This window comes from Mixophyes fleayi, chromosome 7, assembly GCF_038048845.1.
Source record: "Mixophyes fleayi isolate aMixFle1 chromosome 7, aMixFle1.hap1, whole genome shotgun sequence".
Classification (NCBI taxonomy): Eukaryota; Metazoa; Chordata; class Amphibia; order Anura; family Limnodynastidae; genus Mixophyes; species Mixophyes fleayi.
Window position 1 is genome coordinate 6,777,308 of NC_134408.1, and position 72,089 is coordinate 6,849,396.

Consider the following 72,089-nt stretch of genomic DNA (forward strand, 5'->3'; position numbering starts at 1 on the left):
GAGCCATATTAATGTATTTTCTGCTTTGGTAGAAAGAAGAACATTTAGTGGCCCTCTTAGAATTCCAAAGTGACAACCAATTTTGTTTTAAGGTGTTCATTGATGTTTTGCAAAAAAAACAGTCATTTGTGATTCCAGATCCTGAATATTTTAAAATGTTCTTTCCATCTAGTCGTAGCAATATATATTAGTGTCCCACGGATAACAGCCTGGTAAGCCTCCCAGACTTTGTTAAGAGAAATATCTCCAGTGAAGTTAAAATCAAAATGTTCCTCTGTAGCAGGGGTAGGGAACCTGTGGCTCTCCAGGTGTTGTGAAACTACAAGTCCCAGCATGCTTTGCCAGTAGATAACCAGCAGAGAGGTGGCAAGGCATGCTGGGATTTGTAGTTTCACAACACCTGGAGAGCCACAGGTTCCCTACCCCTGCTCTGTAGCTTAGTAAATCTCTTGAGAATGGGTATTATCAAGAATAATGATGCATCTAGATGCCATTGTGGTGGTGGTCTAACATATGAAATAATAGCCCTCACAGAAGTAGCAGCATGATTGGACCAACAGATGGGGGTGATACTCACATACAGAAGATGATTAGTCAGGGGTGAGGCAATGAATATGTAGTCTCTTTTGGATTACATATCACAAGGGATAGATTTATAAGCAATAGCTTTAGCAGAGAACTAAATACAGAAGTTGTTTGATGTTGAAACTGATACAAATTAAGTATTGTATTGATGTAATCAATAAAGAAATTAACTAGGGGATGAGATTTATTTGTGCTCTGGGCCTTCTAAAACAACTCTAAATTATCATACATAATGATTTTCTATCTATCTATCTATCTATCTATCTATCTATCTATCTATCTATCGCTAGTAGATCATACCATCACTAATTAAGTAATACATAATTATTTAATGGATATATTTAAAAACGTTAAAACATTATATAACTTATGAGTAAATATACAAATAAATAAATACAAAAATAAATAAGTCCAACTGATTCCAATAGCGTGGGCACAGCGTGCTATGTCTTGCAATTTCCAACTACCTACAAGGCACTTGTAGGAAACAAATAAATATATATGCCAAAGTATATTTAACTGTGATCAAATATAAAATCGTAGCTAGAGAGGAAATCCACAAGATAAAATATTAATACTTAGATTCGCTTAATACCTCAAATGGGAACTGTGAGATACTGGAACTAGCATAAGTGTAGTCCGTTTCTGGGGAAGGTTTTGAGGATAGAACTTGGCACACTTAGTCCGTAACTAATCTTTCCATTGGCCAGAAATGTCTCCATTCACTTGCAATCTACACTATCACTGGCTCCAGACATATAGCAATTTCATTTACTCACATATAGTTAGTTGTTCCGAGGTAAAAACTTTGTAATTAACTGATCCACAGCTCCAAAAATGAATCTCTTCCTCCAAATGATCAGAAATGGATATTGCACGCTGGTCCTTATATTGTTTTATGTACGCTTTTCTCCACAGACAAGAACGTGGTTTCATCAGAGAAATCATTCTCGCAATCCGGACTTCCTTTTAAACCAGATGTTTCCAATCAAAAAAGCAAACGTTTAGTTAGCTATCATGCATGTTGTTCAAATTATATGTATACTAATAATTACCATAATTTGCAATGGTGAATGGCTAATCAAAAAAAAATTAATAACTAGTTACAATTATACATAAAAACCATAATTTAATAAATATACATACATTATATAAAAAAAATACAAATATAGAAAAATATATAAATAAAATATTAATAAATATGATCTAAGTTTCACACTCGGGATTCAAACTCTCCACCATCACTAACCATTTGGCTATAGGCCAGATCTTACAAAAGCGCCCAATTATTATAACTTCCTAGGATAGGATATATCAAATAGTATCTATCTATCTATCTATCTATCTATCTATCTATCTATCTATCATAATTGGGGTTGACTGGTTGAAGGTTAAATAAAGAATTAAATTCCTGTCTAGATACCACCTCCTACTGAACACACAGTCTCGTAAATTTCTAGATATTTTTTAAAGTCAAAATCTTGTCATCTTTTAATAACCAGTTAGCTTCAATTAAGTAATCTTACCACCTCCTTTATCACCAGGTTTTATAATAACTGTGGCATCCAAAGAAAGTTCCTTCACATCTTTTTTTTCAGGGGAGGCAAAGTTGCAATTTTTGAATTTCTTATAATTCTCTTTCAAACACAATTGTTTGAATTTTTATAATTCTTCTGGTTTTTTTTTTTAAGTATATATGTAGTTTTATATGGAAAGGGGTAAAATTGTGAGTTATGTTTAATCTTTACATCCATTTATCTCACAATTCCAGATTTTTGAGCAATATAACAAAAACAGGAACTCAACCACTGTTCTTATCAACATCCTGTACCCCATTGTTTTCCTCACCAAAATCCATAATATATAAAGATAGTTCTCATTATTTTGGTCAAGTATTATAGGAATTTCAGTAGTTTTCTTATCTTTTTTTTTCACAAAATATATTTTCCTGCACTAACATTCTCCTATACATTGTGAGCTTGCGAACAAGGCCCTCTACCTCTATATCTGTATTACCCAGTATTGTTTATTACTGTGTTTGTCCACAATCGTAAATCAATTTGGAATTTGCTGGCACTATATAAATAAATGTTGATGATGATATGGTTTAATTTTTTTTTAACGTTAGGTTTAGATAAAGGTGCAAATTTTGATAATTTGCCTAAAACCCTAAGTTGTTATGTAATTAACTATTTAGAAGAAAATAATGTAAGCCTTAGCTATAGTCATTCAGTGGTACACAGGTAACAGTTGCATACATTTGGGAAGTTGTGAATATAAATTAGCATGATCTACAGATGATTTATTTGCTAAAATGACAAACCTTGTGATTGCAATTCCTAATTTAATGGAAAAATTCAATAATATGTCTGATTTTAAGATTATTTCAAGTCAAGCTCTCAAAATTCAGTTGTACGTGATTAGCAACATGAATTACCATTTTAGTGGCATCCCTCTCAAATTAGAGATCTGGGGAATAATCTAACCAAAGAAATATCCAGTTTATACAAACATAATTATGCTCATCTGTTACCCAAGATTCACTTGGGAATGAATGGCTGGTTATACCATAACTTTTCTTGTCTTGGAACAATATTGTGAAAATTAATACTCTCCCCAAGACATTGTATCTTCTTCAAACCATTATGGAACTCCAGAAAATGGTTGGAGACTTTGTCTGTGGGGAAAGGAAGGTCCCTGATTTAATCATGATATTCTGAACAGGTGCAAACATCAAGGTGGCATGCAGTTATCTTGGTTCTTTGGATGCTATTAAGCAGTAATGTTAACAACAATACTTTATTGGACCATATCAAAGGGCACAAAGCAGTGGATAGATATTGAACTTTTCCTCACATACACCACTGAATATTTTGCTCTGGTTACAAGATATTCCCAATGCTTTGCACCCCACAATTGGTAGAGCTATACAATGTTGAAAGAGACATAGGATACCCAAACTTATTTAGTCATGTGTGTCATCATTTACTTCAATTATACACAACCCAAGTTTTGTGATGTGACGTTCGGTGTGTTAGCCAGGTGGTTGTCTCTTCAGGTATGACCAGGTAGTAGTCTCTGCAGGTATGACCTCTACTTCAGAGCTAAAAGAATAATTTTCTCTCACTCTATTTAACCACGGTCAAACTTACAGATAAACCATTTTACAAGAACACTGAGCTATTAGTTTGATTTAGGGAGGAAACTTTCTGATTTTGAACTGATGTGAATGACACCTCAATACCCCAAATATATAAGTCTCTTCTATCTATAAAATTATTTTTGCAAACGCACAGCTGTCTATCCAAGTTTACAAATGCTTGGAATAAGGCTATGATGAAACTCAATGGCTAAATTTTTCAAAATAGCCAGAATATTTCTTATTTCATAACAGACTTGGGGGACACCTACACTGCACTTTTATCTAAATACAGTGTGTCTCATAGCTGGGCCTGAAATGATCGACAGACAATTAGTTTCACCAATGATAAAACTGTAAGCAGATGTGAATCTCTCATAGGAGATAGACCTGATTCTCTTTACAATGTTGTTTTATTACTGTGAATAGTGGCCGTTCCATATATGATGGTCTTCAAAATGACCCATATATAAATTGGCGTAACTAGGTGTGAACCTCGTGCCCATGGCCATCCCAATGATCTGTAGAAAATAATTAGTGTTAAATATAAAGTAATTGTGTGTCAATATATACAGGATGGACTCTATAATGAATTCTCTTTGTCTCTTTTCCATATTATTAACACATAATATTTCCACAAATATCCTCATCTGGTGATATTTCTAATTGATATTAACACTTTACTTGCTTTTTCTCTATATATATATATATATATGTGTAAAAAACACACACACATATATATATATATATATATTTTCTATAATTATTCACATATCCATAGAGATTACATTTTCATATAATTGCACTACTATTTATTATTATTATTCGTTAATATATAAAAAGTGCATATCACAAGGGAAATATATATAATAATAGTTAAATTAAAACTAATCTAGCTGAGAAGAGAAACACAAATATCCCCATGTATACACATATACAGATCCTTCCCTCTGCAAGATATGCCTGATCATTTAGCATTTCATACGGTGCCAAAACTAATGTTATGAATTAATACAGTAAAAAGAATTCATATAGTAGGAAAAAGGATTACTATAGCACAGGAGGTTAGATGGATCTATTCATACCTGGGCATCAATCAATTGAGCCATAGCTTAAGTTATCTGTTGCAATAACTCAGAATGTAGTTATAGTTCCTATTCAAGATCTTTAAGATGACATATTAATAATAGGGACATACTATCAAAAACAGATACAGAGATATAAGTGCACAGATGTCTATATGAGGAAATAGACTCTCAAAATCTTCTTAGCATATAAAACGCCAATAATAACATATATATATATATATATATATAATACTGTGAATAAAGATAATAAGTAAGTAAATCCCGGTAACCAATAGGTTATCATGTATAAACTATCTATGTTGACTTCCTAAAGAAGGGGATAGTCAATAAAACACCAGGGATATATCTAGGTAATATAGTATATATGCAAAACTGACAAGATATATCTAAACTAAATATCATATAGTATATAAATGTGCACATACTGTATGAGATTAAACAAAAATATATATGAATATATATAAGGTAATGATGTTAAATTTTAAATATATTTAACGTTGAAAAAATTCAATGTGTTCGTTTAAACCCTCAGGAATAAGGGTACACAGTTTAAAAATCCAAAATGTTTATCTCTTGCAAAGAATCTTGAACCTATCTCTCTGTCTCACGGTAGGTTTGATGGATTCCATAATAGACACCTTCAAATAAGTAGGGTCGGCAGAATGTACATCTTTAAAGTGTCTGGATACACTGTGATTTTCCAGTTTATTAATGATGTTTCTTCGATGTTCCATAAAACGTGTTCTAATGGCTCTAGTTGTTCTACCCACAAGGGCACTGCAACACGTAGATAGAGAAGGTGGTGTTACAATTATAGAAACCTTCTATGTTGAAGACCTCTCTTGTGGAGTGAGATGTTATTTCTCTATCTTTATTTCTTATATGCTTACAAGTAGTACAACGTGTCTTGACACATTTGAAATTCCCTTTTATATTGGACAAGAACTCTTCTTTTTGTGGGTTTTCCTCATTGTTCTTTTTATAAGAGAAATGGCTGGGAGCTAGTATATTCTTCATATTTTTATTCTTTTTAAAAACTACAAATGGTTGTTCAGGAATCACAGTATTCAAGATAGGGTCTTGTTTTAAGATGTAATAAATTTTCTTAATGATTTGTTTAATATTATTCGACTTTGTATTGTATTTGTAAATAAATCTTAAACCACTTTCGCTTCATTTTCTTGTTTTGTTATTATTATTATTTTTCTTGTCTGATTTAGATTCTAGAATCAATGTTCTGTCCATATTAATAGCATGTGTATATGCTTCATCTAGAATATTTTGTGGATATCCTTTGCTGTTAAAAGATCTTAACATTTCTTTTGCTTGTATATCAAAAGCTATAGTAGTAGAACAATTTCTTTTTATCCGGCCTAATTGGTTTTTAGGAATATTTATTAACCATGGTTTGTAGTGTCCACTCTTAAAGTCGATATAGTTATTAGTATCGACTTTTTTACGATAATTTTCAGTGTGGATTTCCATGTTAACTACTGATAGTTAGATCTAGAAAATTCACATGGTTAGAACTCCAATTGCCTGTGAATGTTAAGTTGTATTCATTATTGTTAAGGTGTGTTATAAAACCCTGAATGGATTCAATTATTCCGTCCCAAATAAAAATGAGGTCATCAATAAATCGGCCATAGTACACGAAGTTTGCAACATAGGGGCCGCTCCATATATAATGGTCTTCAAAATGACCCATATATAAATTTGCGTAACTAGGCGCGAACCTTGTGCCTATGGCTGTCCCAGTGATCTGTAGAAAATAATTAGTGTTAAATATAAAGTAATTGTGTGTCAATATATACGTAATGGACCCTATAATGAATTCTCTTTGTCTCTTTTCCATATTATTAACACATAATATTTCCCTTATGACTTCTACACCTTTAGTATGTGGAATGTTAGTATATAGAGCAGTGACATCAAGGGGTAAATGTATCAAGCTGAGAGTTTTTCGGCGGGTTTGAAAAGCCAATCAGATTCTAGCTATCGTTTATTTAGTACACTCTACAAAATGATAGCTAGAATCTGATTGGTTGCTATAGGCAACATCTCCACTTTTCAAACTTGCCGAAAAACTCTCAGCTTGATACATTTACCCCCAAGTCTGACAATGAATGAAGGTTTCCAGGAAAAAAAAATTAAGATTTTAAGGGGGGTATTCAATTGTTCGGCTTGACAGCCGAAAAACTCGCGCTCTACAACTACTACCGTTAATACGGTAATTACTCGCTGAATTTCAGCGAGTAAATTACTGTATGAATGGTTTTTCAGCGCAATTTTACCGTATAAACGGTAATAGTTTTAGAGCACGCGTTTTTCGGCCATCAAGCCAAACAATTAAATACCCCCCTAAGTAAATGTATTGTGTCCTTAATGTAGGATTTAAGAGAGGTGAAGTATCCCTGTAAATGATAATCTACATAATGAGACAAATTTGTACTGTTCTCTCCTTCAAAATAGAAATCCAGATGAAAGGGGAATCCTAGCTAACGTGTTTCATTAGCAGAAACTAACTTTTTCATAGTTGTTTTTTTCCCCATTCTCTTCGATCTTTTAAAGGTCTCATAACTATGTGATTGTTAACAAAAATGCATCAACCAATCACATAGTTACGAGACCTTTAAAAGGTCGAAGAGAATGGGGAAAAAAACATCTTTGAAAAAGTTAGTTTCTGCTAATGAAACGCGTTAGCTAGGATTCCCCTTTCATCTGGATTTCTATTTTGATGAAGAGAACACTACCATTATCTCTAAGGAGACTGTTTCATATTGTCAAGAAGGATCGTGACCATATTACACTCTCAGTGTGGATGCCAAGCTGTCATTACCACACGAGGCAGCTAAGTATTGGGGCATTTGTTCCTCGGCACACTCGGAATATCAGCACCTGAGAACGGTTTCCTCATCCGACACAGACGATTCGGATATGCATTGCTAATATCCACTGGCCGTGGTTCAGGATTATAGACTGTCATCTAGTTGATTGGCTCCTGACAGTGAATCATTCATACTCCAGCACTCCTATTGTTCACAAGATCTCTGAAGAGATTCATTACACACTACTTCAGGTGTTCAATCAAGTGACGTTTATTACCTTATCCTCCGGACCAAGCTATATATCATATATAGGGATTAGAGACTTTACACTCTCACACTACAGATGCATTCTACAATTGGATGAGATCTCTCAGCACAGTGGCCTAGTGGTTAGCACTTCTGCCTCACAACACTGGGGTCATGAGTTCTATTCCCGACCATGGTCTTATCTGTGTAGAGTTTGTATGTTCTCCCTGTGTTTGCGTGGGTTTCCTCTGGGTGCTCCGGTTTCCTCCCACACTCAAAAAACATACAGGTAGGTTAATTGGCTGCTATCAAAATTGACACTAGTCTCTCCCTCTCTGTCTGTCTCCCTGTCTGTCCTTCTCACTCTCTGTCTGTGTGTCTATATTAGGAAATTTAGACTGTAAGCTCCAGTGGGGCAGGGACTGATGTGAATGGGTTCTATGTACAGCGCTACGGAATTGGTGACGCTATATAAATAAATGATGATGATGATGATGATGATGATTATATATCACCTGATAACACAGGACTTGCTATATTTTCACTGATTAAAACAGTGGTAAGGTGTACTGGCCAGACACCTAAATTAATCATACTCTATAGAGGTTTTTGCACCTAGTGCTGTGTCTATGTGTTTATTGTGATACATATTACTAGTTATATTTGTTATATTACTAGCATGTTATACATGTGAGTTCTGCTATTTCCAATATTTTATACATTTTATTATCTATTAAATTTGTATCTTCTTTGGACGCACCCTGTATGTTTATTTAGTTCTATTCATGTTTTGGAGAGTGGCAATCTCACACAGGGGATGCGACAAGAAAATATGTTACATCACAAAACTTTTTCTAATATTTTTCAATATATTGAAGTGATATACACGGTTGCAGCATAGTAAGCTTATTTGTCTTTTAGTTACATTTGTTTTATTACTGTGTTTGTCTCCAATTGTAATGAACCGCACAGTATGCCGGAGCTGTATAAATAGATGCTAATAATATTAATATGCGTACTGATGAATTTGTCCAATTTGTTTGTTTTCAAAGCCACATGTAAGACTTCTATAAAGTGTTCATGATGTTTTAGATTTTTATTATTTTTTTCATATTAAAACATTTCAGTATGGTTTGGATATATCATTGTATTTTAGCCTCTATCATGTACCTAAATTAACATGTAAAAGTAATTGCCGAAATTTTGTTCACTGGGTAATTGCTAAGATTGTAGTTTTAAAAGTGTGATTATAATTTTATACTGCAAGAAGGATGGACGCAAATGCTCTCGTGTTATCTCATAATACCCTGTTCACACTTAATATTATACTATGCACAACTTTGAGATATATATATATATAATATGTGATGCTTGCTTTGATTTTCTTTAATTTTTATTCTTATGTTTGTATTGTTGAAAAATAAAAAAGACAGTGGACTTAGAAAGTGTGTTTGAGCAGGGTCAGAACAACTTTTCGTTATCATTCCTCATCTCTCGTTCATCCATGTGTCTCTAGTTGTGAAGTGAATAGGGATAGAACAATCTATAGTCAATCTGTTTATAAGAATGTTCAAAGCAGCGCAAAGTATTTCATGAGATGAGTGTGCTAGATATGTGGGAGGCAGTGACTGATGTGAGGAGGGGAATGGAGGCAACTGGAAGTCATGGGCTGAGAGTTGCACATTAAAATGTGTGGGGTTCTCCAACAGCAGGATAGTGATGTCAGGCTCCTTTGAAATGAACATTGTGCTGTCACATGCACCATTATATATAGCAAATATCATAATTCAACATTTTTTTTATATACATACCATATCCATGTTACCATAATACATGTCGTATCCATGTTACCATGTTACATGTTGTGTACATGCAATCACTATTGATAAATAATTCTCTTTTAGCCTTGTGAAGTAATCACCATGACCTCCCTAGGAATATGATTATGAGATTTCTAATTACTCAAAGTCTTAAAAGACAGGACAGTTAGAAAAGCTTACACCGTATAACAACTGTTACAGGAGATGTCTCCCAGTGAGAGCCAGTGTTGTGTTATGGTGTGTATCCTTTCTAGGATAATGTTGGTCTGAAGATGGTTCTATTGTAGCAAATATTACTAAATACATACAGTAAAAAATAATGAAACCTTCCAAATTGTGCACACACAAAATAACATATTTAAAAAAAAAACAAAAACACAAATATAATGTCCCTGTTGAGGGATGTTGGTCTCCGGTCCACTGTCTTTGTCCTAAGAGAGCAAATGCCGCTGATCCTGACCCAAAGAGAGATGAGACCACTACTAACACAAGGAACAATAATTGGGTGGAATTGATGGTGTGGGGGGGGGGTCACAATGGATTGGTTCCTGCACATGGTAACAGACAGGGGTGTACTAACAAGGCTCAATAAATATTTCACATTTACTACTATAAGGTATAGAGAACAAATATCTATCAATTTACTAACTAAATAACTAAGAATATTTTACAAATATTTACAGGTATTCATTTACTGACTAGATGACCAAAACATATTTTATTTACTGACTAGCAGTTATCCTTCATTTTACTAAATGACAAGGGTCATCCTCTCTCTCCTGTACTACCTTTTGCTGCTCTGATTCACTCACCGATCTATCTGTTATTTTCCTCTCTTCTTCAATGTTACTCTGTCTTTATCTCAATCAAATTCTATACTTCTCTTGTTTCTACTCCCCGGGCCCCCGTCTGTGCTAGAGCTTATGACCGTTATTATCTCCTTCCATACACTTTCCCTAACTCTCTTGTTCTTTCCCATAAATTTCCCTTCCCTCACTTTCATCTATCTTTTTCTAGTTTCCTGCAAAATCCTTCAGCATCTTTCACAGTCCACATGATTTATTTTATATGTTCATCTTTCCGCTCTCTGTTCGGCTTCCTCTCTCTGCTCCTATGAAGCTCTCTCTCTTTGTCTCTCTCTCTCTCTCTCTCATTAGCTGATACCTTCTGACTCTCTGCCGTGGTCCGAGCTCTCTGTGGTTTGAGCCAATTATTTGTGATTGGCTGGCTGAGTGGGAGTGGCAGGAGTTTTAGGGCATACTTATTAGATCTTGTGCTGTCCTCAGGCACTTCCCCACCTGTGTCACATACGAGGTATGTCTATTAAATAACAAGACTGATTAAATAACTCACCTCTATTTATTGGTATTACAAATTTAATGTTTGTCCCCTTCAATATACTCCCCATTTGCACTAATACATTGCTGTATTCTTGTTTTCCACTGGTTGAAGTCATGGAGCAAATACATTTCTGTCACTTGTTTCAACATATCTGCCGTTTTCTTCTTTACAGCATCAACTGACTCAAAATGTGTCCCTTTAAGCACTGATTTAACTTTTGGGAAAAAATAAAAATCGCAAGGTGCTAAATCGGGCGAGTATGGAGGATGTTCAAGTCTAGTAATGTGTTTGTTGGTCAAAAACTGCTTCACAGAAAGGGCTGTGTGAGCAGCGCATTGTCCTGGTGAAGATAGAAACCATTTTTCCACAGTTGCGGCCGTTTCTTTCTGACTCTCTCTCAGCTTTTGCAAAACTTCCTTATAATAATGCTGATTAACTGTTGTGCCTTCTGGAGCCCATTCTTCCAAAATTACACCCTTGAACCCTTGATATAGAAAAAAAAAATGAGCATTGCTTTGAATTTTGACTTGCTTTGACTTGCTTTTTTCATTCTTGGTGACGATGGTGTCTTCCAGTGCATTGTCTGTCTTTTGGTTTCAGTATCGTACTGGAAGATCCAGGTCTCATCACAAGTGATTACTTTATGAAACAGGTTTGGGTCTGTGTCAAGTTGCTGCAGAATGTCAACACAACATTCCTTGCAACGCTCTTTTTGCTCTGGTGTGAGAACCCTTGGGACCATCTTTGCACAAACATTCGTCATGTTAAGATCCTCACGCAAAATTTTCCATACAGTGTCTTTGTCAATGTTCTCGGATTCAGCTATCATTTGAACACTGAGTCGGTGGTCTTTTCGAACAATCTAATTTTTTCTACATTTTCTTCGGTTCTTGAAGTGCAAGGTCGTCCAGGGCGTTCATCATCTTTGACATTCTAACGTCCCTCGCTAAATCTTTTGTGCCACTCAAACACACGCGCAGGAGACAGGCAGTCATTCCCATAAGCTGTAGTAAGCATTGAAAACATTCTGTTGGTGTTTTGTGAAATTTTACTAAAAATTTCAAATTGACACGTTGTTCAACTTTAAACTTACCATTTTTCGGCACTCTACAGAAAACACAACCAAACTAAATGGCGACTCACAATCAACTGAACATCATAGAGTGTTGCAGCTTGTCATGCAGGTTCAGACTGGTTCAAGGTTACTACGTACCAGTTATAACCGGTTCTGACTGCTTTGTTTACTAGGTGGAATCACAGTCTCGCTATTTAATAGACATACCTCGTATATGGTGCATGTACCCTTTCTCTACGGCCCTGCGGGCTAACATTATACATACTTCAATTTTATTTGGAAAGAAAGCTCAATAGCATAGTGCTATGTTATAAATAAACACAATTCAAGTGAATTAAGGAGCTATAGCGAATCCAGTAAATCTGAGCGTTTTTACATTTTATACATCAAAACGTTGGATATATGAGTTGGTTTGTTAAGAGTGTGTTTGACATCACAATCTTTGTGCACCATTTTGACACACGTCTTACATCACTACTCTGTGCTGCTGTGGTACCCTCCTACCCCCACTTTCTAACTCTCACTCTGTGGCTTACTGATTGCCTCCAGTAATCTTCTAACATCGTGACATTGACCCTTTCAAAAGCAGCACTATCTTCACTTAAAAAATAACATGAAAGCAAGTCAGCATCTACCGTATCAGTGCACTGACCTCTTGAAACACTTTGTGTTGTTGTGTACATTCTGATAATCTGATTTGCTGTAATTTGTTATACAAGGACCCACATCAACACTGGAGACAGACAAACATGAGTTAAGAGATTGAATACAGTGACGTAATGAGATCCTAGGCAAACTAACATTAAATATTAATAAAATCTCAAATGATGAGGTTGGTACTATGTTATTAATTCCTAAATTGATGTTTGATTTGGTCTGGTGCATAGTGAACAAAAAAATAATGTTCAAAAATAATAATGATACCCTGTTATTTCCCCATGTTTTTTCGTTGTGCGTTTGGTATATATTTTCTCAATATGTAATATATTTAAATTGAAACATTATTTACATAATTTTATTTACTGCGTAACTGGATAATGGTATTAATGATTTCTTCGGTTAGATACTAACATGATAGTTATAAACAAAGCATAATATGCTGTATAATATTATTTACAACAAAAGAGGAAATTAAAATATAGTCCAAACAGCAATTTACTCTGAAAAAAATACACAACGACCATCCATCATGAATAAATTGTGAAATCAAATAACAAACTTCTAATGTTGTGAGAGTTATAAATATGACTTGCAGATTTCACCATTTTAGCCATTACAGCACATTCTGAGTTTTCCAACAGTGAATTTAATAATTATTGAATGTTGTCTTCAGGTTGCTGAGAGCATGATCCTCCGTTAGTCTGTACCAGTCTTCTGGAAGATTAGCTGGTTCGGCATTGTACATGTTTGCAAATAAATCATTAAACTCTTTTAAAACAAACTTCCAGTAATCTGAGGCATCAGCCGTCATGTCAGGATAGATGGCCCAGTCTGGGTAATATGTGCGGTAATCTTTGTATGGATGAGGCTTCCACTCTGTGTCTGCATTACTGAAACACTTATTGGAGATAACATTTGTAGAACATATAGAATGGTCCAGAGCTTTTGTTTGTTCATCTTTATGTTGTGCTAATCCCCTCGGTCGATGGAGTGAAGCAAAGTGCTCCTTGTGGTCACCTCCTCCAGCCTCGCAGGGGGCTTTACAGAATGGACACTGCTTCCTGCATCCAATCACCTTCTTTACCAATTCCTCCTGAGGTTTCAGTGTTACCTGTGAGAGCACAGATCCTGCACTTGCTGAATTTATTTCCTTTTTTATTTGCTCCTCTAAGTCATAAAGATATGATCCAACGTCATTAGCAAACTTTATAATATGCAAATTACTTTGGAAAACAACAACTTTCACATTATTCTGAGAAATAACCAGCTCTTTCTGCAAAATGTTGCAAAATTTGGCTAAAAAATCAGATACACCTTCAGTTTGCAGAGTACTTGTGTGAGTCAGAGCTTCTTGAAGTTTTGCTGTCAACGAGCTCAGAATTTTTACTTGCAATTTCTTAACATATTTTTGGCGATTATAATGTTCTACAATGTACTGTGAGATCCAACTTGTGACAAAACTCTCATAGTTGTTGATGTACTCTACATATTGCGGACATGAATTTCTAGTTAGCAACCTTTGAAGTACCAAACACTGGAAACGTTTTCTACTCTTGAATTCCTGAGGACCATTTTTCTGCAAAATGTCTTCCACTATCTCCTTGCCAAGATATTTATTAATGTGATCAATGATTGCTGGTTTCAAACACAGATCACAGAATTGTTCAGCTCTACGTTGACATTCGTTTCTTTTTTCAAATACACTTTGGAACATGGAGAAGTATTCTGGTTTCAGCATCTGCAAACAGTGACTTGGGTCATTTTTTTGAACAAAGTCATTGTGCATCTTCTGGAACTTCCAGGCTGCACTACCTAAAATATGAAGCTTAAGGTCCAGCTCAAATAATTTTGTAGTCTGAAGAGATGTAACATCATGGTTATTCAGTCTTTTATTAATCATTTTAAATAATTCTTTGGAAAATATCTCATTGAAGTCCTCTTTGCTACTAACACACTCAGTAACATAATGATCGCATTTATTGAGTAAAGATAAAGCAAGCTCATTTGCAAGCTTCATTCTTTCACTAGATTTGCTGCATAAATACATTGAATTCATCACAAATTTCTTCTCTTTATATTCATTAAGACTAGAAAGATTACGCAGCTTGTTGTTGATGGATCCATCGTCACACTTCATGTCTTGTTTCAAATGCTGAATGATTATGTGGTCAATGTTGCGTTTTACTAGTTTACTTAGTTGTAAAGCAGCTAATGTTTCTCTCCACATTATCTCAAATTCTTTATTCAATTGTTCAGAGTTTAATATACATTTAATTTTTCTCTTTTCTTCCAAAATATCTGCCACTTTTTCTTCAACTATGTCTATGTACTGGGCTTGCATGACGTGGATCTGACATTTATCTTTTTGGATACGAAATGCCTTCTCACACTTATCAATTATAAAATGTTCTAACTCCTTCCTGATATACTTCACACTCCTGAAGAAGTCTCCTCTGAACATCTCCAAGAGATGGGCATTGTCATAGTCACCCTCAAAATATTCCTCAAGGGATTGAGACATGATCCTCTCCTCTTTATTCAGTAACTCATACATTTCATCTTTTATGTTATTCCAAGAATCTGCTCCTAATTTATCGTATGGTAGATTGTATATTAGAGTTTCTGTCTTTAACATCCAATGGTGAACACTTTTCTGGAACCTCCATTCCCAGTCTGAGTACTGGATACAAAGCTGGTTGTAGGCCTCAGTCACCAACTGATTTCTGAAGTTGAAAACAAATTTTTCATGTTTCACTGCATTCCACAAACTTTTTATCCATTCTGTAAATTCCCCAATGGTCTGAGGCTTTCCAGGCATAGATTGCAGAGTTCTAATAATGGATGTTTTTAACTTATTAATATTTTCACTGTAACCAAAATTAACTGAGGCCATAGGGGGTATGCCATGCCATAATCCAGGAATATACCAAGAGTGTTTGTCGAGATCACAGTAAATGATGTCAGAAAATTTATAAATATCACTTCTTTTCTCCATTTTTGCTGCTACTTTTGTCATTTCATTCAACTGTTCAAGAAATTTTTGTCTAGCTTTCCTATTTTTCACATGAGCAGAAACATCACTCACATTATGATGTACAAACTGACAGTTGGGTTTCTTTCCAATTTCTTTCATCCTTAGAAAGGCATGAACTACAATTTGTAGTATATCTTTAATTTCTTCTGTATTTTCCATTGCCATATTGACTAGGGTGATATCACTCAACCCAATCACCAATGTTGCCAGCTCATTGTCATGTTCATAACTGCCCTCAAGAGAAGCTAATTCCAACGATTTCAACCCTTCTGTGTCAACCACCAGAATAAAGTCACAGCCCAGATCCTCCTGGAAGGTCTCTTTCACCTTAACAAGAGTCATGAAGGCTCCTCGTGTACATCGTCCACTGGCCACAGGGAACTGTAAACCAAACATGGTGTTCAGAAGGGTGGATTTCCCCGTACTCTGCACTCCCAGCACAGTTATTACTCTCATCCTGCAGTGTCCTCCTGTCTTGTTGTCCAGCTCAGTCAGGACATCAGTTATCCACTGCAGGGGGATGTTGGAGGCGTCTCCATCGATCAGCTCCAATGGGAACCCATCCAGCAGGAGATCAGCAGCTACTCCTGGGAGGTTCCAAAATTTTCTTTTATCTGTTTTTTTTTCTCTGTTCATCATGAAACTTTCTGATTCATAAAACTGCCCCAACTCACGCAGAAAATGTTCTACACCTAAAGTTTTGTCGGCTATTCTTTGATCTATATTCTTTAGCTCACATGCATTCACTGATAAGTCCTTGCATCGGTTCCTATATTCAGCCTGTAGCACTGACAGATCTCTTCTTCCAAGTGTGTCAAGACTTATTTTTAACCATTTTAGAAACAGTTGTTTCTTTAAGGAAGATTTATTTGTAATTGCTCTTAGAAATATTTTAATTCCTTCAGGCATATATTGTTTAGTTTGCTGATTTCGTAAGTTAAGTATTTCTGTCTGAAGCTGTGATTTATATTCCTCTGCATCTCTATCTCCCAGTTCTCTCATTCTACAGCATTCTTTCTCTGCTTTAGTCAGTTGTTTCCAGAGGTCTCCTTGAAGTTTCATTGTTGTTCTCTTATAATGTGCTATATCCTGTATCTCACGTATAATTTCCAGAGCTTTTGATCTTGTTTCCTGACAGTCCTGATAACTCTCATCTACTTTTATATTGAATTCTGTAGCGCTGTCTGCAATTTGCTTTAAGTTTAATAATGTTGGAGCATTTTTTATTAACCTGTTTATTGCTGTCTGTAATTTAATTACAATCTGTGACTCATTAATACTTCTATTCTTAATTATTACATTCTGTCTTTTCACCCTTTGACTTGTCAGTAGATCTTTCAGGAATGTCATTGTCTCTTCTCCTGGTTTCCCGTCACTTGCATTAATCACAAGGAAATACTCTGTGTTTTCATTTTGTAACTTGGAAAGCAGCTCATATTGTCTCTCATTTATACTCTCAACAAATATGAACATGGCTGATGATATAAAGGATAAGAAGTTGAACTGTTTGTTGTGAGCTTCCAGATCTCCGCGCAGATTAGTGACAGCAATTGGCTCAATGAAAGTATCTAAACCTTCCTGTCCACTTGGTAAATACCAGCATATCTCTACCAGCCCATCTGAGGTTTCCCTTACACTATTTCCACCATCCATATCTCTGTGTACATGAAAATTATGGTTTTGCTGATCAGGACTGAGCACTTGATTTAGTATTTTAGACTTTGATAAGTTACATTTTCCCAATCTGACAAAGGAAAAAAAAGGCATAGAGATGTTTACTAAGTTGTCTTCTCTGAACCCCTTACTATCGTCTAATGATTGAGGACTCCATTTTTTCACAATATCTCTCATTGCCCATAACATGAAGGTGCAGTTTGAACCATCACCAGCAGGGAGCAGCAGAGGGACAGCAAATTGACACATGGACATTTTTGATACAATTTGTTGCTGTGAAATATTGTCTCTACATGAATGATTCAAGATATCACAAAGAACATCAAGAGGGTGAACAGAGTCAAACTTGTTGAAATTAACATTATTATCATACTGTATTTCATAATCTATACTGCCTCCTATTTGTCTATCTCTCTGGTGAAGAATACAGTGTCTTGCAGTTTTATCTAAGGCCAGCAATTTCTGTAGAAATCGTAAGTTAACGTCATCCACATTTTCAGGAACCTTCCAAGTTGCACATTCTTGGTCAATCTGTTGGACAATTGATAAAAGACCTGTAAATCAAAACAACATGGTTATAGAATGATAAACAGTTTTGATGTGTACAGATAGATTTATAGTTTTTCATAATGCCAGTGTTTATAATAAAATGCATTGGAGTGTGATGAATAATGCGATAGGGTTACGTGGCCTAATTGAATGAGCCGGTTTAAATTATGTTGACAAAGTACACTTTGTGACTTAAACATGGGGTGGTACCATATTAGCTGTAAAATGGCTAAGAATATGAAAAGCACAAGAATAATGAAAAACTGCTATCTTTAATTGCTAACTTCAGTGGAAATTATTGAAATTGTTCAGGGTTCAAAGGAGAATGTGTCTGACAAGTAAAAGTTCCATAGAGCCTTAGAAACCTGACTTGATTTCATGTTTAAAAGACTTCACATTTTGAATAATTATTCATTTAATGCAAATATAATATAATATAATATAGAGGGAATTCTCAAGAATAAAGCGGTCTGAGCACTATTAGCGTTACTACGGTAATAGTGCGTACTATTACTGTTAGTACAGTAATTTTAACGCAGATTGTTGCTCCCGTCTCACAGAGCTGCGAGTAACAGTAATCATCATCACCATCATCATCATTTATTTATATAGCGCCACTAATTCCGCATGCGCTGTACAGAGAACTCATTCACATCAGTCCCTGCCCCATTGGAGCTTACAGTCTAAATTCCCTAATATAGATACACACTCAAACACAGACAGAGAGGGAGACAGACAGGGAGAGACTAGGGTAAATTTTTGATAGCAGCCAATTAACCTACCAGTATGTATTTGGAGTGTGGGAGGAAACTGGAGCACCCGGAGGAAACCCACGCAAACATGGGGAGAACATACAAACTCCACACAGATAAGGCCATGGTCGGGAATTGAACTCATGACCCCAGTGCTGAGAGGCAGAAGTGCTAACCACTAGGCCACTGTGTAATAATGCACATATGTAGCAAATAAGTCTCTTTGTCAGAATATATACAGTATGTATTCCATAGACAAAAATCCTAACAGTTTAATGTGTGAAATTAAGGTTTCTTATATTTATACTTAATCTAAAATTTAAGAAACCTATTGAAACTCTTCCACTCACACTCCTGTCCTGACCAAGTCATCTCCTAACAAATTGGAATATCATTGTTATCTGGTTTGACTTCAGCTATTCCAGACAACTCTTTTGCCTACTCTCTGGTATCTGCTCTTTCCATGCTGGTTTTGATTTGGTTCATCCACAATCCATATCAGTTTACCACCAGCTACCTCACTAGAACTGTTCACAAAGGCCGAAACCTGCACGCTTCACGCAGCCATGCCCGTACCACCTTGCAGGGGTCCCTGGTCAACACTGAAAGAGAGTTAGACTCCATGCCTCGTGGTTGAGATGCATCAAGCTATCAGGTACATCTCTTCCAGTGACCAATGTGATAAAACATTACTGAGGATCAGTTATACAAATGATTTAACCACAACTCTAAGCCATCTTATATGAAAGCAGGTTTTATATGAACTGACATTCTAATTAAAATGTCGATATACAAATAATGTATAACACAAATATTATACTCATTTGGCCTGATTCATTAAGGAAAGGAAAGCAAAAATATGAGTAACTTTGCACCTTGGCAAAATCATGCTGCAATACAAGGGGTGCAAATTATTTTGCACATAAGGACAATAGTGGCTGCTTTTCATGTAGCATACAAATACTTGAAAGCTTTATTTTTACACTGACATTTAAAGTTCATCTAACACATGCCCTTTTAAATTTATCTCCCCTCCAATGCAACATGGTTTTGCCAAGGTGCAATTTTCCTTATTGAATCAGGTCCATTACCTTTAATATACTTACTTTAACTAAGCATTATTGCTTAGAGTATAGAAAAACAATAATTTCCCTGGCACATTAAAGGGACCGAGGTACCCTTAATATGTAGTGAGTATCAAATTTAATATATAAGATGGAAAAAAATGTATATAAATGACATAGCAAAATAACAGCAAGAGTGATCACTCCAAAGTATAGTGCCAAGATATATATCCATATAACTAAAAAAAAAATATATACACATCAGGCATAGGTTATAAATTAGCACAAATGCATAGAGGGAATTTCCCATAAAATGTTCACAGTAGGAACAGACATATAGATCCGTTTAGTGCAAGCAGTATTCTCCACAAATAAATATGTTCCAACTGCGCTCGCGAAGTGTTAGTGAAGAAAAAGGGTGAATATTGTAGCAGAATAAATGAAACACATCATATACAATGGCTGGATATAACAAAAATAAAGGTGGTGTATCAATGCATACCATAGAGTGAACTGCAAAATGATCTGAATAGAGAAAAAAACCAAAAAAAGAGCATAAAATCCTTGGCTCTATGAGTCCACAAAAAAACACACAATGTCTCTGAGGAACACTAGTAGGATATGGAAGTTGCTGTCAATGGAGTGTAAACCAAATAGGGATCAATCCGGAAATCCACACATGTCCACGTTTGTTAGGATATACCTCAAAAAGAAGAAGGAAAAGAAAGGGAATGAGGGAGGGGGGGGGGAAAGAAAATTGGAGAGTGAAAAGGAGAAAAGAAGAAAAAAAGAGAAAAAGAAAAGAAGAAAAAAGAGGGTAATATCAGCTGGTGATATGTGTTATGATTGATACACAGTGATATTGTAGTAAGGAATACAACTTGCTGACTGAACAAACTCATGTGACCAGGGGGGGTTGACTAAAAACAGTTTAATAAGACCCAATATTGGCCATAACGATCAACTACAGTGAATCATGCACAGCATGAAACGCTAACTGAAATATAAACAGAAAAACATGTGAGCAATAAAAAGTGGAAGATGAAGTGATGACCGGAGTGTGCACCACCAAACTCACGCTAGTGTTGGTAAAACGGCGTGGAAGCGTTGCTGGATGAATGAGAATCAAGGTCCAATGATCTCCTTCAGGATGGAACTCCAGAACAGGCAGGCTGGTTGCAAACGTCGGATCGTGTACGCCGGAATCCGCGGGTGAGATGCGTTCCACAGTGGAGCGCAGAGTCACTTCCTATCTACGGATGCCGGAATGAGTCAAAAAGGTGTCCCAACGCGTTTCATCTCAAACGGAGACTTCTTCAAGGGTAATTGAGCAGAGAGTAATGCGCTGTTAAATAGAGGAGTTCCTGGGAGCCGTTAATTGATGCATAAAATGCTGATTGGATGATAAAGTAAATAAATGCACTGATACACCACCAGTACATAATCATGTGTTGCAGAAAAAGACCACAACACACAGAGAGGGATAAATGATAAGAAAAAATAAACATAAAGCAAAAAAACAAAAAAACAACAACAGCAGCAGTGGATAAAATTATGAAACAAACGGCAAAGATGGATAACGTTAATAAACAGGAAGGGAGTTAAATTGGTCCAATAGTATAGATTATCGAGAGAAGGTAATATGTGTGTTTAAACCATAAGATTGCATATTGAGGTATAACAGACTCACTAGAACTAGAGTGCTGTGTACACCATACTCAAATACAAACAGATCTCATGAATGACCAAAGACAGAACATTAAAATAACATATATATGACTCATAAAAGAACATGCTTTGATTACATTGGTTAAGATAAACTCAAAAATTGTTTAAAAAATTGTGTTGACCAGAGAATAGATTTAAAAAATTTTTTGTGTTGACCAGAGAGGGAGGGACTGAATCTAAAATTTCTTTGTAGTGAGAACATTAGTTATAATAATTGGAAATAACATGAAATTGTGTGGTTATAACGATTGAAAGTAACACAGGATGGTGCATACTAAAGAAGGAGAAGTCAAAGCTAAACCTCCTTATAGGATGAAGGTGAGTAATAACACATACAGACTATATAGATCATAATCATTATATATATATACAGATGATAGTGAGTCTTAAGTCGTATTTACTAATTGATATGAATTAGTTAATAAATGCAGAGTGAACAATAATGCCTGGCAAAACAGAGGTACCTCATTACATAATAACAAGGATCTTGAAACACATCTGTCGTACAGTAGAATATGTAGAGATAAGATATACGGGATATATGGGAGTATACTTACCCGGGTAAGTATACTCCCATATATCCCGTATATCTTATCTCTACATATTCTACTGTACGACAGATGTGTTTCAAGATCCTTGTTATTATGTAATGAGGTACCTCTGTTTTGCCAGGCATTATTGTTCACTCTGCATTTATTAACTAATTCATATCAATTAGTAAATACGACTTAAGACTCACTATCATCTGTATATATATATAATGATTATGATCTATATAGTCTGTATGTGTTATTACTCACCTTCATCCTATAAGGAGGTTTAGCTTTGACTTCTCCTTCTTTAGTATGCACCATCCTGTGTTACTTTCAATCGTTATAACCACACAATTTCATGTTATTTCCAATTATTATAACTAATGTTCTCACTACAAAGAAATTTTAGATTCAGTCCCTCCCTCTCTGGTCAACACAAACATTTTTTTAAATCTATTCTCTGGTCAACACAATTTTTTAAACAATTTTTGAGTTTATCTTAACCAATGTAATCAAAGCATGTTCTTTTATGAGTCATATATATGTTATTTTAATGTTCTGTCTTTGGTCATTCATGAGATCTGTTTGTATTTGAGTATGGTGTACACAGCACTCTAGTTCTAGTGAGTCTGTTATACCTCAATATGCAATCTTATGGTTTAAACACACATATTACCTTCTCTCGATAATCTATACTATTGGACCAATTTAACTCCCTTCCTGTTTATTAACGTTATCCATCTTTGCCGTTTGTTTCATAATTTTATCCACTGCTGCTGTTGTTGTTTTTTTTGTTTTTTTGCTTTATGTTTATTTTTTCTTATCATTTATCCCTCTCTGTGTGTTGTGGTCTTTTTCTGCAACACATGATTATGTACTGGTGGTGTATCAGTGCATTTATTTACTTTATCATCCAATCAGCATTTTATGCATCAATTAACGGCTCCCAGGAACTCCTCTATTTAACAGCGCATTACTCTCTGCTCAATTACCCTTGAAGAAGTCTCCGTTTGAGATGAAACGCGTTGGGACACCTTTTTGACTCATTCCGGCATCCGTAGATAGGAAGTGACTCTGCGCTCCACTGTGGAACGCATCTCACCCGCGGATTCCGGCGTACACGATCCGACGTTTGCAACCAGCCTGCCTGTTCTGGAGTTCCATCCTGAAGGAGATCATTGGACCTTGATTCTCATTCATCCAGCAACGCTTCCACGCCGTTTTACCAACACTAGCGTGAGTTTGGTGGTGCACACTCCGGTCATCACTTCATCTTCCACTTTTTATTGCTCACATGTTTTTCTGTTTATATTTCAGTTAGCGTTTCATGCTGTGCATGATTCACTGTAGTTGATCGTTATGGCCAATATTGGGTCTTATTAAACTGTTTTTAGTCAACCCCCCCTGGTCACATGAGTTTGTTCAGTCAGCAAGTTGTATTCCTTACTACAATATCACTGTGTATCAATCATAACACATATCACCAGCTGATATTACCCTCTTTTTTCTTCTTTTCTTTTTCTCTTTTTTTCTTCTTTTCTCCTTTTCACTCTCCAATTTTCTTCCCCCCCCCTCCCTCATTCCCTTTCTTTTCCTTCTTCTTTTTGAGGTATATCCTAACAAACGTGGACATGTGTGGATTTCCGGATTGATCCCTATTTGGTTTACACTCCATTGACAGCAACTTCCATATCCTACTAGTGTTCCTCAGAGACATTGTGTGTTTTTTTGTGGACTCATAGAGCCAAGGATTTTATGCTCTTTTTTGGTTTTTTTCTCTATTCAGATCATTTTGCAGTTCACTCTATGGTATGCATTGATACACCACCTTTATTTTTGTTATATCCAGCCATTGTATATGATGTGTTTCATTTATTCTGCTACAATATTCACCCTTTTTCTTCACTAACACTTCGCGAGCGCAGTTGGAACATATTTATTTGTACTGTATCTACAAGGAGGGATTCCTTGGTTCCCCCGCTGCTGCAAGTGTGTCACCTAGTCTGATATTGAGCGCATATGTATATCTATTGTTTTAGTATTCTCCACAGACCTTTGGAGGAATTAACCCTAAGACAAAGTTAATATCTAATGTTAACTTTCTCTTCGGGATAATTCCTCCAAAGGTCTGTGAACGATGAGAGGCGCAGACAGTATGAAGAGAAATGGGGGGAGAGGCACAGACAGTATGAGGAAAAAGGGGGCAGAGAGAGACACAGTATGAGGAAAAGGGGGGGGGCAGCAGAAAGTCACCGAGTGATGGAGGGGGGGGGGGCAGGATGGCACAGTGTGATAATGGGGGCCAGGTGAATGGGGAAAAGCAGCATGGAGGGTGCAGTGTGATCATAAGGGGGCACAACATGGAGATGAAGGGGTACAGTAATGTGTGTGTGATGGTACAGGGGGCTTGTGGAAATATAGTGTGAGGTAGGTGGTGGCTAATTAATGGGTGCAAGTTTGTTTGTGGGGTAATGGTTGGGTAATTTTATAGTGCAGACTATTACTTTTATGGCGTGGTTTGGGGGTTACTGAATCTGGGGGAGAATGAGGTCACTTTATTAAATGTGACTATGAATTATTTAATGTCAGTGATAGGTATATTTCTGAAATTTAAATACTATTAATTACTGCTGGGGCTGTTTGTAGGGGGGGAAATAGGTTTATTTATTAAATGTGAATACTGTTATTTTAATGTTGGGGTTGGAGGAAGGCCTAATTATTAATTGTGGGTGCTATTGATTTAACGCCGGGGCTGGCTGTAATTTTCTATATGTACCCATTTTTGTTTCCAACTAGGGCCCCCAACATTCCAGAATCCAGACAAGCAGCAACTAAAAGAAACCTGCAGCCACAGGTGGGTAAAGAAGAACAGGTAGGAGAGAGCAGGAGAGTCTGTGAAATGTTGTGATTCTAGTAGGGACAATGCTAATATTTGATGGGTGTGTGTGTGTATATATATATATATATATATATTAGGGGCCCCCTCAACTTACCTGAACTTAACTGATTACGTTCAGTGATTTTTATTTCATTGCCATGGGCCCCCTTTTCCCCTGGGCCTTCAGGCACCTGCCCATCGTGCGCAGTCGGAAAGATGGCCCTGGTTCATTGGGTGGGGGGGTCATCGGGGGGCCCTGCCTGCTTCTTTTTTACTGGGCCCCATGATTTCTGATGGTGGCCCTGCTCACATCCATGATTTTTCCAGTGCTGCCCATACTCCGGAAAGATCTCCCTCATTCTATCAGAATATCCCATAGCCTGCAAAGCTTTGTGCTCCATAAAAACCCACCTGTTCATTAAAGCATACCATCCCACCATATACCCACTACCCTACCCTCATATCTTTCTTCTCTGTGTACAGTTTTTCATACACGAAGTTTACCTCAACCTCTTTTACCCTCTTCATTTCACCCACTATTACTGATTTGATTTCTAGTTCCCCTTACACTGACTCAATTGTTTGTCTGTCCCTTCCCCTTTAGATTGAAGCTCTTGTGAGCAGTATCCTCTTCTCTCATGTCCTCTTCCAATCCTTATCCATACCTTCTACGTTACCGCTATATGCTGTGTATTGTCCTGTAATGCTATGTACACTTTTTGTACAACGCTGAAAAATGTTTGTGGAACCCTATAAATAAAGGATAATAATAATAAATATGGGATTCCCAAAACTGTTTCACTCCCCTCTAGAGTTTTTACATTATTTAGTTTACAATGAAATTGTCCTTGTGAATTCTCCTGTAATTAAGAAAAACATGACCAAGACTTATTACATCAACAGATTTATGTTATTATAGTCAAATGGGTATTTAATGGAATTTTGTTAGAAACAAAAGTGATGTGACAATGAAATTATCAGAGCTTCTGGTATGGAGATTCAGCCCCCATATCATTATCATCATTGTCTCATAGAATACAATATGTACAAATGTCCTGCATATAAAACACTGTAATTGCTGAGCACATATAGAACATATGCAATATTTTATATAAGTGAAATATCACCTTGATAGACCTGAGACTGAAACCAATCAAACAGTTATTTTAACTGCCATTGTCAGATGATTCAGCAACTAATGAGAGGCAGGCTACTACACTATACTTGTAGTGAGTATGTCCTGTGTCATGTTATATACTTATTACATACACTATACACTCTTGATTGAGCCAGTGGCAATTTGTACTGATCACACCTAACCTCACCCTACTACTATCAACAGATGAAGTGTTATTGCAGTGTGGTCCAGCAATCCTACCTGTATGTGAGTCACTGTCTGGATCTTCTCTTTTTGGTTTTATTTCTCTCAAACTTGTTTTTGTGTCAGGATGAGACTGTCTACATTTGTGCATTGGTTGATCCTTCTGGTTTGTCTGGAAATATTGCTTGCTGCCTGATCCATGCATATCTGTGCAATAAATATATATAAATATAAGTACATAAACAAAGCTGGACTTACGGTATGTAGACGTGAGCATGTAAGGATCCACTCACTGGCCCTGAGTCATTAAGGAAAATAAGCATAATAAAGGAGTAACTTTGCACCTTAGCAAAACCATGTTGCATTGGTGAGGGAGGTAAATTTAAAATGTGAGGACAGATGTATAGTTGGGATAGGGCATGTCCTAGATCAACTGTACATTTCAGTGTAAACAAAAAACTATCAAGTATTTGTGTGCTACATGGAAAGCAGCCAGTATTTAACTTATGTGCAAAATAATAAACATATTTGTACCCCTGGTATTGTAACATAGTTTAGCCAAGGAGCAAGTTTACTCTTTTTTTTCCCTTACTTTCCTTAATGGATCAGGCCTGCTGTCTTTTATAGGCTTACAGAAAATGTTATGCAATCTCAAGAAAGAAAGGGGCACTCATGGATGTATCTTATTATTTTGTTTTAAATAAAAAGTTTTAAATCTTTATTGATGTTCGTTAAAAAAATCCTTAATCCTGATTAATACAATCAGCAGCAAAATGATTAAAAAACGTAAGTGAACTAACAGTGTGATTGTACAAACTGTGAAATAAAAAGCAGAAAAAACTGCCATGCCTTGTTGTATATTTATGTTAACTAAACATTTCATTTGTGTTAAATACATATTTCATTTGTATTAAATACATATTTCATTTGTATATACAATAGTGCACTTTTTAAGCATCTGGATCTGAGTTGATTAATCAGTAGCAAGTAAAATTCTCATAGACTGAATGAATCTTTAACTTGTAATTATTTTTTATAATTAGCAAGTCAGTATTACCATTGATTTAAGAGGGTATAGAATTGTAAGGTATATTATAATATTGTTGAAGTATTTTATATCAATTCTTACTTTGAATAATATCAGGATAGTTATACCTCAAATTGTCTTGTCATGGCAATAGTAGTATCTCTGTTCACTACTAAATAGTGCAGAAGCAACTCTAGTATATTTGAGTGGTTAGGAAATTTGTATTCCCATATTTCTATTTTCCTAAATCAACACGTCACATATAGGGCATTGACAATAATGCCTTCATTAAAATACAATATTACATCCACTCAATAAAGATTCAGCTATAGTCTTATTCAATGACAATATTATCATGTTCAAGTCACTTAGATCTGTAATAATTCAATCTTCTATTTGTTAGAATTCAGTCAGATGATAAAACTGTCATTGAAGGAAACTTAATCCATTCATATATTATCCAATATTTTCATTCATTCATTTGCAGCATTAATCGCTAAATAGAATTATACTAGTCCCCTTGTCTACAACGGTGATTCCCTCAGACCTTATAGTTAATTCTCGCTCTGTTACAATGTTTAAATAATCATCTGTTAGATTGGCAGTCAGGAGTGAATATACAACAAAGTGAGTGCCAACGCGCACAAATAGACGTACATCCGAACATGAATTAGGCCCTGAGAGCATAATGAGAAGACTGAGGAAGATGCCCACTCTGAGCCTGAACCCTTATCTATTGTCAAAACTCCATATTCAGACTTTTTGCTGCTTGAGGGCCAGATACACATACATACAAACAAAAAGACACACACAAAATCTGGTGGAGTTGCCATGGTGCTGTTGCTACTGTTGTTGTACTGGAAATGTTTTCTTTTAGTGAAGGGCCAAACAATACAATCACCTTACCCAAAAACAGTAAATTCCATGGGACTGAAGTGCCTGGTTTGGAAATGTTGGGCTTTGCCCACTTGTTTTCTTTTAAACTGCCATCCATCTGGGATTGCTCCTGTCCTGTTATTCTAATGAATTAGTGGTGGATGGGAGGACCCAAGGACAAGTTAACTACATCTACTGTAAACACAAATGTTTCTGCAGTTGAAATCATGCCCAACACATCCTTGCCACCACCAAGCAAGCTCACTGCAGCTTTGACTAATGTTGCTAATCACTGGCCAATATTGCCTTTGTAAATTCAGCTACTTCTGCTACCTGTGTCCTTTTTATAAACTGCCATCTTATTACCTACCTTGGCCTGTTCTTTCTCCCTGCTTCATTTTACTCAATGCGATCTCCTAGCACCAGTATTGCTGGGCTATTCCAACCTGTATTGTTTTTGTAAACTATCCTCCATCAGTTGCTATTGCCTTAGATGAAAAAAAGAAATTTCCCACTGATTTTGGATGTAACGTAACAAAGTCACTTGTGGCTTTTTTTGCTGTCACCAAAACATAACTAAATTCCATTTAGTTGGAAGATAACATATTAAGTGATTTTGTAGCAAACTGTTCTGTCTTTGTAACATGTTAAGATAATTTCTTGCATAATGATATTGGTAATGGTGAACAATCTGCTGTTTGACCTTTTTTGGATAGACAGTGGGCACTGAAAACCATATATTAACTACAGCCATAATAACTTGACCATAAATCTGTTGTGGCAAGAAGTTGGCAGATTCACAAGAGAATATATTGTATTTATAGTGTGCGGTCTTTATTGAGAAATGCATATGCCTTACACTCCCATTCATTAATTCAGTTCCTCTGCCAAACTTGCCATTTCCACCTTCGAGACATCACCAAAATAAGATCCTTCCTTGCCCTCACCCACCTATTCCCTTTTCAATCCATCCTCAATGCTGATGCTAGATTTATTTTCCTCTCTCTGCTTCTACCTACCATCTCTGCCAATTTCTACACTTGCTACCCATTCCCAATAGAATCCATTTCAAACTCCTTACCCTAACCTACAAAAACCCCCAGCCTCCCCACCCACATCTTCAACATTATCTCTCACCACAAACCCCTTCCACCCTTTCCACACTCCACACTCTATCCAGACCAAAGGCCAGAACCTCACCTCCCAACTGATAACCATGATGCTTCTTACTTATCTGACACACTCATACACCCAATCAGACTACTCACCAGTCTCCAATACTTCAAACACTCCAAAAAAACTCACCTGTTAATCAAAGCCTCCCAGTCCACCACCCAGTTCCTCTCCAAATGGCCCTCCCTCTGCACACCTACATCCTCACTTGTCTGACACTGTTTTGTATCAGTCACTCCGCCTTAGATTATAAGATCGTCTTTTTTGCCTGTTCTGTCTTATGTAATCTTTGTTATATATGCTCTACTCCCATCTGACATATGCTGAGAAGAAAAAAAAGAAGAAGAAGAAGAAGAAGAAGAAGAAGATGATGACCAATAGATGGTGAAAATAGGGCTCAGTAATTACAGTAGAGTGTAAAATAGGTAAAACATAAAACAAACCTAAACAAACTCCTATATTGTTTACACAGTTAAAGTGTGAATTTGTTTGAATCACTGCAGAAAGAATTTCTGGGATTTAATAACCCTTTAGTTCTGTCACACATATTATTCAGTTCCAACTACCATCTTTTTTAATGCTATGCATATAAATGTCCACCATATGCGGCTATTAAATTGTCCCAATACTTCAGTACATATACATAATTAGCTAGAAAAATAGCTGATCTGTTTTTCAATTAGGTAATAGTGATATGAATGTAGTCAATGCTTTAAATTCCCTGTAATTCTATGTTCTTGTTACATATACCAGACATCTACTTATTATGGATCCTAGGATCCTACCTGTATGTGTGCAAGTATCTGGTACTTCTCCTCTGGGTCTCTTTTCTGCAGTGTTTGATCTTGTGATGGAATGAGATTCAGATCTGCATTTCTGTCCATCATTTCTTAAGGAATTTTGCGGATAATGTTGTTTGTAAATGAATGGATGCATTTCTGTGCAGTCTATAAAGAAACAAGTATATTGCTAGAGAAAATTATCAAAAATAAATAAATGGGTAAATAAGGAACTTTTCTAGGGGCCTACAGCCATTTTTAACTTTACAAAAGCACTTACATTTTGCACCAGCTCACCATTGGTAGAGATTTAATTTTGACCTAAAAACCTTTAATGGGACCCGTTTTGCACTTATATGTTGCCTTTGACCTGAGAAGTGAATTTCAAGGGCACTCTAAATAAGATAATTAAAAGCTTCACTTGTACAAAATTTCCACTTGACATAAAGCCAGCCCCCATTATGTGTTACTGTTATGAATAATATGTCATTCAGGAAGAGGAAAACTGAAAAATGTATTTGACCGAAAGGACTGAAAATAAAGTGGTAGAAGGACAAACATAGATGTATCTATACACATATAGGGCCTGATTCAATAAGGAACTTAAATAAGAAGTTTCTTATTTAAGTCTCCTGGACAAAACCATGTTACAATGCAAGGGGTGCAAATTAGTATTTTGTTTTGCACATAAATTAAAGGCTGACTGTTTTTTCATGTAGCACACAAATACCTGATAGCTTATTTGTACACTGAAATTTAAAGTTGATATTTGTGTGCTACATGAAAAAACAGTCAGCATCTAACTTATGTGCAAAACAGAAAACTAATTTGCACCCCTTGCATTCTAACATGGTTTTGTCCAGGAGACTTAAATAAGAAACTTCATAATTTAAGTTCCTTAATGAATCATGCCCATACTGACTTGACATATTTCAGCCTCTCTGCACATTGAGACAGACTTCTAGCTAATGAAGGCTCCCAAGAGGCGGAAGTAGGGGGCACATTGATGTGTGCTAGGTGGACCATACAGATGCAGCTTTACTTAGTGGCAGCTCTTTAGGGGGAAGTGTAGGGAAGCATATAGACCTCTGCTGGGTGGACCATCCAGAAGCAGCCGGCAAACCAATTAGGTATTCTATGCAGATGTCTTACTATGTGTCTCATTTGTTTTTATACCTTTTTAAATTGTTTAAACAATGATGTGTATGTCTAATTTTTGTCAACAAATATCCTGTATATCCATCATTATCTTTAATTAAAGCCTTAATCTTACCTGAATGTACAGAGTGATCTGTGTCCTCTTCTCTGTTTTTTGTCCTGCTAGAGCTTATATTTGTAGATATAAAGGTGTGGATGTTGGCTGAGAGCTCATTCCTTGTCGTTAAGTATTTCTTACCTACAAAGTAAGATGATACATTTAACATGGAAATATAAATGTACAGAAACATGTTTTTATCTATTTAAATATATTTAATGACATTTGATTAACTATTCATATGTATCAGGGCTCCAAAATTTACCTCATCTCATTCACATCAGTCCCTGCCCTATTGGGGCTTACAGTCTAAATTCCCTAACACACACAGACACACACACAGACTAGGGTCAATTTGTTAGCTGCCAAATAACCTACCAGTATGTTTTTGGAGTCTGGGGGGAAACCCACACAAACACGAGGAGAACATACAAACTGCTCACAGACAAGGCCATAGTCGGGAATTGAACTCATGACCCCAGTGCTCTAGGGCAGAAGTGCTAATCACTTAGCCACTGTGCTGTCCAATATATACAATAATGCTTCATATGACATAACTACCTTTACCAATTATATTGCTGCCTGCTCTATATTTACACTATGAATGTTCACTGACCCCCGTGTTTTGGTTTTGGCTTTGGATCTGTATTAACTTCATGTTTTGGCAAAACTGTATTTTTTTGAAAAATTGCTAACATATGCTAAAATAACATAATTTACCACTTTTTCCCCCTACATTATTAACCTCAATAACACTAGCTTCCAGTCATTTCCAGTAAATTTTGATCACCTCACAGGTCACAATATTATTTTCATCCAGTGCAAAACGGGTCCCAAACACAGCAGCGAGCTGGCTGGATGCTAAGTGACAGAGCAAAGGCACAAACACACGGCAGTTCATAACACATGTAGAAAACAATTCCACACAGCAGTGGAAGAAAAGAAAAGTGGTGCAAGATGAAATTGTCAGTGGGCCCTCCAACCAATCCTTATGTTGGATATTAAAAAGGACATTTACAGTTTAACAAACCAAGCACTTCAACGGCAAGGAGTGCTACTATTCTGGCTGAAGTGCTTGGTTTGTTTAGGCCCCCACAAAACTAGATACCAATGGGCTTAAGGCAGCTAAGCTAAAAGTGCTGTCAATGAACTCTACAGTTGCAAGATGTTGTTGTCATCATCCTCACCATCACCTTCATAAGTGTTATTAAAGTAATTTTATCGTTTTAAAATAAGCATTGCTCAATCAATTGTATGTGTGTCCAAAGCACATGGTGGTTTATTTTAGCAGATGTAAATAGTCAACAATTCAATACACCAAAATACACCAAAATGTCGACAGTCTGACTGTCAACAGATTCATTCTGACTACAAGCTGCAAATGTATACACTGTGATTGTCGTAATGTAATATCAACATTCACAATATCGACATTAAACAAGCAATGCTGATGGGCTAGTGGTTATACAGTCAATGGAACGCAGACACAATAGAGTGATAAAAATAAATAAAAACATAAATGTAAGTTAAAACTAGCCCCCCGCCCTCCCAAAACACATGAAAACATGTTCTGGCACCCGGCGGACCCGGCAGCAAAAAACCCACCAGACCCACCAGTCGCCAGCACATAAAGGTTTAAAACATAAAAGTGCACACCTCCCCAGTCACATTAACCCTAGTGCTACCAACCTAGTGCTGGTACTAGCAAAACCAGGCAGACAAAAAGTATGAGATATCTGCGATTTTACTAGAACCAACACTTGGCTTGGTTTGCCAGGGGCTGGTGGCACTATAGCAGGGGAACCCGTAGCTTGGGCTTCTCCTGTCATAATGACAAACCAGTCCCAGTGTGACTGGATCACTTATAAGTAACTTATTGTATAAATTTATTTAAAGGAAATAGTGCATGGCGCTTATTTATATAATTGCAAATGCACTTATTTTTGATATTGTGTATATTTTGGAAATCTTTATTTCTGAGACCAGGGAAGAAACTCATTTGTTTTTACTTTGCTAGAGGATATGCACTCATGTCTGAGGTATATGTTTGATTTCTTTTAAGCATTTATTTGAGGCAGTCTGTGTGTAGTTTCGAGAGGATGTCCTCATTGAGACTAATAAAGTCTATTCAATGTGAGTGACCAACACTTGAACACACCACAGGAGGTCGTTACTATGAGTTCCTGAGTGGCTTTTGTTAAGGGTGTTAGAACCTGTCTTAATATTGTAAACATCACATGATGTAGGATACCACAGAAATGTAAGTTTTGTTAAGTATAAATTGCATTTAAAATCTAAGAACATCCTGAGATTTGATGGAAATCTGAGGAAATCAGTTTGATGTGGAAGTTAAACTGTGTTAGATGCAGGATTAGAGTACATACTGATGTTAATGTTTGAATTAAATATTGCAGTCTGTGTGGAGCCTTCTCAGATCAGGGGTCTGGCTTACCCCCTGCCAAGACTAGTCTCTTAAACTGTATAAAAAGTGGTCCCTTGTACACTGAAATGTATCATTCTGATGTTCCATCTGACCTGACCACTTATACTTTTAATCAGTGGAACTGTCTTTGTCAGAACACTTGAGCTAAATAAACATCACTCCGCTTCAAGACCCTGCTTGACAACTTCTTTAATATTGCTGTGACCTACATATTAGACCCTAAATCTAGTCTGTACCCCGCCTGTTTTGAAGTTTGGACCCAGCTCCTAGTTTCACCGCTCTGCCCGCTACCCAGCAGCTCTGGCCAGTGTGATAGACCTGGGGGGATCCATCCACAGCACCCTAATCCATAGTAAGCGGTCAGGGGTACCAGTCCAGGTGTACCAGCACGGGAATACACTAGCAGCAACACTTACCCAGAAGGAATGTGGTTCTGGATGAAATAAAGGAGTTCAGTGGAGGCAGGAGGCTCCGCCTACTGCAGCAGGCGGGGCAAATTCGGAATAATGAAAGGGGATGGTGGCACAGTAAACCCAGCCAGTTCCCATCAACAACAAACAGGGTGGCATAAGCGGTCCATCCTGTCACACCCAGGCTTGCTCCCGCCGCATACTGAAAACTGACAGCCGCTAGGTCTATGTATAACCTGGGACTTTCCCATGCTGTCAGATAGAAATCTAGACTGTCGACATTTTGGTGTCATCAACCTAACTTTCAACAGATTCAGTGTTGTTAATTCGTACCCAAACCCGTTTCTGCCTCCTCTACTCCACAGAAACCATCCTGAACAAAGTCACCAATGATCTTCTTTCTTGCACGTCCAAAGGTGACTTCTTCCTGATTATACTCCTGGACCTCTCTGTGCCCTTTGACACCATGGACCACCTGTCTTATTGTGCACCCTTCACACGATTGACCTTCATGATACTGTCCTCTCCTATTTCACCTCCTACCTCTCCAACTGCTCCTTCTCTGTTTCTCCCTCTGACTCCTCCTCCTCCATTCCCACATCAGTGCTTCCTGCAGGAGTCCCTCAGGGCTCAGTCCTAAGCCCCCTGCTCTTCTCTCTGTACACCTCCTCCGCCCTGGATGAAGTCATCAGCTTCTTTGGCCTCCAGTATCACCTCTATGCTGAAGATCTTCCTTTCATCTCCTGACCTCTTCCTTTCCTTACTCTCTTGGGTGTCTTGCTGCCTCTCCGCCATCTCCTCCTTGATACCACAACATTTTCTTAAACTCAACAAAACTGAACTCTTTGTGTTCCCTCCCTCAAGAGTTTCCTCCTCACCTATCCATCAATGTTGACAACACCACTCTCTGCTCTATTCCCTTGTCATCTTTGACGCCTCCATCTCACATCCAGTCTTTCACCTATTCCTGTCAATATTGCCTTCTATCCCATGATTTTATGAAAACATTCACTCTCTAATAATTTCTCCCCTCTATTACCGCAACCTTCTCCTGACTGACCTCCCCCGGACCCGTCTCGTTCTTCTTAAAGCTATACTCAAAACTGTGCCAAGATTGATATTCCTTTCTCGCAGCTTTACTTCTGGTTATTCAGCAACTAATGAGAGGCAGGCTACTACACTATACTTGTAATGAGTATGTCCTGTGTCATTTTATATTCTTATTACATACACTATACACTCTTGATTAAGACAGTTGCAATTTGTACTGGTCACACCTAACCTCAACCTATTACTATCAACAGACCAAGTGTTATTGCAGTGTGGTCCAGCAATCCTACCTGTATTTGAGTCACTGTCTGGATCTTCTCTTTTTGGTTTTATTTCTCTCAAACTTGTTTTTGTGTCAGGATGAGACTGTCTACATTTGTGCATTGGTTGATCCTTCTGGTTTGTCTGGAGATATTGCTTGCTGCCTGATCCATGCATATCTGTGCAATAAATATATATAAATATAAGTACATAAACAAAGCTGGGCTTACGGTATCTACATGTGAGCATGTAAGGATCCACTCACTGGGCTCGAGTCATTAAGGAAAATAAGCATAATAAAGGAGTGACTTTGCACCTTAGCAAAACCATTTTGCATTGGAGGGGGGTGTACACTTAAAATGTGGGGACATATTTATAGTTGGGATCGGGCATGTCCTAGATCAACTTTAAATTTCAGTGTAAAAATAAAGCTATCAAGTATTTGTGTGCTACATGGAAAGCAGCCAGTATTTAACTTATGTGCAAAATAATAAACTAATTTGTACCCCTGGTATTGTAACATGGTTTAGCCAAGGAGCAACTTTACTCCTTTTTTTTGCCTTACTTTCCTTAATGGATCAGGCCTGCTGTCTTTTATAGGCTTACAGAAAATTTTATGTAATCTCAAGAAAGAAAGGAAAAGGAATGTGTTTGTTTGGGGCACTCAGGGCTGTATCTTATTATTTTGTTTTAAATAAAAAGTTTTAAATCATTATTGATGTTCGTTAAAAAAATCCTTAATCCTGATTAATGCAATCAGCAGCGAAATGATTAAAAAACGTAAGTGAACTAACAGTGTGATTGTACAAACTGTGAAATAAAAAGCAGTAAAAACTGCCATGCCTTGTTGTATATTTATGTTAACTAAACATTTCATTTGTGTTAAATACATATTTCATTTGTATATACTATAGTGCATTTTTAAGCACCTGGGTCTGAGTTGATTAATCAGTAAAATAAAAAGTTAAATTCTCATAGACTGAATGAATCTTTGACTTGCAATTATTTTTTACAATTAGCAAGTCAGTATTACCATTGATATAAGAGGGTCAGTATTACCATTGAATTGTTAGGTATATTATAACATTGTTGAAGTATTTTATATCAATTATTACTTTGAATAATATCAGGATAATTATACCTCACTTTGTCTTGTCATAGCAATGGTAGTATCTCTGTTCACTACTAATTAGTGCAGAAGCAACTCTAGTATATTTGAATGGTTAGAAACTTTGTATTCCATTATTGCTATTATCCTAGTTCAACATGTCACATATAGGGCATTGGTAATAATGCCTTAATTAAGATATCATATTACATCCACTCAATAAAGATTCATCTGTAGTCTTATTCAGTGACAATATTATCATGTTCAAGTCACTTAGATCTGTAATAAATCAATCTTCTATTTGTTAAAATTCAGTCAGATGATAAAACTGTTGTTGAAAAACTCAGCAAGGATGGATAAGCCATTCATATATTATCCAATAATTTCATTCATTCATTTGCAGCATTAATTGCTATATGGAATTATACTAGTCCTCTTGTTTACAACAGTGATTCCCTCAGACCCTATAGTTAATTCTCGTTCTGTTACAATGTTTGAATAATCATCTGTTAGATTGGCAGTCAGGGGTGAATATACAACAAAGTGAGTGCCAACGCGCACAAATAGAAGGTGAAGGTCCAAACAATACAATCACCTTAGCCAAAAACAGTAAATTCCATGGGACTGAAGTGCCTGGTTTGGAAATGTTGGACTTTGCTCACTTGTTATTTTTTTAAACTGCCATCCATCTGGGACTGCTCCTGTCCTGTTATTCTAATGAATTAGTGGTGGATGGGAGGACCCAAGGATAAGTTAACTACATCTACTGTAAACACAAATGTTTCTGCATTTGAAATCATGCCCAACACATCCTTGCCACCACCAGCCACTCAGCAAGCTCACTGCAGCTTTGACTAATGTTTATAAACTGGCATCTTAGTACCTACCTTGGCCTGCTATTTCTGCCTGCTTCATTTTACTCAATGCGATCTCCTAGCACTAGGAAATGCTGGGCTATTCCAACCTGTATTGTTTTTGTAAACTATCCTCCATCAGTTGCTATTGCCTTAGATGAAAAAAAGAAATTTCCCACTGATTTTGGATGTAACGTAACAAAGTCACTTGTGGCTTTTTTTGCTGTCACCAAAACATAACTAAATTCCATTTAGTTGGAAGATAACATATTAAGTGATTTTGTAGCAAACTGTTCTGTCTTTGTAACATGTTAAGATAATTTCTTGCATAATGATATTGGTAATGGTGAACAATCTGCTGTTTGACCTTTTTTGGATAGACAGTGGGCACTGAAAACCATATATTAACTACAGCCATAATAACTTGACCATAAATCTGTTGTGGCAAGAAGTTGGCAGATTCACAAGAGAATATATTATTATTATTATTATCGTTTATTTGTAGGGCGCCACAAGGTTTCCGCAGCGCCGCACATAGTACAAACAGTAGACTATACAGTAGACTATACAGGGTAGAACAGTACAGAACAATAAACGCACAGTACCAGTACTTCAGAAACTCCGGGAGGGCAGATACAGTAGAGACGGAGCAGAATATGGAGACTGGAGGGAAGAGGGCCCTGCTCATTCGAGCTTACATCCTAAGGGAGGGTAAACAAAGTCAGGCACAAAAGGGAGCCAGTGAATCAAAGGGGAGAGAGATGAGGGGTCAAGGGAGGATGAGCAGAAGAGATGATAGGTTAAATGGATGGTTGGTAGGCCTTGAGGAACAGGTGAGTTTTAAGTGCCCGTTTGAAGGAGCACAGATTGGGAGAGAGACGGATGGAGCGAGGGAGGTCGTTCCAGTGAAGGGGGACAGCACGGGAGAAGTCTTGGATTCGAGAGTGGGAAGAGGTGATCAGTGTGGAGGAGAGGCGGCGATCATTGGCTGAGCGCAGGGAGCGGACAGGAGTGTGAATGGAGAGGAGGTTAGAGATATAAGGGGCAGTAGACTGGAAGAGAGCCTTGTAAGTGGTGGTAAGGAGTTTAAAAAGGATTCTGTAGGGGAAGGGGAGCCAGTGTAAGGCGAGACAGAGTGGAGAGGTGGAGGAGGAGCGGCGTGAGAGGAAGATGAGTCTTGCAGCCGCATTGAGTATAGAGCGGAGGGGGGCAAGGTGGGAGTGGGGGAGGCCAGTAAGGAGAAGGTTGCAGTAATCGAGGCAGGAGATGATGAGAGCATGGATGATAGTTTTGGTGGCATCCTGAGAGAGAAAGGGACGGATGCGGGCAATGTTACGGTGTTGGAAGCGACAGGCTTGGGCGAGGGATTGAATGTGGGGGGCAAAAGTGAGAGAGGAGTCAAGAGTGACACCCAGGCAGCGGAGTTGGGTGACAGAGGAGATAGTGGAGTTATTGACAACGATAGAGAGGTCGTGGTGGGATTGGAGTCTGGGCGGAGGAAAGACAATAAGTTCAGTTTTTGAGATGTTAATTTTAAGAAAGCGTGAGGACATCCAGGAAGAGATAGCTGAGAGGCAGTCAGTCACACGAGAGAGGAGGGAGGAGAAAAGATCAGGAGAAGAGATGTAGAGCTGAATGTCATCAGCGTAAAGGTGATACTGAAGACCAAACGAGGAGATGAGAGCACCAAGGGAGGAAGTATAGAGCGAGAAGAGTAGAGGGCCGAGAACAGAGCCCTGGGGGACTCCTACAGGGAGAGGGGAGGGGGTGGAGGAAGAGCCAGACGTGGAAACAGAGAAGGAGCGGTTATCCAGGTATGAGGTGAACCAGGCATGGACAGAACCAGAGAGGCCAAGAGAAAGAAGAGTTTGCAGCAGGAGGGGGTGGTCCACAGTGTCAAAGGCCGCAGAGCGGTCGAGGAGTATGAGTATGGAGAAGTGACTTTTGGATTTGGCTGAAAGGAGGTCATTAGTGACTTTAGCCAGGGCAGTTTCGGTGGAGTGGAGGGGGCGGTAGCCAGATTGGAATGGGTCAAGGAGGGAGTTGTCAGAGAGGTGACAGGTGAGGCGGCTGCAGACAATCCGCTCAAGTAGTTTGGAGGCATAAGGGAGAAGAGAGATAGGGAGGTAGTTCGCAAGAGAGGTGGGGTCAAGGTTGGGTTTCTTGAGGATAGGGGAGATAAGAGCATGCTTGAATGAGGATGGGACTATGCCAGAGGAGAGTGATAGGTTGAATAGGTGTGCGAGGTAAGAGCAGGCAGTAGGAGAGAGAGAGCGAAGGAGGTGAGAGGGGATACGATCAAGAGGACAGGTAGAGGGTAGAGAGGAAAGAATAAGGGAGCGAACTTCTTCACCTGATGTAGGGGTGAAGGAGCACCACAGCTGGTTAATGGGGGGAGGTGAAGCAATGAGGGTGGTGGCAGAGGGAAAGGAGGAGATGTTCTGTCTAATGGCTTCAATTTTGGAAGAGAAAAAGGTAACGAAGTCAGAGGCAGAGAGGGAAGGCGGGACAGTGGGAGGGGGGGAGAGGAGGGAGTTGAATGTGGCGAAGAGGCGGCGGGGATTGGAGGACTGAGAAGAGATAAGGGACTTAAAGAAGGATTGTTTAGCAAGGGACAGGGCAGAGCAGAAAGAGGAGAGGATAAATTTAAAGTGAAGGAAGTCCGCCAGGGAACGAGATTTCCTCCAGAGGCGTTCGGCTGTGCGAGAGCACTTTTGGAGGGAGCGGGTAAGTTTGGAGTGCCAGGGTTGGGGAATAAGGCGACGCCGATGAATAGAAGAGGCCGGGGCAGTAGTGAGGGAGTGGTTGTAGAGAGCGGAGGCTTGATCAGGGCAAGCCAGAGAGGGAAGGGGTGATAGGAGAGTTTCTAGAGAGGAGGAGAAGGAGATGGGGTCGATTGCGTCTGGTGAGGGTGGCTTTAGGCGAGGAGGGAGCGGGGGAGGAAGACAGAGTGAAGGAGAGGAGATGGTGGTCAGAGAGAGGGAAGGGAGAGATGGAGAAGTCAGAGAGATTGCAGAGGCGAGAGAAGACAAGGTCGGGGGAGTGACCAAGACAGTGGGTGGGGGAGGAGGTCCATTGAGTGAGGCCGAGGGAGGGGGAGAGGGCAAGAAGTTTGATGGTGGCCGGGTCAGAAGAGTTGTCAATAGGGATATTAAAGTCGCCAAGTATAATGGAAGGCAGGTCGGAAGAAAGATAGTGGTGGAGCCAGGCGGGAAAGTTGTCAAGGAAAAGGGAGGTAGGGCCAGGGGGACGATAGGTGACGGAGACACGGAGGTGGATGGGGGAAGAAGAGCCGAATGGAGTGGACTTCAAAGGAGGAGAAGTAGAGGGAAGGTAAGGCGGGAATGACCTGAAAAGTGCAGTTAGGGGATAGAAGGAGGCCCACTCCACCTCCTGGACGCTCGTCTGGTCTGGTGGAGTGGGTGAAAGAGAGGCCCCCATAGGAGAGAGCGGCAGAAGAGGCAGTATCCGAAGAAGTGAGCCAGGTTTCAGTGATGGCGAGGAGATTGAGAGAGTTGGAGATGAAGAGGTCATGGATGGAGGACAATTTGTTACGGACGGACCTGGAGTTCCAGAGGGCACACGAAAAAGGGAGGGAGGGACGAGGGGAGATGTGGATGAGATTGTCGGGGTTGATGGAGCGATGGGGGGTGGGGGATGGGACCGTGAGAGATAGGTCTGGGGGAGAGGATGGGTATAGGAAAGGAGCGAGGCGGCATGATGAGAGACAGGGGACAGAGAGGAATAAGAGAATGGCCAGAGGAGGCAGGGGAGGGGTGAGGGAGAGACGCAGAGGGAGGGCAGCAAAAGGGAAATTGGAATAAAATACAATAAAATGCAATGAAATAAAATACAGTCGAATGAGTTTAAACTAAAACATGGGTTAAGGCAATCAATGGTAAGTTGAAATGAGAAATATATGGTGAGGGACCAGGTGTAGAGGTACCATGCATTGAAGAAGGAGACCTCAGGAACCAGGTGATTTCAGGCAGATCACGGGTAGTGATCGCCACAGCGACAGTGAGTGGAAGGGACCAGAGTTCAGGCGAGACGAGAGATCCGGAGAGAATGTGGGTCTAGGGTGCGGGTGATCCAGGATTGGTGAGGGAGGTCCAGGGAGCAGGAGAGCCAAGAGTTCAAGTGGACCAGGGCCAAAAGGGCTAGGTGGATCCAGAGTTCAGGTAGGCCAAAGGGACAAAGGCAAGTCCAGAGTTAAGGTGGGCCAATAGGACTAGGTGGGTCCATAGTTCAGGTGGGCCAAAAGGACTGGGTGCAGAATAAAGGTCCAGAGTAAAGGTGGGCCAAAAGGACTAGGTGGGTCCTGAGTAAAGGTGGGTCAGAAGTATTAGGGGGTCCAGAGAACAGGTGAGCCGATAGGACTAGGTCTGGGCCCAAGATAGTGGCAGCGTGTCCGTGTGAGGACCAGGGGGGGGGTTGTGTACAGAGGCAAACAGGGAGACTGAGAGAGGTCTAGTGGTGGGGCAGTGAGCAGAGGAGACCCAGTGGGGGAAGGCAAGAGAGTGCTAGTGGTGGACGGTAGGCAGGAAGGTAAACTATCTACCGACTAACCAGCAGAGAGAAGGCAGCGTGGTGATTTCAGTTCAGCAGCAGGAGAGCTGGTGGTGACTTCAGTTTAGCAGCGGGTGCAAAGCAGCGAGGAGAGCGGCATCCATGGATTTCAGTTCAGCAGCAGGAAAGCTGGTGGTGACTTTAGTTCAGCGGCGGGTGCAAAGCAGCGAGGAGAGCGGCATCCATGGGGCAGCAGGAGACGGCGTCAGGAGGAGCAGGACACACGCGGTGAGGGATGGAGGCTGGAGACACTGGGTGAGGGATGAAGGCTGGAGACATCATCTGGAGCAGCGTGGAGACCCAACTGGAGCCACAGGAGACAGCAGCCCGACGGAGACAGCAGCGGACGGAGGAGGAGGAGTAGCGGGGCACCAGAGAGGCAGACCAGAGGACGCAATGGAGAGAAGACCAGACGATGCAGCGTGGAGGCCAGAGACAGCGTCAGGAGCCGGGGGAGTTTGGAGACTGGAAACTGGTCCAGCACGTGGGAGCAGCGCGTGTGTGATGTCGTCATCAGGCAGAGAAGGAGCAGCGGACGGCATCCAGGTCAGAAGAGTTGGAACGGAGGCATCACGGCAGGCGATCCAGGTAAGAGACATCAGAGGTGCACGTGTAGAGCTAGTAGTAGAGGTACACGTGTGGTAGTAGTATAGTCAGGTTCAGTGGGCTAGCAGCTGAAGGTAGGGCCCAAGCCGGGGCGTAGAGTAGGGGTGGTAGCCAGGGAGCGGACACCCGAATGAAAGGTGGCTGGCATCATGGGCTACAGTAGGCAAGTAGCAGCAGGCAGCAGAAAGGCATCACCAGTGGTGAAAAGCGGGGCCCACACATGATTGTATTTATAGTGTGTAGTCTTTATTGAAAAATGCATATGCCCTACACTCCCATTCATTAATTCAGACCCTCTGCCAAACTTGCCATTTCCACCTTCGCAACATCACCAAAATAAGATCCTTCCTTGCCCTTGACACCTCCAAAACTTGCATCCACTCCCTTATAATCTCTTGCCTTGGCTATTGCACCTCCACCTGTCTGGCCTTCCTCTCACCCACCTATTCCCTCTTCAATCCATCCTCAATGCTGATGCTAGATTTATTTTCTTCTCTCTGCTTCTACTTCCAATCTCTGCCAATATCTACACTTGCTCCCCATCCCCATAGAATCCATTTCAAATACCTTACCCTAACCTACCAAACACTCAGCCTCCCCACCCACATCTTCAACATTTTCTCTCACCACAACCCATCCCACTGTTTCCACGCTCCACACTCTATCCAAACTAAAGGCCAGAACCTCACCTCCCAACTGATAACCATGATGCTTCTTACTTATCTGACACACTCATACACCCAATCAGACTACTCACCAGTCTCCAATACTTCAAACACTCCAAAAAAACTCACCTGTTAATCAAAGCCTCCCAGTCCACCACCCAGTTCCTCTCCAAATGGCCCTCCCTCTGCACACCTACATCCTCACTTGTCTCACACTGTTTTGTATCAGTCACTCCGCCTTAGATTATAAGATCGTCTTTTTTGCCTGTTCTGTCTTATGTAATCTTTGTTATATATGCTCTACTCCCATCTGACATATGCTGAGAAGAAAAAAAAGAAGAAGAAGAAGATGATGACCAAGAGATGGTGAAAATAGGGCTCAGTAATTACAGTAGAGTGTAAAATAGGTAAAACACAAAACAAACCTAAACAAACTCCTATATTGTTTACACAGTTAAAGTGTGAATTTGTTTGAATCACTGCAGAAAGAATTTCTGGGATTTAATAACCCTTTAGTTCTGTCACACATATTCAGTCCCAACTACCATCTTTTTTAATGCTATGCATATAAATGTCCACCATATGCGGCTATTAAATTGTCCCAATACTTCAGTACATATACATAATTAGCTAGAAAAATAGCTGATCTGTTTTTCAATTAGGTAATAGTGATATGAATGTAGTCAATGCTTCAAATTCCCTGTAATTCTATGTTCTTTTTACATATACCAGACATCTAATTCTTATGGATCCTAGGATCCTACCTGTATGTGTGCAAGTATCTGGTACTTCTCCTCTGGGTCTCTTTTCTGCAGTGTTTGATCTTGTGATGGAATGAGATTCAGATCTGCATTTTTGTCCATCATTTCTTAAGGAATTTTGCGGATAATGTTGTTTGTAAATTAATGGATGCATTTCTGTGCAGTCTATAAAGAAACAAGTATATTGCAGAGAAAATTATCAAAAATAAATAAATGTGTAAATAAGGAACTTTTCTAGGGGCCTAAAAAAGTGGTAGAAAGTCGGACATAGATGTATCTATACACATATGTACTGACTTGACATATTTCAGCCTCTCTGCACATTGAGACAGACTTCTAGCTAATGAAGACTCCCAAGAGGCGGAAGTAGGGGGCACATTGATGTGTGCTAGGTGGACCATACAGATGCAGCTTTACTTAGTGGCGGCTCTTTAGGGGGAAGTGTAGCGAAGCATATAGACCTCTGCTGGATGGACCATCCAGAAGCAGCCGGCAAACCAATTAGGTATTCTATGCAGATGTCTTACTATGTGTCTCATTTGTTTTTATACCTTTTTATATTGTATAAACAATGATGTGTATATCTAATTTTTGTCAACAAATATCCTGTATATCCATCATTATCTTTAATTAGAGCCTTAATCTTACCTGAACATACAGAGTGATCTGTGTCTTCTTCTCTGTTTTTTGTCCCACTGGAGCTTACATTTGCAGATATAAAGGTTTGGATGCTGACTGAGAAATCATTCCTTGTCGTTAAGTATTTCTTACCTACAAAAAGTAAGATGACATATTTAACATGGAAATATAAACGTACAAAAACATGTTTTTATCTATTTAAATACATTTAATGACATTTGATTAACTATTCATATGTAGCAGGTCTCCAAAATTTACTTAGACTGGGACCCTCTTCTCGCCAGTCTCCATAATGACAGTTTCAGAGGGAAGGGATCCGACTCACATATCAACATTATTGCTGGCTACTGATTGGTGGAGTTCTACAACTACACAATAATGCTTCATATGACATAACCAACTTTACCAATTATATTGCTGCCTTCCCTATATTTACACTAGGGATGTTAACTGACTCCCCGTGTTTTGGTTTTGAATCTGTATTAACTTCATGTTTTGGTTTTCGCAAAACCGACCTCATATGTTTTGGTTTTGGTTTTGGATCTGTATTTTTTTGAAAAATTACTAACATATGCTAAGATCACATATTTTGGCACTTTTTTTCCCTACATTATTAACCTCAATAACACTAGTTTCCAGTCATTTCCAGTCAATTTTGATCACCTCACAGGTCGCAATATTATTTTCATCCAGTTTTGACCAAACACAGCAGCGAGCTGGCTGGATGCTAAGTGACAGAGCAAAGGCACAAATACACGGCAGTTCATAACACATGTAGGAAACATTGCCACACAGCAGTGGCAGAAAGGAAAAGTGGTGCACGATGGAATTGTTTGTGGGCCCTCCCACCCATCCTTATGTTGGATATTAAAGAGGACATGTACAGTTTAACAAACCAAGCACTTCAACGGCAAGGAGTGCTACTTTTCTGGCTGAAGTGCTTGGTTTGTTTAGGCCCCCACAAAACTAGATACCAATGGGCTTAAGGCAGCTAAGCTAAAAGTGCTGTCAATGAACTCTACAGTTGCAAGATGTTGTTGATATAATCCTCACCCTCACCTTCATCAATGTGTACATCATCTTTACACAACATGATTCATCCCCGCTGGAATCCGCCATTACAGAAGTCAATGTACTGGGTGAGTCAAAAATCGCAGTACACCCTTTTATTTCAAAAACTCTACAGGAATTGGGCCGATTGGCCGATTTCAAGATGGTGCCCATGTTTGGTACATACCGTAAAAGATAGACCATGTCAACCATACCTTACTGGAGTATTCAGGTTTCCCAATTCCTATATACATTTTTGAAATAAAAGGGTGAACTGCGACTTTTGACTCACCCTGTACTTTGATGTAATTGCCAATAAAGACCTTCCTTGTGGTTTTTGTATTTAATTTTTCGGCAGAGCTGTCATGAGTTTTGGACATTTCTTTTAGAACAGACCAGGGGCTAGATTTACTAAGCTGCGGGTTTGAAAAAGTGGGAATGTTGCCTATAGCAACCAATCAGATTCTAGCTCTCATTTTGTAGAAAGTACTAAATAAATGAAAACAAGAATCTGATTGGTTGCTATAGGCAACATCCCCACTTTTTCAAACTAGCAGCTTAGTAAATCTAGCCCCAGATGTCAAAATGTTGTGCTGATTCATTTGCATCACCAGTCGGTCTCTTGGGAAAGTTAATTTTTTTGCTAGCAACAGTTGCCTTAGAAAGTGAAGGAGGAGACATCGTCATGTCAGGTACCACTTGAGCTGTCACCTTGCTGACCAGGAGCTCATTGCATCTCTTGGGTCAGTTGTAAACAAATAGAAGACATACCTCTTAAACCTAGGATCATGTACAGTCGCCAAAATGTAGTAATTCAATTTCAAGTTGTTGATAACTCTCGGATCCTAGTAAAGCGAATAAAGTACTTGATTTACAAGTCCGACATACTAAGCGGAATTGCTATGTTTCAACTCCTTCACTTTCTTGAGCTGCTTTTCCAAAAGTTTTTTTTAGGGCAATCACTTGATTCAAGCTAGCAGTGTCTGAACTCACTTCATAGGTGATGATTTTGAATGGTTTCAGCACCTTGCACAACACAGAAAGTATTCTCCACTGCACTGGACTAGTTACATTCCCCCTCCTTTCCCAATGTTATGGCTTGTTTAGTAAGTGTGGATGGTTTTATGTTGTTTCTCCATCCACTGAAGCATATAAAGGGGGGAATTCCACCCTGCTACCACCTTCTGCTTCAATTGGTGGCCGGGTAATTTGTGGTTAGGGTGAGGATGAGGATAAGATTGATGACTGTTTAGATTATTATTATTATTATCCTTTATTTGTTAGGTGCCACAAGAGTTCCGCAGCGCCGTACAATACACAAATAGTAGACAGTACAGGGTAAAACATTACTGAACAGTAGCTCCAAGCAGGCTAATGCAGTAAAGATGGAGCAGAAGAGCAGGTAAGGACACAAGAGGTAAGAGGGCCCTGCTCAATGAGCTTACATCCTAATGGAGGGTGAACAAAACTCAGGTACAAAGGGAGTGAGTTGACGTATAAGGGAGGGGAGGAGGGGTTAGGTGGAAGGTTGGTAGGCTTTGAGGAACAGGTGGGTTTTTAGTGCCCATTTGAAGCAGCTAAGAGTGGGAGAGAGATGGATGGAGCAAGGGAGGTCATTCCAGTGAAGGGGGCAGCATGGGAGAAGTCTTGGATTCTGGAGTGGGAAGAGGTAATCAGAGTAGAGTAGAGGCGATGGTCATTGGCCGAGCACAGGGAGCGGGCAGGAGTGTGAATGGAGAGGAGGTCGGAGATATAGGGGGCAGTGGACCGGGAGAGTGCCTTGTTGTGGTCAGGAGTTTGAAAAGGATTCTGTAGGATATGGGGAGCCAGTGTAGGGCAAGGCAGAGAGGGGATGCGGAGAGGAGTATCGAGAGAGGGGAAGATAAGTCTAGACGCCGCGTTGAGAATAAAATGGAGGGGGCGAGGTGGGAGAGGAGGAGGCCAGAGATGAGGAGGTTGCAGTAGTCAAGGCGGGAGATAATGAGTGCATGGATGATAGTTTTGGTGGCATCCTGAGAGAGGAAAGGTCGGATGCGGGCAATGTTGCGAAGTTGGAAGCGACAGGCTTGGGCAAGGGATTGAATGTGGGGGGTGAAGGAGAGAGAAGAGTCGAAGGTAACGCATAGGCAGCGAAGTTGGGTGATAGAAGAGACGGAGGTGTTATTAACAGTGATAGAGAAGTCATGGTGGGAGGAGAGCCTGGGGGGAGGAAAGACAATGAGTTCAGTTTTGGAGATGTTAATTTTGAGAAATCGCGAGGACATCCAGGAGGAGATTGCAGGTGCTAGGATCTAGCTGAGAGAAGGTAGCTAGCTGATGCTGGTATGCTTGTTGTTATTTTGGGTAGAATGGCATGTTGGCAATTTATGTTTTTCTACAGTAAACTTTCCTTTTATTAGAGAGGAGCTTTTTTCTTCACTAATGTAACAGCTTGTTTTTTGGATTTCAGTTACCCTGATTTAAACACACTATGACCTTGAGCATAGGCTTTAATAGATGATGTAGAAAGACCAATATCATCATGACTGGTGCCAACAGCTGCTTATTGTCTAGTGATCATGATCAATATTGATGGCACTGAGCAATGTCACTGGAGACTGGAGAGTGACAAGAACACTGCTAACCCTGGTTCTGTGTGAGCAATGGCACTGGAGACTGGAGAGTGATAAGAACACTGCTACCCTTATTTGTTTCTGTGTGAGCAATGGCACTGAGTAATTGCACTGTAGACTGACAAGAACGCTGCTGCTCCTCCTGTGTCTGTCTGAGCAATGGCACTGGAGAGTGACAAGTACACTGCTACCCCTGTTTATGTGTAAGCAATGGCACTAGACATTGGAGAGTGACAAGAACACTGCTTCCCCTTGTGTTTCTGTGTGAGCAATAGCACTGATCAATGGCATTGGAGACTAGAGAGTGACAAGAACACTGCTACCCTTTCGTTTGCTGTCTGAGCAATGTTGCCAGGTCTCCGGTGGAGGGAGGTACTTATGGAATCCAAAACCTACGAGACCAGACAACGTTTTGCCTCTATTTTAGATCTGAGTTAACGGGAAAGCACTGAGCTGGCTCGGCTCGGTACTCGGATTTGGGATGTTTTGGGGGGCTCGGTTTCTAGAAAACCGAGCCTACGCATCCCTAATTTACACTCCACAAAAAGTCTTGAAATCTGCATCAGCTGAGTGATGACATAAATGGGATTTCTTCCCTTGACTTACAATCTAGTGCACTTTGCATCTTCCCTTTGCACTTGTTCAGGGAATGGGTTTTGACTAATGTAAAACAAATCTTTAAACGCCGTCCCGATGTCCTCTCGCTCTCGTAATTCAGTTGAGCTATAAATTTGGGTGTACTTTAGTACAAAGCTTTAAATGTATTTAATGAAAAGAGTTTATATAAAGTGGCAGGAGGTTTGACCTGAAGTTACGTTTACAATTTTGCACCATGACCTTTTCAGATATTTCCACCATCTGCTAAATTAGACGCACTTCTACTTTGCACACAACAGGAATTATACACTCATTTTGACATGTTTCCGGTAGACTTAGAAAGCAATTTGCATTGAATGTCCTGCACAGTTCATTAATAACCGCCTAAAAAATGTTATCTTTTCATATACCAACTTCCAATGGTGAGATACTGCTCTGGAAAAGTCTTCTAGGCATCTAGTAGAGGCTATTATAGAGGACAAACTGGCATCACTACGAAACACTTTAGGGATCAATTACAAATAAGGTTGAGGGAATATTTTGAATAGAAATGTAGGTTAGTTCAAAGTTTGTTTGGTATTTCTTGTCATTCCTGTAACATAAATGGGACTGTGTGTAAGTTGTGCATTGTCAGAATAAAACCACAGGTATGTCACTACTCTGCTCATGACTTCTAGTATCATCATCATCATTTATTTATATAGCGCCAACATATTCCGTAGCGCTTTACAATTGGGGACAAACATAGTAAACTAATAAACAAACTGTGTAAAACAGACAAAGAGGTGAGAGGGCCCTGCTCGCAAGCTTACAATCTGAGGGACAATGGGAGATTGACACATGAGGTTAAGTCTACATTTTGCATTTTGGCCCAGCCAGACTGCAAAGGTAAAAGTGACTTATAAGCTAAATGAACCCGTCACACAACAATGTTGGTCAGGGGGCAGCCATCCCGCGTGAAACTGTGTAACAGGCTAAAGGTAGCGAGGTTAAGATGGTGGCAGAGGAATATTATAAGCTTGTCTATATTATATATTTGATTACCTCATTTTGACTTAATGGAAGGTTTAAAATCTTCATAATCACGTTTTACTGTATCAATCACAGAACAATGTCACATTCAATAACAAAGAATCCTCATAACTGCTCACCTTTAACACAGATGAGCAGGGCAAAAATAATGATAATTAAAGGACTAAAAATCAAACACCAATGGTTCCTTTCAGATTTCTCATTCTCACTGAGATCTCCTGTAAATTAAACACAATACACAGTTTACATTTTTGCATGAACACATCAGTAGTAAACATACCTACAATGTACAATATTTCAACATTTTGGGCATGTGGCCATTTCAAAAATATATATATATATATATATATTATATTTAATATTAATATATTTCATAGTTAGTTTTGTATCCAACATGCGCTGCGGAAACCTTGTGGCGCCTTACAAATAAACGATAATAATAATATCTAGGAGGTGTTAGACAGGAGCCACAGGGGGAAATTCAATCCCCCGAATTAGCGCAGCGTTAAATCTATTACTGTTATTATGGTAAATTTAACCCGGCTCTCTGCTTGCAGTTCAGGGATCTGCGAGTAAAACGCCGGCATTGAATCTAGTGTAATAATGGTATTTAAGTGTACTATTAACGTAATAACAGTAATAGTGCGCCTACCGTGTTACTTTTTATAGTAACGTGGCCACTTGAATCCCCCCACTGTGTTTTATCAGAACAATGCAGGTATAAAGTGTAAATATCTATTTATTCAAGGAATCTTTTTAGCAATTGTATTTGGATGATACTCGTGCAAGTTTACAAACCCAAATAGTTTATTCTGTCCCTTGGGGGTGGTTACACCTAATAAAAACGCATAGTGTTCTTTTCTGTTTGTTTCTTTTGATAGTTATAATTTATTATAAGACAGCGAAAGAGCATACAACAATTGAATAAACAGATATCAGTGGCATTTAACAAACACACCTACATCACTCGACTATATGAAAGATATTAATTTATTGTAATTTATTTCACTATATGTAAAAGGCATTAAATTTAAGTTGTCAATTATATACAAACCCCAGACTAATTAGACTCCATTAATATGAACCTGTGGTAAGAGCCTATGTTAATCACAAGTCCAGACATTTTGTTTGCAGTGGAAAATAAATCACATGTGTTTTAAACAATTAAATATCATTCTATATTTGTACACGTTTATATACCATAGTCTGTTATATTATGGAGAACACAATAAAATAATTAGAGATGCTCACTGACCCCTGTGAAGTGGTTTGGGTTTTGGATCTGGATTAACTTCATGTTTTGGTTTTGGTTTCGGGAAAACCGCCTTCGTGTGTTTTGGATTTGGTTTTGGTTTTGGTTTTGGTTTTGGATCTGTAGTTTTTAGAAAAATTTATAAAATATGCTAAAATCACCTAATTTTGCTCTTTTTTTGTTCTTACATTATTGTTAACCTCAAAAACACTCATTTCAAGTCATTTTCAGTAAATTTTGACCACCTCACAAGTCACAATATTATTTTCATACACTTTCTGACAAATACTGCAGCGACCTGGCTGGATGCTAAGCGACAGAGCAATGACACAAACACACGGCAGTTCCTAGCACATCTAGGACACATTGACACATAGCAGTGGCAGAAAAGAAAAGTGGTGCTAGATGGAATTGTCCTTGGGTCCACCCACCCTTATGTTGGATCTTAAAAAGGACATGCACACTTTAACAAACCAAGCACTTCAGCCACAAAAGTGCCACTCCTTATGGCTGAAGTGCTTAGTTCAGCCACAAGGAGTGGCACTTTTGTGCATCTACTTTGGCAAGATGTTGTTGTCATCATCCTCAGCCTCATCCTCACCCTCATCAGTTTTTACATCATCCTCACACATTATTAATTCATCACTGCTGGAATCCACCATTACAGAAGTCTCAGTATTTTGATGTAATTGGCAGGAAAGGCCTTCCTCGTGGAACTTGAAGTTCATTTTTATGAACATCATCTTTTCCACATTTTGAGGATGTAGCCTCCTACGCCGATCGCTGACAAACTTCCTGGCTGTGCTGAAAACTCTTTCTGAGTACACATTGGAGGGTGGGCAGCTTAGGCAGTGCGAAGTGAGTTGGTACATCGGTCTCCAAATTCCCTTTTTTTAATCCCAGTATGTAAAGGGACTGTCTGATGTGTCTATTTCTATGCTGTCATGAAAATAATCCTGCACCATCCTTCGGATGCTGATAGTAGGATCAGGTGGAGTTACGGCAGAGGTGTCACATTTTTTGGTCAATTCTTTTAGACCAGACCAGATGTCCAACTTTGGTGCTGAGTCATCTGCATCATCCCTGGATCTCTTGGGAAAGCTAAGTTTTTTCCTAGCAACAGTTGAGTGAGAAACTGAAGGAGGAGATGCCGTCCTGGCATGTAACTCTTGAGCTGTCATCTTGCTTACCAGGAGCTTCTTGCATCTCTGGGTCAGTTGGAAACAAAGAGAAGACATAGCTCTTAAACCGAGGATCAAGCACAGCCGCCAAAATGTAGTGATCCAATTTCAAGATTTTGATAACTCTTGGATCCTGGCGAAGCGAAAAAAGTACTTCATTTACAAGTCCGACATACTTAGCGTAATTGCTTTATTTCATCTCCTCCTTCAGTTTCTCAAGCTGCTTTTCCAAAAGTCTAATTAAGGGAATCACTTAACTCAAGCTGAAAGTATCTGAACTCACTTCACAGGTGACTACTTCGAATGGCTTCAGCACCTTGCACGGAAAGTATTCTCCATTGCGCTTGACTAAAATAAATTCCCCCTCCTTTCCCATTTACCAATGTCATGGCTTGTGGAGCAAGCGTGGATGGCTTTTCGCTGTTCCTCCATCCGCAGAAGCATATACAGGGTGGAACTCCACCTTGTCACCACCTTTTGCTTCAGTTGGTGACAGGGCAAATTAAATTGCTCTTGCAACTGCTGCAATCTCCTACACGCTGTTGCCGAATATCCAGAAATTTCCAGATATTTTACGAGTCGCAGACAGCATCTCCTGCATGTCCCTGTCATTGTTTAAAAAGCTCTGCACCACTAGGTTTATTGTGTGAGTAAAATAGGGAATGTGACGGAATTCACCCAGCTGTAATGCTCTCACAATATTGGTGGCGTTATCAGAAGTGACATATCCTGAGGAGAGTCCAAGCAGGATAAGCCATGTTGCAATGACATCTCTTAGTTTTTGTAACAGATTGTCAACTATATGCCTCTTAGTGAAGCTGATGATACACAGAGTAGCCTGCCTCTGACAAATGTGACGTACTTGGGCACATGCTGCTGTTGTTCTTGCTGGTGAAGGCGAATCACCAACCCAGTGGGCTGTCACAGTCATATAATCTTTAGTTTGCCCAGTTCCACTTGTCCACATATCTGTGGTTAAGTGTACAGTAGGTAGAATGGCATTTTGTAGCCCAGTAATTAAATTTTTACAAACCTTCTGATAGAAGTGAGGAATAGATTTTCTACTGAAATGGCGTCGTGATGGAATTTGGAAACGGGGACACAAGACCTCAAGTAACTGTCTAAAACCAGCTCCATTAATAGTGGAAATTGAATCCAGATCTAATACGAGCATAGTTGCCATGGAGTCTGTGATCTGCTTTGTGACTGGGTGACAGTTTTAATACTTGCTTCCTCTTGCAAAGGGTTGTTTAATAGTCAATTGTTGCAAACTACTTGTAGTCTTCTCCCTGGTCTGCTTCTGGGATGAAGATTCACCCCCAGCAGCAGCAGCAGTGGTACTAATTCTCAAAAATTCTTTTGTGAAATCCAGGATAGTAGAGGAGTCATCGAGCCTTACCAACTTGGATGCAGGACTAACTCCGATTGCTACTGAGGATATTGATGGGTGTAGATTGCAGGCATCGGGATGTAGGTGAGAGAAGGGTCCTAGCTGATGTTGGACTGCTTGTTGTTTGTTTTTAGCATAAGTTTCTGATTTTCCTTATAGCTTGCCATGAACTCGCTTCAAATGGCGTAACATGGATGAGGTTCCTAGATGACTATGGTCCCTCCCTCGGCTGACTGTGGCTTTACATACGCTACAAATGGCTAAACAACTGTTGTCAGGATTTGGGTAAAAATAATTCCACGCATAAGAAGTGGATTTTTTGGTCTTATTTTCAGGCATGACAATGGCCTTCTTCTTATCACATGCTAGAACTGCTTCCACTGGTGCAGGACTTACACAAACAACATCATCAACATCCTCATTAGCCTTTTACATAACTGTTTGTCATCAGCAAGAAGGCATAATTTCCCTTCAATAGTAGTATTGAATATGATATGTCCAAGTATAGATATCTCCATTGGAAACATATCCCTCTTCTGAATTTATCCCATTTACTAAAACTCTCTGTTATCCTTAAATCAATATCACATCCACTCAAACACCTCTGAATTCAATCCTAATAATTCCAATAAATTTATCAGTTTGACATGTGGGACATTACTAAAATCTAAATGAACTACATCCACCTCTTTACGGCTCTACAGCACCTCTGATAATGTCTTTGAAAAATAGTAATAATAATAACCCATGAATGGCCACATAGGACCCATTACATTTGTCTATCCATTTTTTAACCCAGACATTTCTGCTTGAAATTATTTTCACTCTGGAAAGGTCATAGAGCATATACATAATTCCCATAAATCATTTATTCAAGACTTGGTAAATTCAGTCAGTGGGAATAGAAGAGGAAACACATAGTAGGTTCCTGAACTAATCAAATTAATACAAACCATAATCTATAAAATGTCTCATAGTTTTTAACCATCAGTAGATTTAAAACCTAAATGTATTTTACCAGCTATTGATTTCTTCATTCTTGAATTCACCCTCTCTGGTTTATCGTAGTGAGGAGATTTGTCTCCAGCTTCTGGTGAAGACCTGGTGTGCTGGTGATTAGAACCTGAGAACGCCTTGCCCAGTGACGGTTCATCAAAATCTCTCTGTACTGAGAGTTTCTCAGTGAGAATGGCATCATCATCTTCATTACTATTGTATAAAGGATCATGAGCTAAAACATTTTTACCCAACTTGTAGTTGCGTTTAGCATCTGGAAAGAAATGGAAAAATTATTTTTTGGATATTACATAGTAAACTAACTTTGAACATTTGATATGTTGTAAAATGCACCAGCTTATTACGTTTTTCTTGGTCAATTGCACTTATTAACCGCATTTCCACCTTTTGTCATTTTCAAATTTCATCTCTGTAGACTGCATTAGATATTTAGTAGAATTTTCAGTGTGTATCTAATTAACAAAGTCAGCAAAAATCATCACCTAAAAGTACAACAAACTTTTGTTATTAAAAATCTCAAAAATATTGCAATTTAGTTCGACCACAAGAGTGAGAATTTTATAACTGTTAACTCGAATTTGAAGTTCAAACTCGGAGATTGAATTGAAATTTGTGCTTGCAGTTACAGTTAAAATGCTTTAAAATAACCAATAAAATGTTGCATTTTGAGCTTAAATGGTTTTATTTTATATATTATTTAATATGCATTGATCCTATTCACCTTGCTCGAACTGTAGAACAAGTGTAAGAACCACTTTGAAACAAACAGCTCTACCTTGGAAATGTTCTCATAATAAATTAAAATATTGCCTTTTTCTTCTATAATCCTGCTTGCTTGATCCTCATACCATATAATTCATGAAAATAAGGTGCCGTTAGAACTGCTTTTATCACAAGTATAACAGTTTTAATTTCAAGGTTTTTTTAATTAATATATTCATTTATCTACAAGTTTTATTGTTCTTCCTTTCAAAAAAGTGTGTAGACTGTGTTATAGTCATCCCAATGTAAGTCATAGACAAATACTGGATTCTATTCACATTGAGGTGGATTAAAGGAGGCAACTTAAAGCGATGGTGGCTTGTAAATGCAAGTTTCCCTTTACAAGCCATCAACAAGTTACATCAACAATGTAACAAGTTAAGTTGTCTACCGTGCAAAGAAAAATATATCACTCACATCATCTACATTCTGGAAAATACCTTTATTATTATAATGGAGTAAGAATTTATGCCCAACAAACCATAGCAAAATTTATTGTATCTGGGTTCCTTAATATATTTTGTTATGAACAACTTCAACTGTCCTGTTTTGTTTGCCTATTTATCAACTTTGACTTTGTCCCTCACGGTTCTACATTCTCCAACCCATAGACTTCATTTTTTTCGTTCACGACCAATCCTCTCAGTTCTAATAGACTTGGTCGTTTGTAGTGTGTCTTTGATAGATACCCCAACCAAATGGTTCTCTCCTGATAGCAACCAGCACCATAATAAGGTGCACTGAGTCACCAGTACTATTAATTCAGAATGAAAACTCTGACTGCACTAGTACATAGTGTAGTCTCAATACAGAAGTACAATTCAGAAGGTTTTGTTATATTTTCAGCACAGTAAAGCAGAATGTTTCTGGTTACAAAATCAGAACTTTTATTAGATACTCTCATGAAAAAACACAGACTGAAAATGCTAGAAATTCCCACCACATCTTCATCTGCACTGTCACTCTTCAATACTGTAGACAGATGGACTTTATGTTCTTATTAGACATGTTTTTTTTATTTCAATATCTTTATTAATACAACACACACATATAAATTATAGTTCCACATATATTTTAGAAAATTTGACAAAATAGATTTCAAAAAATTTAAACATTCCTTTCATTTATCTGGTCTGGCATTGTAATTTTTTCTTAATATATTCTTCTAACTATACATTTATCATCTCCACTTTCTATACCTTAACCTTTACATTTCTTCCTCTAGCATTTTAATTCCATACATTCTTAAGTTATTAAAAATCCATACAAGATATAACTCAGAAAAAAAAAAGAACGAAAAGGAACAAAAAAAAAAAAAAAAGGAAGAAAAAGATTGAATAGGAAGAAAAAGGAAAGAGGTGGAGGGCGAGGGGTCGGGGTGTTTTCCCGTCTCACTCATTAGTATCTCTACTCTGCCCATATATCTTTATAATCACTTTTCCTCAGAGCCTCATCTCTTAACTCTCCTTTTATTTTCTTTATTAAACTTATCTATTTGAGTCGAATATTTTCAAAATAGTAATTTTTGATTCTTCTGTTAAGGATTCTAAATATACTCCCCATTTATTGTAGAACTTATCCAATCATTTTTCTACATCTAATAATACTGCCCTCCTGTCAAAATAAAGCACTTCCAATAAATCTGCTTTCAACTTCTTAAGCAAAGTGGAAGACGTTGAAATCCAATATCTCAATTTAATCTTTTTTACTATTGTAACTATTATTATCCCTCTCTAGTAAATATTCTAACCACTCCTGAAAATTTGCAAATAATAAAGCCTTATAATTTTTTACAGAGTGTAACATGGAAACTAGAGTTTATAAACATCATAACTTTATCCCAAAACCTTGTTATCTTTTTGCAAGACCAAACATTATGCAACAATGTCGCCTCAACGTATTTACATTTAAGGGCATCTTCCATTTTCAGAACATATCATAAATTTGCTCTGATGTTGAGAAATATATGCTCTATTAATAATTTTATAAAGTATTTCTTGTAAATTCACCGATGTAAGTATTTTCATTTTCCCTCCATATGGTACAGAAGAGATCTCATTTCATTTACTTCAGGTAAGTCTCTTTGCCATATCCTAATAGTCTTGGACCATACTTTACTTGAATCCTTCAACACCAATTTTCTATAATTAATTTGAATCTTATGTAATCTTCCAAATTCATTTAACAATTGTGGTTCAATACCACCTTTCATAACAGTCATTGCATAATGTCTGGCCTGCAAATACATATAAAATTGAGAAATCTGGAAATTTTTCTTTTCCCTAAGCTGTTCAAACGTATATAAAGTACCTCCAGGATCAAATATGTCTTTAATAGCTGCAATCCCTTTTTTCCATATACGGAAAACAGTATTATCCAAACCTGGACCAAAATCAGGATTACCCCAAAATGTTATATACTTAGCTTAGGCAGTATCCCGGTGATATGATTTTATTATTACCCCTCTGATTCGTAGGTATGTTTGAATAATATATTCTGTTGTACACTATTGGGAATCAATGTTTTTGCTAAATGTAATATTGCGGCTCTTGAATATGGATCAAATAATTCTTCTTCAAGTTCTTTATCTGTATAGTGTTCTTGATCTAAAAGCCAATCTAGAGCATATCTAAACAAAATTGACCTAGAATAGGCCATTATATCTGGAAATCTGATACCTCCGTTTTTTCCTATCTAAGATAAATTTAGTCCTAGCAATCCTTGGCTTCTTAGATTGCCTTAAAAAATCCAAAAATAATTTTGTACAAATTTTAACATCTTTTTTAATGACGCTAATTGGTAACATTTAAAAAACATATAATAATTTAGGAAAAATAAAATTTTTAAATACTGCATTCCGCCCCAACAAAGTAAAATGTAAATGTTTCCAGTTGTCTAATTTTTTTACTATTTGTTTTATCACTGGGGCAAAATTTATTTTATATAAGTTCTCCAGTTGTGATGTTATATATATATTAGAGATGGGCGGGCTCGGTTCCCCGAGAACCGAACCCACCCGAACTTTGCCTATCCGAGTATCGAGCCGAGCAGGCTCGGTACTCTCCGGCCCGCTCGGAATCCAAATCGAGGCCGAACATCATCGTGACGTTGTCGGAACTCGGGGCTCGGTTCTCGCGATAATTGAAATCCATAAATACCCGCCTTCACAGCAATCCATCGCCATTTGACAGAGGGACAAAGCAGGGTGTAGTCACAGGCTGATTAGAGCAGGGACAGAGAATATACCTTATTCTTCATCCAATTCTGATAACAATTCTGATAACAATTGATAGAGAAGAGAGGAGGATAGAGGAGTCTTTTTTTTCAATATTTGGCACTCCAAGTGCTTTGGGGTGTCTCCCAATTCTTTTGCATTAATATTTCTGGCTGTCAAAAGTCCTGTTTGTCAGCAGTCTCAAAAAATAATATTTAGCACTCCCAAGTGCTTTTGGGGTGTCCCCCATTCTTATGCATTAATATTTCTGGCTGTTAAAAGTCCTGTTTGTCAGCGGTCTCAAAAAATAATATTTAGCACTCCCAAGTGCTTTTGGGGTGTCCCCCATTATTTTGCATTAATATTTCTGGCTGTCAAAAGTCCTATTTGTCAGCAGTCTCAAAAAATAATTTTTAGCACTACAAGTGCTTTTGGGGTGTACCCATTTTTTTGCATTAATTTTTCTGGCTGTCAAAAGTCAAATTTGTCAGCAGTATCTAAAAAAATTTGTAGCTTTGGCCTCATAATGGATTCAAAGCAGTCCACATATGAGCAGAATCAGCAACCAGGTTCTGTCACCAGTCCTGATGGTAGTGTTCCCAGTACGACATCTGGGAAAGGCGATGTCAAAGTACACCTTCTTTTGAAATCAGTCAAAAAAAACACACCAAAAAAAAATTTGCCGTGTTGAAGCGAAAAAGAAGTGTAACTGAGGAAAAGTTAAGTGCCGATAAAAATTTTTTTGCCAACATGCCATTCTACACATGCAGTGGCAAAGAGAGAATGAGACCTTTGTCTATTAGTGGCAGATCAAAAAATGTTACCGAGCCTACAAGTGGTGCACAACTACTGTTAGGCGTCAAAGCCGAGCTGCAAGATAACAGTAAGGCATTAGAGGATAATGTTTGCTCTGAATCACAAATGACACCAATCCCTGTGGAGAGTCCATGCAACAGTGGGATGTCTAATCGTAAGCATTCTGTTAGTGTACCCATAAAGAGGGACCCTTTCAGCAGTTCTGCTGATGTGTGCCTGAACAGCCCAAGTGTAGCCGGTGATACACAAATTGAGGATGCCACTTTGGAATTAGAAGAGGGGGAGATTTGTGTAGGCGACGAGGGCACTAATGATGATGTTGATGATTATGATGCAGACAGATACCAAATTGCCTTTCTTAATTTCTATTTATATTCTAGATTATATAATGGCTGAATAGTTTTCTATTTTACTCCTAGTGGAGAGGGGATCTGATGCAGACAGATACCAAACTGCCTTTGTCCATTTCTTTGTATATTCTAATTCTACAGTCTATGCAGGCTGCTTTTTTTCTATTCAACTACAAGTGAAGGGCGGTGGGGGGGGCATAGATAGCCACCAAACTACCTTGGTCCATTTATTTTTACTTTCTAATTCTACAATCTATGCAGGCTGCTTTTTTTCTATTCAACTACAAGTGGAGGGCGGGGGGGCATAGACAGCCACCAAACTACCTTGGTCTATTTATTCTTAATTTCTAATTCTACAGTTTATGCAGGCTGCTTTTTTTCTATTCAACTACAAGTGGAGGGTGTAATATACACCCAAAGATGATGGCTGCATTGCCAATAGGCTAAGATGAAGAGGAAGACAACCAGGTTTGTGTGCAGAATTAAGGACGGCCTACCAGGGATTAAACTGTTCTCTTCCTAATTTATTAGCTTTAGAATTACCTTACTTATCCAAGAAACAGGTGGATCACTAAATTAGGTTATTTTTTGTCCAAAAACATTGATTTTTAAACAAAATTGCAAAACAAAACCAAAACCAAAACCAAAACACGCAAGGGCGGTTTGGCAAAACCAAAACCAAAACACGACGGTAATCCAGATCCAAAACCAAAACCAAAACACGGGGGTCAGTGAGCATCTCTAATATATATATACCCAAATATTTAAGTTTATCCTTCACAATTTTAAATTGGGTTACCACTACTGATCTCTTAAGAATATATTGTGAACTAGATAATGGCATCAGTTTGGATTTCTGTATGTTTACCCTATATCCCGCAAAACCTCCGAACTCATACATAGTTTCCAAAATACATGGGATAGATACTTCAGGTCTAGTAACCATCAATAACATATAATCGCAAACAATGCCAATTGACATTCCTTTTTACCCACCTTGATACCATAAAATCCTCTATTAACCCCTAAAGCTATTGCTAAGGGTTCCAGCGCCTATATGAATAACAATGGGGAAAGGGGGCAACCTTGTCTTGTCCCTCTTTGAAAGTTAACTGCAGATGATATATACCCATTAGCCATTATCCTTGATAGATGGTCTATTATATAAAATCCTAAGAATTTGTATAAAATCCTCTGTAAACCCAAATCTGTATAAGGACTCATATAAGTGATACCAAGTCACCATATCTAAGGCCTTCTCAGCATCTATTGATATCAATAAATTAGACTCTATTACCAGAAGTCTCAATAGCCTGTATTATTGCTAAGACTTTCCTCACATTCATCACTGAATATTTATTCACAATAAATCCTGTTTGATCTCTATGTATAAAGGAGTGTAAAATAGTTTTCAATCATTCCGCTATAATCTTAGTAAAAATCTTATAATCTATATCTAATAAAGATATCGGTCGATATGAACCTGGGTCTGTCAGGTCTTTTCCTTGTTTTGGGAGAACCTTTATAATAGCATCATTAAAATAAATAGGAATAGGATGTTTCTGCATTATTGAATTATATAGGTTCACCAATGATTCAGTAATGCACGGTTGCAGCATCCTATAAAATTCTCCACTTAATCCATCTGGTCCTGGAGATTTAAAACTTTTTAACTGTCCAATTATAGTTGTAACTTCCTTAACCATAATTGGAGCTAATAAAAACTCCAGTTGAGTATTATTAACTTGTGGAACCTTATTTTTTCCCCAAAAAGTTATTTTAGCTTCCGTATCAATTACTGGGTCACTATACATTTTTGATAATACTTTTTTAGAATCTCAATAATTGTTTCCCCATTATGTTGTAATTCTCCTTTCTCATTTATTAATGCTGTAATATTATTATTCAATCTATCTCCTCTAAGTAAATTCGATAAAAGTTTTCCTGATTTATTCCCATATTTATAAAATTGAAATTTATTTATGGTCGCATAATTTGTCCCCATCTGTGATAAAACTTTGTCAAACATTTCTTTTCCTGCTGATACCCCTTTTTATTTTGTCTACAATGATTCATTTTTAATTTCAGGAGGCCTTTCGTTAATTCTTTCAGTACTTCCAAATAAACCTGTGATTGTTCCCTGTTAAACTTCTTAGTAAAGGAGATTATCTCTCCTTTTAAAACCATTTTTGGCTGTTTGCCAAAATAGTGCTGGGTTTGTCTGATGGTCTTTATTATTTTGCTTATATGTCTCCCATGGTTTTTCCATCATATTACGAAATTTAATTGCATTGACTAAATATGTTGGGAAACGCCAATGACGATAATCTCCTTTTACTTGTAATTTATCAACCTCAATCCATATAGGAGCATGATCTGAAATACTAATTGATTCTATCTGTGCCATTTGTGTCCTTATCAGCAGTGATTTAGAAATTAAAAAATAATCTGTGCATGAAAATGTCGAATGAGCTGCTGATAAACAGGTATAATATAAAGTTATCAGATTCCTCACTCTCCAGATATCCTCTTCTTGAAGTTGTTTAATAAAGTTGTGTATCCCTAGCGGATATTTACAAATTCTGCTTTGTTTTCCTGTTCTATCTAATTGCTGAAAGGCCACTATATTAAAGTCACCCCCTAAGATTATATTCGTATCCACATAATTGTATAGCAAATTCAACATACTTTGAAAAGAAGGCTTATTATAAACATTTGGAGCAAATATATTATACAGAGTATATCGTTCCCCTTCAATAGACACAAAACAATTCTCCAAGGTGGGTCCACAAATTTATAATGTATGTCAATCTATAATCCCTTTCATATCATTATAACCACTCCTCTAGATTTAGAATTATAAGAAGCAGATATTAGTACCTTCTGACCAAATATATTCAATTTATCATGTTCCACTTTTGTTAAATGTGTCTCCTGCAGAAAGGTAACATCTGCTTTTATTTTATTCACATAAGTTAATATTTTCCTTCTTTTTACTGGAGAATTAATTCTTCCTATATTCCATGAGCAAAATCTTAACTTATTCATATTTATCTTCGATCTACTAAGCATCTCCAGTCATTTCCCTATATATCAATGAACCGGGACCCCCCCTCACCCTCCTCAAAACACCCACCCCACCCCCTTCCCCGTATCTAATTAAGTTCATCCTTTTCTGAAGACTCCATCTCAAACCAAATCCATATACAAATACCATTCCGTTATATATCTCAAATAAAATCTTGCTAACAAAATCCAATAATAATACAATTTCCATCTTAAAAAAAGAAAAAATAAATAGTTGTAAGCTAAACACTCCATTCCGCTATAATTATTATTTTCCTATAAAGTGTCATTAAATATCTAGTCCATAGTATAAGTCTAATCAGTATCTAGACTACCTTCTTTAATAATATTCCTAGCCTTAGGATTACCCCTTCCCAAAACATAGCTAGATATAATTCAACCTCAACCTCTTTTTTTTTAATTATACTCTTATATCCAGCTATTGCGTTACCATTATATTCCTTCTATTTTATATTTTACGTTGGTTTTTTTTCTCTCGATTGATTTTACATTGTTTAATCATATTTTTCTACCCTATTCTAGTCTTATATTCCCCTTATACCAGAATATTACCTCGAGTATACCATTCCTATTCCGTAATTCCTTTCAATTCCGTATTCTATAATATTTCAATATCTTAAACCAATACATGGTTTTAGAATAGAGGTCATATAACCACTGTTCATCAAAATATAAATCTTCTTAATACCATTACACACTTTTCTATAAAAATTCCATTCCTCAAATCAATACATTTCCATTTTCCTCTCATATATACTCTTAATGATAAATTAGGGATCCTAATGAACCCTGTAAACCAATCAATAAATTTCCTTATTCCTAGTGTATAATATTATTCATCAAATAATACCATCTCAATTACCAGTGATACATATCAAAAATACAATATAATTCCTAATAGACAACTGTGTAATAGCTAATAGATACAATCTTATTTACCCTTCATATATATTATCAACAAAAGAAGATCCTTAATAAACATATGTGTATCATTCCACAAACCTCCTTATCATTATTATACATCATTCTATATTGACCTCATTCCTTGAATTAGAATTATCTCAATTACCACCCATAGATATTATTAGAAATAGGACGAGAATCTTAATATGCAACTATACACCAATCAATAAATCTCTTTTTCCTATTATGGGATAGGGTTCCTAACAAGCAAATTTACAATGACTAATACTTCAGTTATAAAATTCAATGCCCTCTAGTGTCTGATAGCCACCTGAAGATAACCTTGTTTCTTCTTTATCCAAAAATTCTTTTGCCTCTTCAGCCACTTTGAAATCTCTACAACTTTTCCCATCAAAGATAAGTAGACATGCTGGATACCTAAGTGCAAATTTAATATGGGCATTAACCAGTCTCGTACATATCAGAGAGAATTCTTTCCTTGCTCTTATCACTTCTGCTGAATAATCTTGAAACAATAATAATCTATCATTTTCCCAGAAGATGTTACCCACTTTCATCGCTGCCGACCAGAGTAACATTTTTTGTGTATAATTAAGGCACTTAAAAATAACTGTTCATGGCCTTTGTTTCTCATTGTCCCTTAAAGGGACCAAACGGTCTGCTTTTTCAATTATTACTCCATTTTGATCCTCAGGTATCTGTAGCAATGTTGGTAAGGTTTTTACTTAGAAATGCTCCAGTGCGTGTCCTTTTATTTTTTCTGATAAACCTACTAAGCGCAGATTGTTTCTCCTTGACCTGTTTTCTAGATCATCTATTTTATTAATCATTTGTTTCTGTGAATTTTGCAAATAAGTCACTTGTGCTTTTAAGCTTACAATATCTTGAAAGTTCTCTCCAATATTTTGTGCACTAGTTTGCACCTGTTGGGGTATTTGGGTCATCTGTTCCTTTAATGACTGAATAGCCACTGTAAATTTGCTGGCTTGATCTTGCATCAACGGTTCCATCGTTTCTTTTATTGCACGTACAACCTCTGCATAAGAGAGCTGTGATATTACAGTTGCTGGCCCATGATCTGTAACAGATAATAATGATTCTGACATAACATTTGTATCATGTGCCTCTGAAGCTCTTCCTTTTACTTGGTAGTTTTCACCCAAATCTCCCATTTTCCGGTCTTTCTCACTTTTGGAATGCTGTGATTTTGAGGTTACTGACAAATGTACATATTTATCCATACTCTTATTCTTAAATTTAAACATATACTATGTTCCAAATACCTTTACAAATTTTGACACTTTTCTCCATTCTCTTAGCTTCAGGAGTGTCAATATCTATTTGTTACATCTTTTATATAAAGTCTTACAACTTTTTCTTCAATATCTCAGTTCACATTCTTACAAGGCTTCAGTTAGTTGTAGAGATATTATAAACATATAAAGTTAAAATCCTTCACTTACTGATTTTCCCAAGGGTTTCAACCAAACACCCCTTCTTAATTCTCATATTTCTTGCTGGACACTTGTGACTGGGGTTTTTCTGACCACCTGGTTTTCAGTAATGATTTTTAATCCTCTTTCAACCATCCACTTATTTTTTATGGTGGTAAAGTTCCTCCTTCCTTCTCTCTCCCTTTTTCTTTTCTTTTCTTTTCTCTTTTCTTTTTTTTTTGCCCAATGTTTTTAGGGCTAAGATCCGGTACTGGAGCCTGGGGTGCCAGCAGTGATTTACCACATTTACCAAGGGTGATCTTCCACATTTGCCCGGCCTCTAATCCCTCCAGCTGGTAATTCAGCAGCAAAAGGCTTTCTCTGCCTTTTTTGCAGAGACTTGGCTTTCTCGGCCGTGCTGCTGGGAGCTCAACTCGGCGCGTCCGTCCAGCTTGACACGCCTACCGGAAACCCCTTATTAGACTGGTTTAAAGAGGATGAGGAAGGAAGAGGAGAGGAAAGAAGGAGGACAGAAGAGGGACCACCAGGGACCACTCATGGCTTCATACTCTTGGTAGCTAAAGTCAGTTTTCCTACAGAACTGCCTTTATCCAAAGATAGGACATAGGGCAGTCAGAATTTCCTCCATTTAATTTACTGTACAGCACACAAAAGCATAATAATATATCAGATGTCCATATTTCAAGCACATTAGAGTTAAAATTCCATGTTATTTATAGTTATAAAGACTCACGTGATGTATGGTCACCCACAATTATGCAGAAGACAAATACAAGCCATTTTATGCAAGTTTTCTTGTAAAATCTTTGGCTTTGAGCTGAAATAAAAATAAAACAATTGATTCAGATGAGATTGACTTCTGCCATTTTCCAACAAAGAAGTATGTAAAAAATTTAACAACCTAGGCTTACACCTGTAATAACATATACATGATGTCCTGGTATTATTTTTTAAATGTTCAGTACTGTTTTACCCTGCAAGGTCTAATGTCTGTCTTTGTACAGAGCTGCTGAAATTTGTGGTGCTCTATAAACAAAGGCTAATAATAATAATAATATTAATTTACATAGAATTTCACATTCAGTTTAGATAAAATATTTATAATATGACAATAATACATACAGTTGATGAACTGCAAGTACTAGAAATGAAAGCTGCATAACAAAAGAAATTCCAAGTCAGGGGTAGACAGGCAAAGGGTGTGGGGTGAGGCAATAGCCCGCCGGGTAAATTCTCCACCATAACTGAAAGGACTGCTAACTCCTATGAGCAGATCACAACCAGTAATATAGTTGTGGTTGGACTGGACAGGCTTAGAAGTAATGGCAGTGCAGACCTATCATTATCCCAGCACAGTCTGTCTATTGGAAGAAGCAGCAGAGAGAAAAAAGTGATAGAATATTGATTAGCCTATATTAATCTAACTGCTGCTCCTTCCAACAAGCATGCATCTGCCTGCAAACAGCTTTCACTCATTAATTAGATATAATGTGTGTGATTCGGGAGATATGTGATTGGAAGGAACGTGATTACCTGGAATAGGATCATTTAGTTCTGGAACTTTATAAAAATGTGCAACCAATTATACCCCTGAAGATGTTTGTAGAACGAAACGTGGAGGGTTATTGTCCTCACACTCTTTTTTACATACTTTATTGTTGGATAGTCTGCAATGTACAGTGCGGCATTTTGTGGAACATTATAACTTTCTGGTCTGGACAGGAGAAGTTCCCCTTTGGAGTCGGCTACATCATAGAAACAGAAAAATGCTGTTTCATTTTACTTTTTGTATGGGTTTTAATTACTGTTTCAAATTAAAACTTATCAAAAGTGTTACACATGAGCGGTTGCCGCTTTGGTCTGTGTTTTTTTTTTGATAGTGAATGAATTGATCCCAACCGATCAGCGTGGATTTCGCAGGAGCAGCTTTGATCAAAAGTTTTATAGATAAGCTTTATTTCTTTTTTAAAAAATATACACTGCTTTCTTTCAATATTTTTATCAATGATATGCTAATTACTACACCTTTTTTTCTATTTTTCTTGTGATATATATTAATACATTTTCCAATGCTATTTCAGCCAGTATAGTACTGTGGAGACACATTGCATATTATCTGATCTAATTACCTCTCAGATTACCTGTTAACCTAGATCATTAACTTTGGCTGCCAGCTAGCTATTTTAAGAGTCAATCAGATATTGTTCTGATTACATTACTAACAATCTAGATCTAAGCCATACCTCATGACAATGGACATTTGAGATAAATGGTAATTACATCAGCGAACACAAGCAAAATTGTATCCGCTGTCCTTCTATTTTCACACAATATGGCAGCAGTCTTTAAATTTCTAATACATACAATATTGCACGCAATAGCAAGGGCAAACTGTGCCTAATAACATGAAATAAGAATACACATAATACACAGATGCTCTGATGTATATACTTAGACTGGGCCAAAGATTAAAAAGTACATTACGCGGTGAGAAACAGGTAATGAATAAAAATTCCTCAGTACAGTGGGAAGAAGAAAGAAGAAAATGTGTAACTGTAAATTCCCTCTATGGTCTTTCTAATATATACCAATTGGCAGTGGGTGAGGAGTAGGATTAATTGTAATATACCCAGTTCTCACACTTAGGGCTGCCATCAGAAAATGTGGGAGCCAGTACAAATGAAAAGGCAGGGCCCCATCCACTCTTCTACCTGTCCCCCAACCAACCCCACCCAGCGGGTGAACAGAGAGAGAAAACATAGAGAGGAGATGTGCCATGGGTAACATAATTGACGGATTCCAATTAGACGGTACCCATTTATACAATACATGTGAAAGCCGCTTTTTTTTCATTATGCCAGCTATTTATTTTTGAATACCTATTTACCTGCATTTTAGATTAATTTGCTAACAGACTGGATATTGTCATGTGTAGATAATTTACCAATACTCTCTACGCTGATTACCTACTGAGTTATACTCATACAGCCATGCTGATATTATATTTAATTACTGACTTTTGCCTAAAGAAAATTACCTACGATAATTGTTATTATATTGGTCTAAACCTATATTGGTTCTGAGTAAAAACAGTTACTGAAGATTTTTTAAACATCTATCGACTATATGTACACAGTGTTCTGTGAATATACTTTTAAGAGAAGATTCATTAAGGGGATTAAGAATAAATAAGGAGACTCTCACACAATAATATCAGATCAAAAGAATATCATATTTTTATTATTTTTAAATATTTAGACTCAATTAGTAGGTCAGTGCACTGATCAGTGGGTTATTATATGAATGTGATCTTTTTTTTATTTATTTTTATTGTTTTAGTGTTTATATTTAATAAAGCATGTTCATTTTTGCATAATTCCATGAACTCTTCATCATATTACTATTGTGATAATGGTGGTACAATTTCCAGCGCTGTGAATTTTTTCTTCATTACATTAATATATATCCCATTTCATAAAAGGTCTATTTCTCCCAACCAGCCCCATTTTTTTTTTTATAAATTAGGCACCATAATGTCAACCCCACCCCTCCTATTTTTCTTTTAGGTTGGGTGACAATCTTGCATGCAAATACCTTCAAAGTCAGAATTAGCCCCATTGGATAGAATTTGGTCACCTGCACTTGGCTGATAAATTTACACAGATAGCATGAGCATCTGCATTTTTGGCTGAATTTTGTACTTGACCATCTTAGTGGCCAGTGGAGCCTCAGACATGCAGAAAGTTTAGGGCAATGTGAGTCACATAACTAAAGTATACATAAATATATATATATATATATATATATATATATATATATATATATATATATATATATATATATATATATATATATATATATCTATCCTGTTTTGGAATAACATAGTTATCAGACCTTCCTAAAAGAGCACCCAGGGCCAGTTGTTGCACAATGTTAGAAATAGCACTTATCTGTGATGAGGTTAGAACAGAGGCAGCAGAACTAACAGCAATAGAGTCAAAATATCAGCTTTGAGGTCCCTGCTCTGACAATCTAATTGTCAACATTCATGTATTACGGGAAACACATACTAATCTGTAAGTAAGCAAAGTGACAGTATGGCAGACCAATGTATACCAGCCCACACCAACCACTATTATGTATATATATATATAAACACCCCCTATCATACTCATGAGCTTACTTTTGCCCCTTTATTAAATGTTTCCTGGAATTTTGTAGTGTGCAATGTGTACACTGTGTGGTGATTACATACATTTCTACATACTTATAGAATACATTCATAAATGATACATACATACTTACATACATATACACATACATACATACATACATACATACATACATACGTGCATGTACATACAAACATAATACAACATGTCTGTGCTTTTCTTACCTCTCTGCATTTCTAGATGAACAGAGGATTTTCAGCATAGGTGAATATCAGTGGCCACCTTCACCTGCTAGTGTCTAGATTTGGATTGTCTGGATCTTTCCTTGCTGTAATTTCTTTCTCTGTTTGATCATAATGTTAGTTTGTCATGTTTCTATGCAGAGTAATTTCTACTATGTATCTGTCATTTTGAATCTAACTATTTGCAAACTATTTTCCTCTTAGTTTCTCTTAAGGTTTTCTTTTCTCTTTAGTCTTGAAGTTTTAATCTTATTTAATGTCTGCCTTTTCTCTTGTATGATTATGTATTGTATTTTTACAATGTAGCAGCTTAATTATTAACAGTTTGCACATAAACGCATACCTGAACTTTTAAGCTGTACATTGGCATAATAAAAACAACGAAAACAGTGAATTTCCTTACTGAATACTTAACACCTTTCAGGCTACACTGATTTGCCTGAAGATCCGTAACTGCAGCTTAATGATTTACATAATTGTTGAACTCCTTGTTGGCTTCTAATATTCTCATAATGTACACTAGGGGGCAAATTATTTCCTACTGTTTTCAGGTCCAGTGGAAGCCTCATGGGTCCTGCACCCTTCCAACCCCCTCTTCTTACTTTTCCAAAAATTGTTACCTTACAAATTAATGTTAAAAATTTCCAGTTTGAGGGAACTGTATCAGTCATTATTTCTCACACATTTACCAAGTCATCTACTAGGCAATCAGTCCTTCTTTCCATCTGGTTCATAGCACCAAAGTCCTTTGTTACTGGCATCCATATATCTGTTAAGTAGTTGACTATAAACCATATAGCCCCAAATGCCACCTTCAGTGAGTTTCATCCTAATTTCTTTGAAGGTATCTTGCTGCTTTTCTTTTAAATTAGCAAAATTAGTTTTACTAGCGATTCCTTTGAGTAAAACATGCAATGGTTTCACTAAATTCCTTATGAATCACCTGTAGTAGCTAGCAAATCCTAGGAACCTGATGACTTCTGCAATGTTTTATAGAACAGCCAATCTCAAAATTTACCAGTGTCCAAACTCTCTCAACTTCTCAAAGGCTTTTTTCAGGCTTGCTAAGTGCTCTTCATATGGTTTTGAATAGACATTTATATCATCAAGAGATAACAACACTGTCTCTAGTTTTCAATTGCCTAAATAGTGTCCCATCAGGCGTTGTAAGATCCAAGGTGCATTTCATAATCCAAAGGGCATTCTAATAAATTCATATGACCCAATTGGATCCTACTGGTACTTTCCTATTTTTCACTGAGTACAAAACTCTATGCTACCATATTGTAGTGCTTGTTGAGGAAAAAAAGTGGTTCTACTACAGTATCAAGACAGTTGTATTCATTGCTTGCCCTTACCACTGTAAATCTGTATCTATCTAGCACAATGAATGCATGAGGTATTAGTTCATATTTTGATGAAAACATTTAAGCCTGCATCTCAATGTCAAGGGTCCTCATTTTTAAGAAAGTCCTACACTGACATCTATGTTTCAAACACCATTAAGTTGCATTTAAAATCAAATGCATCCAACTCCCAGGTATATATTTTAACATCTAACAAGAGCTGGTTTGTAAAACACACACATAAAGTTCTTATATAACCTGATAAACACTGGCTAATTCAACATTATGCAATATTTTGAAATAAAAGCAGAGAAGCAATAAGACTGTGCTTGGTTAATCACATATTATTCTGTTATTTATTTTACTACAGCATTGTAATCTTTCCCTCTAGGACCTATTCTCATTTTGCACCATAAAATACTGACGTTATTTTGGACACAAAGTTACTCAGGTTGTAGGTGCCATTTCCAGTAGTATCTCTTGTAAATCTGGGCAGCGATGGAGTTTCAAAATAATGCAGCATAGTGATAGGTGTGGTGCTCGTTTCACCTTCTCTGATACCTGTGTGTTCAGTTATGGTCTCACTTTGCATAGTCATCTTCTGTTGGCTAGAGAACTCACTTTGGACACTACACAGGTCAAGAAACCAAGAAAGGCTGGCTGAAAAATTCAATGGTCAAGCATTCAATAAGTATTATGACTCACTGCACTTTTCAGTAGTCCAAAAATCTAAGCAATGGTCATGGCAGGCAGGTCACCAAGAGGACAGGGACAATAACAAGATGGGTCAGCCAAAATCT

The 72,089-nt window shown here is 37.9% G+C and overlaps 1 protein-coding gene across 1 annotated transcript; it reads right to left on the minus strand.

Annotated features, from left to right (window-relative positions):
* Positions 1–13,427: 13,427 nt before the first annotated feature.
* On the minus strand, positions 13,428–37,612 carry LOC142098429 (interferon-induced very large GTPase 1-like). The gene is made up of 6 exons (XM_075181277.1): positions 37,585–37,612; positions 35,619–35,768; positions 31,444–31,566; positions 30,177–30,338; positions 26,373–26,522; positions 13,428–18,044 (listed from the first exon to the last, which is right to left on the minus strand). Exons 1-6 carry the CDS (start codon positions 37,610–37,612, stop codon positions 13,429–13,431), a joined length of 5,229 nt encoding a protein of 1,742 aa, XP_075037378.1. The 3' UTR covers position 13,428.
* Positions 37,613–72,089: the final 34,477 nt, after the last annotated feature.

Bases quoted from the DNA above. Each gene is read 5' to 3' on its own strand.
- LOC142098429 (XM_075181277.1), bottom strand. From the start codon at position 37,612: ATGAAGCAGGCAGAAATAGCAGGCCAAG. The intron at 35,769-37,584 runs GTAGGTACTAAG...TTTATTGCACAG, and splicing joins GGCAGAAATAGCAGGCCAAG to ATATGCATGGATCAGGCAGC. The intron at 31,567-35,618 runs GTAGGATTGCTG...CTTACTTTGTAG, and splicing joins AGACAGTGACTCAAATACAG to GTAAGAAATACTTAACGACA.